This window comes from Bombina bombina, chromosome 1 (genome assembly GCF_027579735.1).
Source record: "Bombina bombina isolate aBomBom1 chromosome 1, aBomBom1.pri, whole genome shotgun sequence".
Taxonomy (NCBI): domain Eukaryota; kingdom Metazoa; phylum Chordata; class Amphibia; order Anura; family Bombinatoridae; genus Bombina; species Bombina bombina.
This window is the reverse complement of record NC_069499.1, coordinates 288552679-288624767: the sequence shown is the minus strand read 5'-3', so window position 1 is coordinate 288624767 and position 72089 is coordinate 288552679. Positions and strand designations below refer to the sequence as shown.

The window sequence follows — 72089 nt, the reverse complement described above, 5'->3', positions numbered from 1 at the left end:
GTGACAGTAACGGTTTTATTTTAAAACGTTTTTTGTACTTGTTATCAAGTTTATGCCTGTTTAACATGTCTGAACTACCAGATAGACTGTGTTCTGAATGTGGGGAAGCCAGAATTCCTATTCATTTAAATAAATGTGATTTATGTGACAATGACAATGATGCCCAAGATGATTCCTCAAGTGAGGGGAGTAAGCATGGTACTGCATCATTCCCTCCTTCGTCTACACGAGTCTTGCCCACTCAGGAGGCCCCTAGTACATCTAGCGCGCCAATACTCCTTACTATGCAACAATTAACGGCTGTAATGGATAATTCTGTCAAAAACATTTTAGCCAAAATGAACACTTATCAGCGTAAGCGCGACTGCTCTGTTTTAGATACTGAAGAGCATGACGACGCTGATATTAATATTTCTGAAGGGCCCCTAACTCAGTCTGATGGGGCCAGGGAGGTTTTGTCTGAGGGAGAAATTACTGATTCAGGGAACATTTCTCAACAAGCTGAACCTGATGTGATTGCATTTAAATTTAAGTTGGAACATCTCCGCATTCTGCTTAAGGAGGTATTATCCACTCTGGATGATTGTGACAAGTTGGTCATCCCAGAGAAACTATGTAAAATGGACAAGTTCCTAGAGGTGCCGGGGCTCCCAGAAGCTTTTCCTATACCCAAGCGGGTGGCGGACATTGTTAATAAAGAATGGGAAAGGCCCGGTATTCCTTTCGTCCCTCCCCCCATATTTAAAAAATTGTTTCCTATGGTCGACCCCAGAAAGGACTTATGGCAGACAGTCCCCAAGGTCGAGGGAGCGGTTTCCACTTTAAACAAACGCACCACTATACCCATAGAGGATAGTTGTGCTTTCAAAGATCCTATGGATAAAAAATTAGAAGGTTTGCTTAAAAAGATGTTTGTTCAGCAGGGTTACCTTCTACAACCAATTTCATGCATTGTCCCTGTCGCTACAGCCGCATGTTTCTGGTTCGATGAGCTGATAAAGGCGGTCGACAGTGATTCTCCTCCTTATGAGGAGATTATGGACAGAATCAATGCTCTCAAATTGGCTAATTCTTTCACCCTAGACGCCACTTTGCAATTGGCTAGGTTAGCGGCTAAGAATTCTGGGTTTGCTATTGTGGCGCGCAGAGCGCTTTGGTTGAAATCTTGGTCGGCTGATGCGTCTTCCAAGAACAAGCTACTTAACATTCCTTTCAAGGGGAAAACGCTGTTTGGCCCTGACTTGAAAGAGATTATCTCGGATATCACTGGGGGTAAGGGCCACGCCCTTCCTCAGGATCGGCCTTTCAAGGCAAAAAATAAACCTAATTTTCGTCCCTTTCGTAGAAACGGACCAGCCCAAAGTGCTACGTCCTCTAAGCAAGAGGGTAATACTTCTCAAGCCAAGCCAGCTTTGAGACCAATGCAAGGCTGGAACAAGGGAAAGCAGGCCAAAAAACCTGCCACTGCTACCAAGACAGCATGAAATGTTGGCCCCCGATCCGGGACCGGATCTGGTGGGGGGCAGACTCTCTCTCTTCGCTCAGGCTTGGGCAAGAGATGTTCTGGATCCTTGGGCGCTAGAAATAGTCTCCCAAGGTTATCTTCTGGAATTCAAGGGACTTCCCCCAAGGGGGAGGTTCCACAGGTCTCAGTTGTCTTCAGACCACATAAAAAGACAGGCATTCTTACATTGTGTAGAAGACCTGTTAAAAATGGGAGTGATTCATCCCGTTCCATTAAGAGAACAAGGGATGGGGTTCTACTCCAATCTGTTTATAGTTCCCAAAAAAGAGGGAACGTTCAGACCAATCTTAGATCTCAAGATCTTAAACAAGTTTCTCAAGGTTCCATCGTTCAAGATGGAAACCATTCGAACTATTCTTCCTTCCATCCAGGAAGGTCAATTCATGACCACGGTGGATTTAAAGGATGCGTATCTACATATTCCTATCCACAAGGAACATCATCGGTTCCTGAGGTTCGCATTCCTGGACAAACATTACCAGTTCGTGGCGCTTCCTTTCGGATTAGCCACTGCTCCAAGGATTTTCACAAAGGTACTAGGGTCCCTTCTAGCTGTGCTAAGACCAAGGGGCATTGCTGTAGTACCTTACTTGGACGACATTCTGATTCAAGCGTCGTCCCTTCCTCAAGCAAAGGCTCACACGGACATTGTCCTGGCCTTTCTCAGATCTCACGGATGGAAAGTGAACGTGGAAAAGAGTTCTCTATCTCCGTCAACAAGGGTTCCCTTCTTGGGAACAATAATAGACTCCTTAGAAATGAGGATTTTTCTGACAGAGGCCAGAAAAACAAAACTTCTAGACTCTTGTCGGATACTTCATTCCGTTCCTCTTCCTTCCATAGCTCAGTGGAAGTGATCGGGTTGATGGTAGCGGCAATGGACATAGTTCCTTTTGCACGCATTCATCTAAGACCATTACAACTGTGCATGCTCAGTCAGTGGAATGGGGACTATACAGACTTGTCTCCGAAGATACAAGTAAATCAGAGGACCAGAGACTCACTCCGTTGGTGGCTGTCCCTGGACAACCTGTCACGAGGGATGACATTCCGCAGACCAGAGTGGGTCATTGTCACGACCGACGCCAGTCTGATGGGCTGGGGCGCGGTCTGGGGATCCCTGAAAGCTCAGGGTCTTTGGTCTCGGGAAGAATCTCTTCTACCGATAAATATTCTGGAACTGAGAGCGATATTCAATGCTCTCAAGGCTTGGCCTCAGCTAGCGAGGGCCAAGTTCATACGGTTTCAATCAGACAACATGACAACTGTTGCGTACGTCAACCATCAGGGGGGAACAAGGAGTTCCCTGGCGATGGAAGAAGTGACCAAAATCATTCTATGGGCGGAGTCTCACTCCTGCCACCTGTCTGCTATCCACATCCCAGGAGTGGAAAATTGGGAAGCGGATTTTCTGAGTCGTCAGACATTGCATCCGGGGGAGTGGGAACTCCATCCGGAAATCTTTGCCCAAGTCACTCAGCTGTGGGGCATTCCAGACATGGATCTGATGGCCTCTCGTCAGAACTTCAAAGTTCCTTGCTACGGGTCCAGATCCAGGGATCCCAAGGCGGCTCTAGTGGATGCACTAGTAGCACCTTGGACCTTCAAACTAGCTTATGTGTTCCCGCCGTTTCCTCTCATCCCCAGGCTGGTAGCCAGGATCAATCAGGAGAGGGCGTCGGTGATCTTGATAGCTCCTGCGTGGCCACGCAGGACTTGGTACGCAGATCTGGTGAATATGTCATCGGCTCCTCCTTGGAAGCTACCTTTGAGACGAGACCTTCTTGTTCAGGGTCCGTTCGAACATCCGAATCTGGTTTCACTCCAGCTGACTGCTTGGAGATTGAACGCTTGATCTTATCGAAGCGAGGATTCTCAGATTCTGTTATCGATACTCTTGTTCAGGCCAGAAAGCCTGTAACTAGAAAGATTTACCACAAAATTTGGAAAAAATATATCTGTTGGTGTGAATCTAAAGGATTCCCTTGGGACAAGGTTAAGATTCCTAGGATTCTATCCTTCCTTCAAGAAGGATTGGAAAAAGGATTATCTGCAAGTTCCCTGAAGGGACAGATTTCTGCCTTGTCTGTGTTACTTCACAAAAAGCTGGCCGCTGTGCCAGATGTTCAAGCCTTTGTTCAGGCTCTGGTTAGAATTAAGCCTGTTTACAAACCTTTGACTCCTCCTTGGAGTCTCAATTTAGTTCTTTCAGTTCTTCAGGGGGTTCCGTTTGAACCCTTGCATTCCGTTGATATTAAGTTATTATCTTGGAAAGTTTTGTTTTTAGTTGCAATTTCTTCTGCTAGAAGAGTTTCAGAATTGTCTGCTCTGCAGTGTTCTCCTCCTTATCTGGTGTTCCATGCAGATAAGGTGGTTTTACGTACTAAACCTGGTTTTCTTCCAAAAGTTGTTTCTAACAAAAACATTAACCAGGAGATTATCGTACCTTCTCTGTGTCCGAAACCAGTTTCAAAGAAGGAACGTTTGTTGCACAATTTGGATGTTGTTCGCGCTCTAAAATTCTATTTAGATGCTACAAAGGATTTTAGACAAACATCTTCCTTGTTTGTTGTTTATTCCGGTAAAAGGAGAGGTCAAAAAGCAACTTCTACCTCTCTCTCTTTTTGGATTAAAAGCATCATCAGATTGGCTTACGAGACTGCCGGACGGCAGCCTCCCGAAAGAATCACAGCTCATTCCACTAGGGCTGTGGCTTCCACATGGGCCTTCAAGAACGAGGCTTCTGTTGATCAGATATGTAGGGCAGCGACTTGGTCTTCACTGCACACTTTTACCAAATTTTACAAGTTTGATACTTTTGCTTCTTCTGAGGCTATTTTTGGGAGAAAGGTTTTGCAAGCCGTGGTGCCTTCCATTTAGGTGACCTGATTTGCTCCCTCCCTTCATCCGTGTCCTAAAGCTTTGGTATTGGTTCCCACAAGTAAGGATGACGCCGTGGACCGGACACACCTATGTTGGAGAAAACAGAATTTATGTTTACCTGATAAATTACTTTCTCCAACGGTGTGTCCGGTCCACGGCCCGCCCTGGTTTTTTTAATCAGGTCCGATAATTTATTTTCTTTAACTACAGTCACCACGGTACCATATGGTTTCTCCTATGCAAATATTCCTCCTTAACGTCGGTCGAATGACTGGGGTAGGCGGAGCCTAGGAGGGATCATGTGACCAGCTTTGCTGGGCTCTTTGCCATTTCCTGTTGGGGAAGAGAATATCCCACAAGTAAGGATGACGCCGTGGACCGGACACACCGTTGGAGAAAGTAATTTATCAGGTAAACATAAATTCTGTTTTCCTGGCATTTTTTCAGAATTACTAGGATTCTGCAGTTTTTGTAGGATGGTCTAGATAAGGGCCTCTGAAGGGGCAGATTTCTGCTCTTTGTTTTGTTCCACAGAAAGATTGCTAATCTCCCTGAGGTTTATAGTTTTGTTCAGGCTCTGGTTTGTATCATATCTACTATCAATCCTATTTATCCTCCATGGAATCTTAACCTGGTTTTATAGGTTTTGCAGGCTTCTTCCTTTGAACCTGTGCATAAATTTGACTTTAAACTACTTTCTTGGAGAGTGTTATTTATTTTGGCTAGTTCTTCTGCTAGAAGAGTTTCTGAGTTATCTACTCTTTGATCTGATTTTTCATCAGGATAAGGCTGTTTTACAGATGTCATTACATTTTTTGTGTAAGGTTGTTACTTCTGATAACTTTAGTGAGCGATTGTTGTTCCTTCTTTGTGTCCTAATCCTAAGAATGCTTCTGAGAGCTCTTTGCATTATTTGGATGTAGTTAGGGCATTGAAATATTATATTGATGCTTCTAAGGATTTTAGCCATCCCTCCAGTTTGTTTGTTCTTTTTTCTGGACCTAGAAAGGATCAGAAGGTCTCTGCTGTTCCTTTAGCCTCTTGATTCACAAAGCTTATTTGGAGGCAGGTCAGCCTCCACCTCAGTGGATTACTGCTCATTCTACTAGGTCAGTTGCCACTTCTTGGGCTTTCAAGAATGAAAGAAGCTTCAGTTGATCAAATTTGCAAGACAGCTACTTGGTCTTCTTTGCATACTTTTACTACATTCTACCATTTTGATGCTTTTGCTTTTTCTGAAGCAGCCTTTGGTAGAAAGGTTCTTCAGGAAGTTGTCCCAGTTAGATTTTTTTTTGCTTGTTTGATTTATTTTAAGGGCATTAAAAATGTTGAGGTTGTGGATTTAATTACTTAGTGAAAAAATATGTTTTTAAATCCCTCCCTTTATGTTATTACTCGGGTACTCCACATCATGGGTATTAGTTGCCAGGAGTAATGGATCGTGGACTCTCACCACCTGTATGAAAGAAAACATAATTTATGCTTACCTGATAAATTATTGTATTTCATTGTGATAAGTCCAAGAGACCCCACCCTTTGTGTTTTTTTCTTCAGCACATCTTTTTTCCCTGCTCTTTTTATGGCTTTCTTTTTCTTACCTTACTGGCTTGGCTATACATTAGACTGAGTTATGTGTGAGGTGAGAGGGGCTTTATAAAATTCTTGGGGTTTGGGAATCTATGCCTCCTCTTAGTGGTAGAAAAGAGTAATGGATCATAACTCTCAATAACATGAAATAAATGAATTTATTAGGTAAGCATAAATGATGTTTTTAATTTATTTCATATCCACGAGCCTTTAATCCTGTGAATTCAACTCCTGGTCACTAGAAGGTGGCAAAGATACACAGCATTCCAAGAGCTTTCAATCGCTCTCACCTCTCTGGTATCCCAGTCCTTACCTTTGTCTTCACAGGAGGAAGGTGAAGAAATGAGGTCCGATTTGAGGCCCATTTTCCCCCTCAGAGAGTTATAAATTGGGACAAAGGGGAGAGTGGAGTATTGGGCAGTGACACAATTACACCCAGTTGGAGTTAGTCACAAGCCTGCCACAGGTGTTGTGGGGACCTCTCCCTTCGCCTCTTCCTATACTGTCGTTGATATACTCCTCTACTGTTACATTTTAGAGCACTGGATGACTCAACATTTTACATTGAGGTAAAATTATGAAAACTTTATTATGTGTTAAAAGTTGCTATTTACTATTCAGCTAATTCACCTGGGAGTTACATCTTAATGCAACCTTATACCGTCTGTTATATACACAGTAAAAAGGATCGGGCAATGTGTTTATTTTATGTTTTTGTGCACTGACCAGGTAGTTAGTAACTAGGTTAATTCCCTGTCTTTTTTTCTTCATAAGTGCAAAGAGTCCACAGCTGCATTTATTACTTTTGGGAATTAAGAACCTGGCCAACAGGAGGAGGCAAAGACACCCCAGCCAAAGGCTTAAATACTCCTCGCACTTCCCTAATCCCCCAGTCATTCTTTGCCTTTTGTCTCAGGAGGTTGGCAGAGAAGTGTCAGAAGTTTCTGATTGTCTCTTATGAAGGGTAATACTCTAAGTAATCCTATCAGCCCCTCAGTGAGGGCCTGGATGAAAGTTAGATGCAGGGAGAGTCTTTCTGTGAAACCATCCCAACTTATATTAACAGCTCCACAAGCAATCAGTGTTGAAGAGTTTCGCTGCCTGCTTTCTTCTCTCAAGTCCAAGGAGGAGGCACTGCTACTATCCATCACACTTGAAGGGCCGTGTTCCTGTTCCACGGCGTAGATTCCGGTAAGATCATTTTATTTTACTTTCTTCATGAAATGTATTGTATTACAGATGTCTCCCGAGGGGCTACCACCCCATGGGTCTCACTATATATCACAGGGTCTCAGTGAGACTCCTTTCGTATCTTGGAATCAAGGGTAATATCTCCTGAGGGGGGGGGGTTATTGAACAACGTTTTTTTAATCATGTTTGTTATGTGATTCAACCTGCTCATGTGTAGTGTATTTTAGGCACATGGCTTGTGGAACATAACGGCTTTGGAAGTGACGCAGCCTTTTGGTTGCGCACGCTTTTTATTTTGGACTATACGGTTCATCTTGTGACCGGGTGTGGTCACTTTTTTTGAGCTTCATTTACGTGTTGCTGACTGTGTGGCGACGGAGAAATTCTGGTCCGCTGGTGTCTGGTACATAGGAGGTGGTGAGTGCCCCAGCCACAGGGGGTGTTAGGTGCCGTTTAGATTTTTTATCTGGTCCATTCTCATATCAACGTCCTAGTTATGGAGGAATCGGATATTGCGTGGATGGACGTTCCTGTTTTATATTCTACTCCTTGCGCAGAATTCGTTTTGCCCCTTATGATACTAGCCTACCAGTTATGTTCTGAATGCTGTATTAGAGTGCTCAATTCCTCAGGATCGGGGAATCAAGGGGCCACTAAGCCATCCGCCTCTGGGGGTTCTGTCCTCCGAGTGGCGAGCTCCCTTCAACCTTCTCTTACTACGCATGCAGGTGACCCAAACTTTGCTTATCTTTCTTTGGAAGGTAGCTTGTTTCCCCAGGGGGTTTCAGCACGATGTCGCATGGCCATAATTTTGGCGCTGGCGAATCTGCAGCTTCCAGACGGGGGCTTAAGATATTGTTCATGTTCCGTTTTCCAGGGCTCTTCAGGCTTGGGGCCTGTTCAGCTCTCCGGGGGAACGACTTTCCCTAAGTCTACAGGGGGTCAACCTTCGGGCCGGAGTCATCTTTTGCTCTGTCGGGGGTATGCTGTGCTTTTAGTTATAGACTAGAGCGCCTTTGTGTCTTATTGAGGCACACTTTGGCGTCGGTGGAAGATCCCGTCCTGGAGGGGTCTGAGAATTCTCAGTCTTCTTGAATAGCATTCAACATTAGATATAAAAGGATGTCATAATCTTATAGTCTTTTTGGTTGAGTATCTTTCCAGTTTTGAGCTTGGAAGAACAGGGTCCCTGTTGGGCTGTTTTTTCTTAGGCGATAACCTAAGCGTTGCCTTATCTTTATTTTACCCGGTTAGGATGATATTTTTATTTGGTTAAAGCTCATGTTCATTATATTTTCTTTTGGGGACAAAAATTCTGAAATTGATACTCGTGATAATTTGATCGCTGTTACTTCTGAGGAAGTTTGTTCTAGGACGTGTTTAGTCCTTTGTTGACTGTTTACTCTTCCCCTCTAAGGGAGGTTTATGGGGCCTTGACAGTGTGGGCCCTGGTTTCAGGCTGGTCCTGGGTTCTGCTCCTTCTGTCTTAAGGCCTAGTTCAGTCACGTGGCGCCTGTTCTGCTGGGCTGGTCTGGTTTTGGTGCAGAGTGTTCCGCATTGTTCACTTGTTATTCTTTACAAGTTTCAGCGCCTGGGACTTGGTGAAGTTCTGCTGTGATTCACTCAGTTGACTCAGACATCCTGTTGGGATTGAAGCATTCCTCTCCCGTATGAGTTAGAGGGACTTGGATCCTTCTTGCCACCAGTTTCCGCGCGGTTTTGCCCTTGGGGTTCTTGGAATTGTCCTTCCTGGACTCGTTTCCTATTGATCTCTTCCTTTGGGTTGAGACTTCCGGACTTTGTCTGTTCTCCTTAGCGGTTTTGGTCGCTTGATAGGAGGGCCTTGCGGCTTGTCCTACTTCGGGTGTTAGTCGTCCCCTGTCAGTCATGATGGACTGCGTTGTCTCCTACTCCAAGCTTCGCTTAGGGGTTTTTACTGGCACATAAGATACACATCCTATTCCTTCAGGAGACTCACTGGACTGGGGGCCCCCAGACTGTTAAGATCTCCCAGCACTACCCGGTATGTGAGATGGCATCTAACACTGAAGGGAAAACAAAGGGAGTTGCTATCTTAGTTAGCAAAGACTTAACTTTTAAATTAGAGTATGCTGAAAGAGATGACGAAGGTCGATACCTAATACTTATTTGCACACTCAATGAGACTCTATATACTTTAGTCTCTGTCTACACACCGAATACTAAACAAATACCCTTCCTGTGCAAACTATTGCTTCGCGTTGACCAACTTAAAAGGGGGCATTTAATATTCGGAGGGGACTTTAATATGGTGTGGGACCCATTAAGGGAAAGCAATCCATTCTAACGACACATGCAGATAGAAATGTTTCATCGACCTCCAATGCCTTCCGCAAACTTTAGTATCAACATGACTTATATGATGCATGGAGGTGCATACACCCACAGACAAAGATATCACACATTATTCTAAGGCCCACAATTTTTACTCAAGAATTGATTACTTATTATGCGACTTGTGGTCCCTAGATAACTTTATTAACCCTAGCATCAAGCCATGTATGTGGTCAGACCACAATATGGTTTGCCTAGACTTTACTAAGCTACAGTCTCTGACTGGTAGGCCTCCTTGGAGACTCCCGGAGCAGTGGCTCTCAGACATAGAACTCCCTGAACTAACCAAGATTGTGAGGGAATTTCTGACACACAATGACGTCAGTACCACAGATATTGACATGGTATGGGCGGCCCTTAAAGCATATCTTCGTGGGTACTTCATTAAAAAAATGTCACAGTGCCGTAAGACGGGACGCCAGTCACTGGCTAAGCTATATGGAGATCTCCGCACACTCGAGAATTCCAACAAACTACACCCTAGCCCCCAGATAGCCCACCAGATAGGACTTTATTAGAGAAGAAATCTCCAAACGAGATACCCAGAAAGTTCAAGAGAGCCTACACAGACTCAAATATATTATTATAAAGGAAATAGGGCAGATAGACTTTTGGCTAATAAGCTTCATAAACGTACACAGCAGAGGAGGATAGCTCCAATTAAAACCCACAATAGGACGGTTCATTCACCTAGAGAAATAGGTGTCGCATATGAAAATTACTACTCCTCCCTATATAACATTGAAGCCTTAGAGACAATAGATAGAGCCAGACTGAAATACATCAATAAGTTCCTAGAGAAACTAGCTCTGCCCACCCTATCTGAGGAAGCTAAGAGAGAGTTAGAGGGACAATTCACCTTGGCATAAGTTAAAGTAGCTATAGCCAGCCTCATGCCCCATAAAGCCCCAGGCCCGGATGGGTTCACGGTTACTTTTTATCAAAATCTTGGCTCCATTTTATCTCCGATTTTGCTTCGACTATTTACGAGGGTAGCTGCCATGGGTAGTTTCATTCCAGAATTTTTGGAAGCAAACATCACCACAATACACAAGGAAGGTAAGGACCCAGCACTCTGCTCCAGTTACAGGCCCATATCACTCATCAATGTGGATGCCAAAATATATGCCAAAGTTCTGGCGAACAGACTAGGCAGTCACCTACAGACACTTATACATTTAGACCAGGTAGGATTCGTTCTTGACAGGCAGGGTTCGGATAACACTCGACGTCTTCTAGACATATTTACCAAGGCCGCCAACCTGGGGCTCCCCATGCTCACCCTGTCACTTGATGCTGAGAAGGCGTTTGACAGGGTGAGATGGGAATACTTGTTCCGGACTCTCTCAGCGTTAGGTATACCAAACTCCTTTGGTATGGCGGTTAGAGCACTTTATTTAGCTCCCACAGTAGTTGTGAGGGGTCCAGGGTTTTGTTCGCTTAAAATAGAGATAAAAAATGGAACTAAACAGGGCTGCCCCCTTTCCCCACTTTTGTTTGTCCTAGTGATTGAGCCTTTGGGGACAGCCATCAGAAAATGTACAAATATACAAGGACTCCAGATACACAACACTGCACAGAAATTGGCTCCGTTTGCAGACGACCTTACGGTCTTCCTTACAGAGCCCCTAGACTCCCTCCCCCCATTGATGCTCCTGCTGAAGCAATTCGGCGAAGTCTCTTATTATAAGATTAATGTGGGCAAAACAGAGGCATACTCCATTAACATTCCACCGAATGAACGGGAGGCTATTCAACTTCTCTACTCCTTCAAGTGGTCCACAAGGGGAGTTTGCCATTTAGGAGTCTTCCTCTCTCATATAAAATCTATAACTATCAAAGGAAATTATGAGACCCTACTGACAGAGATTACCTCCGAACTTAAAGGGACATTAAACCCAATTTTTTTATTTCATGGTTTAGAAAGGGCATGCAATTTTAAACAACTTTCTAATTGACCTCTATTATCTAATTTGCTTCATTCTCTTGATATTCTTTGCTGAAAAGCATATCTAGATAGACTTAGAAGCTGCTGATTGGTGGCTGCACATAGATGCCTTGTGTGATTGGTTCACCCATATGCATTGCTATTTCTTAAACAAAGGATATCTAAAGAATAAAGGTAATTAGATAATAGAAGTAAATTGGAATGTTGTTTAAAATATTATTCTCTATCTGAATAATGAAAGAAAAAATGTGGGTTTAATGTCCCTTTAATTCCAAGAGGAATGGAGAGATAACTTGGATGAACAGGGTGGCGGCCCTCAAAATTATGGTCCTCCCCAAGCTCACTTATTTATTTCGCTGTATCCCTATCCCGATCTCAGCAACCTTGATTCAGAAATTCCAAGCCCTATTTAACTCCTATACCTGGCACAACAAAAGGCCCCGTGTGGCGGCCCATATAATCCAAGCTCCAACCGAGAGAGGAGGTATAGGCCTACCTAATATAAAGATGTATCACGAGGCAGCGATGATAACTCACATTACTGCATGGGGAGGTGATCTTCCCCCAACTAGATGGAGAAACCTGGAACAGGCCACGCTGCCAGCAAATGTCATTTTAGAAGATCTGCTCTGGCTTCCCCCGCATTGGCAATCCAAAATCCACACTGCTAAAAGTATAATTAAGGGATGTCAAGAGACTTGGGTTAAATTGCGACACAATAAGCTCATTGCCCCACACCCCTCACCTATACATTCCATACGGGGACTATTACTAGGCCTACCTGACACTCACCTCAATACATGGGCCAGTACAGACGTAACCTCCTTGAAAGACTTTTACTGCAACAAACAGTTACGGCCACACACAGATATGCTGACACTACCCACATTGACCCCCAGGTTTCAATTTGATCTACTGAGATTACGGACCTTGATGAAGTCCTGGGGCTTCTTAGAGAACACACTACAAGACCCTACTCTCTGGGAATCACGATGGGAGATGAACCTCCAACTATACAAACCCCTTTCAGTACATTATAAGTGCTTAATTGAGGAACTGTTCCCCCCAAAAATGATACACATGGAGGCCTAGGAGAGAGACCTACAACTGACATACACGCCAGAAACATGGAATAGGGCAATTAGCCTAACAAAAAAAAGCTACCCATTGTGTTACTCAATACGAGTTTTATTTCAAAATAATTACAAGGTGGCACTTGGTGCCAACACAATTACAGAAAATCATCCCTGATTACTCACCAATGTGCTGGAGAGAGTGCGGAGAGCTGGGGACTCCCCTACATGTCTGGTGGACGTGTCCAAAACTGGAAAGCTATTAGCGCAAAGTAGAAAAGGCCTGTAACGACCTAGACTTATGGGAAGCCCTAAATCCGGCCCTTGCAATATTACACTTAGGTATAGACAGATTCCCCAAACCCAAACAAAGCCTACTCTTGTGTATTCTCATCTCCACTAAATTGCTTTTCGCTAGAAATTGGAAAAAGAGCCAACCCCCCAGATGGCTGGGAGCAGTGGACTGTGTAAACCATATTAAAAATATGGAAAACTATGTCTTTAGAGAATGCAGACAATTAAATGACTACTGCCTTATATGGGAACCGTGGGAATCACTGTGGACCCGTAAAATTCCATAGTCAGGTTGACCGGTCGGATTAGAATAGTAGCCAACAGATGAGACCCTCTAAACCCCTACCCCTCATGCTGTTTCAGACCCTAGCTGATTCCCTATATGCGACCCTTAAGCCTTCCACCCCCCAGACAAGCCAGGTGCGGAGGAAACCGTACTACATCACGTTATTAATATATTTAAGCAGAGGGGAGACTTGACATCTCACCCCACAAAAGTCCGTACTACTGTATTGGCGAGGTGCCTTAGTAGACTAAACTGTTATCTTAAAGGTCACGCCTTTATTGTTTATCATGGAACAGTCAGAAGACCCATAGAATGAAAATATGTAAACAAAGGGTGACCTCTGTAAAAACAAGGTTTTAAGAGAGGAGGTACTTTTCAGCCTCCCCTCGCAAAGTTTTTGTATTTTTGAGTGCAACGCTAAGTCTTTATAATGTGTATTCATTTTACATTGTATAAGCTGTACCACACATATATAACCTCAATAAAAAACTATTTTATAAAAAAAATTGAGCAAATGAAATTGTATCTGAGACTGTAATTATGAGACCTGGTACTTTTATTCACAGAGCCACTGATGGGAGTGAAAGAGACTGAAGGTTCAAATAGGTTAATACCAGTGTTATCTGTCTCTACTCTGTTAGAGAAAAATTCATGGACACTGAATTTGTTTGAAGAAACAATAGTCCTTTTCTTTAACACAATTTCACACAAAACCACTGAGTAAGTACCAAGATATCATTCAAGTAATGAATTTGTGTGGCGAAAGCACTGCCATACCCTGAGCTCTGTTATAGACAAAAGGTTACCCAGAACCTTAATATTATTCTTTTTCAGGTACTGACAAGGCATGGCCCTGCTTAACTTCCGATATTATAAAAAGTCAGAGGCAGCAGAACCACTTAAAAATTCAAAATTTATTGAAAGTGCAACAAAAATTAAAACCAGCAACGTTTCGGACCAATCAGTCCTTAATCATTCATAAATTGTTGCAGATGTAGCAGACCTAAATACCTCCCTCAAACCCCACCTCCTCTGACATCACGAAGTTACCCTAAACAGAATACACAGGGGGCGGTTTATCACGGGCCGAACGAGGCCGTATACCCGATCCCACGCGAGCCTTCAGGCTGCTCCTTCTCAACACGTCAGGCTGCTCTGAGGCGGCGGACAGCAATCCGCCCAATCGTATATCATCGGGTTGATTGACACCCCCTGTAGCGGCCGATTGTGTAATGCCGCCCCCTGCAGATTCGTGACCAAGCAGTTCACCAGAACTGCTTGTGCAATGATAAATGCCGACAGTGTATGCTGCTGGCATTTATTGATGTATGGCGGAAAAGATCGCTACAGCGGATCATGTCCGCCAGACACATAATAAAATCGGCCCCATAGTCTTAAAATTAAAAGTGACAGTACACTCTTTATAATATAAACACATAGTTATATCCCATATGATTTTTATGTTGTTTACATTACGTGCTAGTGTAATGAATATAGCGATAAATATGGGATTTAACTATGTGTTTACAGATATAATTAATATAGATACATAGTTCAGTCTAGATTTTTAAAACCAACTTTGTGAAGGCACAATTAAGGTGCAAGTAGCTGCAGCTGGATTCAATTTCCAAACCTTTTGCTTGCTAGGTAGCTGAGCTAATCATTAAGCTACTACAGCTGGCTTGGCAGAAAGAGTCTGCCTCCCTAAGACTCCCTTATATATTTGTACAAAGCAAGGGTATTAGTGATATTCTGTCCCAGGGCTAAATATACATAATATATAGATACATTTTTAACAATTAAAAGTGCCCACAATATGGCTATATCAGAGTCTATATATAAAAAAAACTGCGCACAAAAGCAAGGGGAATAGTGAGTATCTGTCCCAAGGCCATAGACACATACACATATATAAAGAAACTTTTTAAAATTGCCCATAATCAAAGCTATACGAGTGTCTATATATAAAAATATAAAACATACCCATAGACACTCGTCCACTATTAAGCAAGTAGCAGGCAGCCAAACCAGTACTGAAACATATCAGCAGAGGTAATGGAAATAGGAGTATAACGTCGATCTGTAAATGGAGGCAAAAGACGAGTCCCTGTGACCGAATTTACAGAGGGCCTATGAAGGATTTACTATGAGGCAAAACCATTGTATCACAAACCATACTCCAATACATCCCTCGAACAAGCACTGTACTCGGAGGGGAACCGGGCCTCAACATAGCTCATAATCATGACTCTGTAAAACAGAAAACTATTATTAGAACTATGAATATGCTGTGCATACAGAGAGAAAAGCACAGCACTTATGTAAAAGCATATAATATAAGTGCCTGTTAAAGGGACAGTCTACACCAAAAAATGTATTGTTTAAAAAGATAATCCCTTTATTACTTATTCCCCAGTTTTGCATAACTAACACAGTTATAATACACCTTTTACCTCTGTGATTACCTTGTATCTAAGCCTCTGCAGACTGCCCCCTTATTTCAGTTCTTTTGACAGACTTGCATTTTAGCCAATCAGTACCAACTCATCTAACTCAATGGGAGTGAGTACAATATCTATATGACACATGTGAGCTAGCACTGTCTAGCTGTGAAAATCTGTCAAAATGCACCGAGATAAGAGGCGACCTTCAAAGGCTTAGAAATTAGCATATAAACCTACCTAGGTTTAACTTTCAACAAAGAATAACAAGAGAAAAAAAGCAAATTTGATGATAAAGGTAAATTGGAAAATTGTTTAAAATTGCATGCCCTATCTGAATCATGAAATTTTGACTTGACTGTCCCTTTAAAGGGTAGGGGAATGTAGACAGTAGGACACCAATATTAAAAAAAAAAATACAAACAGGTGAAAACAAGCCCAAATAAATTACTCACAGCCCACAGAGTATCAGAGGAAGCAGCTATGAAAAAACACTCCATTTAAAAATAATACAGGCAACTACTCCTGCAGGACTATGCTATATAAAAATGAGTAACAAACAAATGGGGACAGCCCGTGAGTGACCAAGTTAATAAATTCATTCGGAACAAACCCACAGGAAACTTGTGTAGGGAGAAGCCTGCATGAAAAAAATGGCAGCACTGACCAAGTTTTTTAGCTCTTGCCTCATTGAGTATGCTGTACCAAAGTAGGTTACATCTTCTATTGTAATCTATTAAAAGAGAAGAACAATAGAAATGCCTGACCCAGCCTACCTAAACCAAACAGGAAGAAATGGAACTAATGCCGCCAATAAATAAAGGAGAATATATCTCTGCTGAAGACTTTATTGGTTTCAACCTGAGATTAATGTTTTCGCAAACAACTGATACCAGCTGACAAGTGTTACAGCTGTGTCTGTAAACAGAGACAAGCCTCTATAACCTGAAAAACAAAAGTACGTTTATTCCGTAAGAAACATCAATAAAAAAAACAAAATACATTTTGTCGTCTTTTATTATTTTGTCTTTCATGCCCCTTTAATTTAGCAAACTGTTGAGTTTCGTCCTAGTCTTGTTGCTGAATCTGTACATTAGAACCCCATCAATTACAAAGTAATATTATAAGACTGACCTGAATTTCCAGAAGCTGTTAATATCACAACAGCATATTCATTAGCAGGGGCAAAAATGCATTTACAATTTAAACACATAAAAACATAATAAAAACCTCTTAATTCTTAAAATAAAGTTCTGTAAAAAATGTAGAAAAAACATGATCACAGGCTATTTATTTAACATTTCGTTGCCTGTAGTACAGGAAATGTGGTGGCAAATTTTCTTCTATCTTTCCAATTCCTCTTAAATATGGTCTTTGCAGTGTCTCTTCAACATATTGTAGTGTCTTGATAATAAATAGGCCAAAGAATGTATTTTACTGTGCCAAAGATCACCACCTCTTCATCCTTCTCCTAGATCATTCTATGTGTCTGCCTGAAATATTTTACCGGCATGTAGAGATTAATTCACAAGCTGCTAACAGACCCACGTATCCATTGTTCAGTAATATATCTATAGAATTCTTATTTCTGAGCATTTACCTTATAGAATGCTATTGGACTGCTTCATATATTTAAAACCTATTAATATATCACAACAGCAATGACAGCCTAACCTTATCACATAGGAGCCATCAATGCAAAGCTATGTAGTGCTTGTGCATTGCAAGCTCTATCTGTGATGGGGAAGTCAGGCTTAATTAAGACCCAGAGCAGTAGTAAGAGTTCTATCCCTGATTGTCATTTGTTGAAGGACACTAAAGGTTTCTTCTGCTATTCCACAGTCTCTGGGATCTCTCGCTCATCCACTATAAGGGTATGAATGATTCCTTCTCGCCTTTTCCCGCTGCTAACGGCTTTGATGCAGCAATCATGGTCCCCAATACTGAAATGTGTCTCTGTGCCATCCTCTACAAACTCACCCTGCAGGAATCAGAATTAAAGTATTAGCAACAGAAAGATGCAGTATTTTTTAATAGACACTTAAGACCTAGATTCTTATTTTAAATGAAGGTATAATAAGGGAACTAATTAATCATAGCCCTGCAGTACCTGAAAAGTATCCAATTATTTCATTTTGTTATTACTACCAAAGGGACATCAATTGCTTTGAAATCCATTAACCTTTTCACTGGCAGGGGTTTTAATAGGCCCTTATTTACCTCTCAAGATGAGATAAAATAACCACATAAACTCATTTTCAAAAGTGACAAAATAGAAATGCAAGAAAAACGTGACAAACTTCTACAGCGGTACAAGTTTTTTTACAAATTTTAGAAAAGGTTTGACTTCAGCAGCAACATAGCCAACTATGCAATAAACATAATTACTCAGATCTTTATGTATACAATCCATAGTCTGATTACTTTCTTCAGGCACTAGACCAGAATTATAATGTTGCAAACAAACATCTATTTGATAATTCTAACCTAATACAGTGGTGCTAAGGTAGTTGATCCAAATATGACCAATTCTGATTGGCTTACAATTTACTACACCATTAAACAGTACTAACATTTATTCATGTATCTTTCAAGATTTATTGGTACAGCTAGAAATGTAAAACAGGCACCACTGCGTATTTGAAAACTTCAATTTGCCAAATAAACTCTGGAAACTTTCTGCCATTTCATTAATAAGAATGGAGAACAATTTTTTATATCTTCAGATGCTTCCAAATACTGAAAATGGGGCATAATACTTAAAAAATGCATTAAACAGCTTTATTTTTTTTAAAAAATGGATTTACCAAGGCCAATAATGGCAAACCTTGGCACTCTGGATGTTTCAGAACTACATTTCCCATGATGCTTGGCTAGACTTGAGTGACTAAGCATGATGGGAAATGTAGTTCTGAAACTTCTGGAGTGCCAAAGTTTGCCATTACTGCCCTAGGCTAAATAAAATCAATTTACACAGCATTTAACTAACCATTTTTAACGCACCTAAAAAAATAATGTTAACATGTTTAACTGCTGCTCTTCCATATGTTTGAAAGAAAAAAAAAATGATGTCCCTTTTAAAAGGGACAGTAAACATTAAAAATCTTTACACTTTTAAACATGCCCTCTGTAGTATTTTTCAGCAATGACAATAAATTGTGTAAAAACATAACATTTTTACATATAGAAAATGGGCTCAAACATTACTCCAAACTTATAAAAAGTTTTAATTTATTACGTTTTCTGTTACTTCTTGTTATTAAACTAAGGCAATACAATATATTACCTGTGCCTAACACTAAATTGTTTATTTGATGAAAATTTAAGATCAAAGTGTGTTGTCACTACTTTCAGCAGTACATATACTTTATCACATGACTATGTTACTATATTGCATTGACATAAATTCAATATATATATTTTGTTTTCTTTCCTATGGCATGGAGAGTCCATGATTACATTCCAATTACTAGTGGGAACCAATACCTAAGCTAGAGGACACAGAATGAAAGGGAGGGAGAACAAGACAGCTGGACCTAAGGCATCACCGCTTGAAGAACCTTTCTCCCAAAAGAAGCCTCAGCCAAGGAATCAAATTTGAATTTGCAAAAAGAATGCAATGAGGACCAAGTAGCCGCCTTGCAGATTTGCTCCACAGATGCTTCACTTTTGAAAGCCTAGGAAGAAAAATCAGCCCTAGTGGAATGAGCTGTAATTCTCTCAGGAGGTTGTTGTCCAGCTGTCTCATAAGCTAATCGGATAACACTTCTCAACCAGAGAGAAAGAGTAGTAGAAGAGACATTCTGACCCTTACGCTTACCAGCGAAAACAATGCACAGGGCAGAAGACTGCCGAAAAAATCTTTGCATGTAGATAAAATTTTAGAGCATGCACAACATCCAGGTTGTGTAACAGACATTCCTTCTGTGAAGATGGATTTGGACAAAAAGAAGGATCAACAATTTCTTGTCAGATGTTGCGATCTGATACTACTTTGGGAAGAAATCCCAATATAGTACGAAGGACTGCCTTATCCACATGAAAAATAAGGAAAGGTAAATCGCACTGACGAAATAGCAAGTAGAAACAAAACCTTCCACGATAATAACTTAATATCAATCGAATGCATAGGCTCAAACTGAGCATTCTGCAAAACTTTAAGAACAAGATTAAGGCTCCAAGGAGGAGCAACATGTTTAAACACAGGCCTGATAATGACCAAGACCAGAACAAAGGATTGAACATCTGCCAGATCTGCCAAACGTTTGTGCAAAAGGATAGACGGTGCAGAAATCTGACCCTTCAGAGTACTGACTGACAAAACCTTCTCCAGGCCCTCCTGAAGAAAGGACAAGATGTGAGGAACCCTCACCCGACTCCAGGAGAAACCTTTCGATTCGCACCAAGTATGAGTAACAGGCTTACGAGTCTGAAGCATACTATCAATGACTTTCTCAGAATAACCACGCCTAGCCAAAACTAGGCGTTCAATCTACAAGCAGGCAGCTTCAGAAAATCTAGATTTGGATGAAGGAAGGGACCTTGAAGTAGAAGGTCCTTCCTCAGAAGCAACCTCCAAGGGGGGAGAGATGACATCTTTACCAGATCCGCGAACCAAATCCTGTGAGGCCAGGCAGGAGCTATTAGACTCACAGATGCTCTCTCTTGCTTGATACGAGCATTGACTCAAAGAAGGAGAGCAAACGGGGCGGGAGGTTGTAAATTGGTATGCCAGACTGAAGTTTCAAGGCACCGCCAGAGCATCTATCACATCGGCTTTGGATCTCTTGAAGCGCAATTTGGAAGCTTGGCGTTTAGCTGTGACACCATCAGAACCAACTCCGGAACCCCCCATCTGAGGGTTATCTTTAAGAATACTTCCGGATGGAGAGCCCACTCCCCAGAATGAAAGGTCTGCATGTTTAGAAAATCTGCCTCCCAGTTGTCCACCCCTGGGATGTAGATGGCAGAGATGAGGCAATCATGAGACTCCGCCCACTCGAGAATGCAAGTCACCTCCTTCATTGCTAAGGCACTCCGAGTTCCTCCCTGGTGGTTAATATATGCCACCGAGGTGATATTGTCCGGTTGAAATCTGATAAACCGGACTAAAGCTAGTTGAGGCCAGGCTTTTAAGGCATTGTAAATTGCTCTCAATTCGAGAATGTTTATGGGAACAGAAGACTCCTCTAGAGTCTAAAGACCCCCAAACTGCTCCCCTGCCTGACATGCTGGCATCTGTGGTCACAGTCACCCAGGAAGGTCTCAGGAAGCATGTACCCAGAGACAGATGGTCCTGCAAAATCCACCAGGAAAGAGAATCTCTTTTTAGAGGATCCAGAGCTATCCTCTGCTAGAGATCAGAGTGGTCTCCGCTCCATTGACTGAGCATGCATAGTTGAAAGGGTCTCAGATAGAACCGAGCAAAAGGAATGATATCCATAGAAGCAACAATCAGACCAATTACTTCCAAGCACTGAGCCACGGATGGATGGACAGAGGCCTGAAGTGAAAGGCAAGAAGTCAGAAGTTTGGATTTTCTGACATCCATCAGAAAAATCTACATGGACAGAGAGTCTACAATTGTTCTTAAGAAACACACCCTGGTGTCTGGAACAAGAAACTCTATTTCAGATTCACTTTCCACCCGTGGGAACATAGAATAGACAATATCATCTCGGTATGAGATCTTGCTAACTAAAAAGATGGGCTTGAACCAAGATGTCCTCCCGGTATGGGACCACTGCTATTCCCCGAGATCTGACCACCACCAAAAGAGCCCCTAGAATCTTAAGATTTGAGGAGCCCTAGCAATGTCAAAGGGAAGAGCAACAGATTGGAAATGTTTGTCCAGAAAGGCAAATTGCAGAAATTGGTGATGTTCCCTGTGAATGGGAACATGAAGATACGCGTCCTTCAGGTCTATGGTAGTCATGAACTGACCCTTTTGAACCAAAGGAAGAATAGAACGAATAGTCTCCATATTGAAGGATGGGACCCTGAGAAATTTGTTGAGACACTGGAGGTCCATATATGGGTCAAAAAATTCCCTTTTTTGGGAACCACAAAAAGATTTGAGTCAATCCTTGACCCTGTTACACCTCGGGAACTGGAACAATCACTCCCAAAGAAGATAGGTCCCTTACGCAGTTTAAGAAGGCCTCTCTTTTCACCTGGTTTGCAGATAACCTAGACAGGATGAATCTGCCCCTAGAGGGTCAAGACTTGAACCATATCCTGTATCCATGGGATACTACTTCCACAGCCCAAGTATCTGGGACATCACGGATCCAAGCTAGTTCAAAGAAGAAAAGTCTGACACGTACCTGAGGGCGAAACCTTCATGCTGACTTAGTTTCAGAGGAAGATAACTTGGATTGTTTCCCTTTATTCCAAGATTGACCGGATCTCCATGAAGTCCTGGATTGCTCCAGCTTGGAAGAGAAAGAGTTTTTTCCCTTGAAAATTAGAATTCTGTCGACCCTTAGGTCTACCCTTCTTGTCTTGAGGAAGGAAATTCCAGTAATTTCTGAAATCATTTCAGCTAACCATGTCCAAAAAAAAAAAAAAAAAAAAAGAAATTCCCCATAAATGGTAAAGACAAAAGTTTGGATTTGGATATGACATCTGCCAACCAGGATATTAGCCACAGAGCTCTGCAATCTAAAATCGCAAGACTAGAAATTTTGGCTCCGAGCCTAACCACTTGCATGCTAGCATCACAGATAAAAGAACTAGCCAGCTTTAGAGCCTTGATCCTATCCTGGACCTCCTCTATAGTAGTCTCCTCTGAATTAGATCAGACAAGGAGTCACACCAATAAAATTTCGCACCTGCAACCGAAGCAATACTTGCCACTGGTTGCCATAGTAAACCCTGATAAATGTATATCTTTCTTAAAAAGGCTTCCATTTTTTTTTTATCCATAGGGTCCTTGAAAAAAGCACTATTCTCGAGAGGGATAGTAGTACTTTTGGCTAGAGTGGGTATAGCACCCTCAGGTACAGTGCCTACGATTCACAAACAGAATCAGTAACAGGAAACATTTTCTTGAAAACAGGGGGACTTCCGGTGGGTGGCTCTCCAAGATGGCCGCAAGCCTCATCAGCTCTGTAGAAATCCACTTTTAATTTCTACTAAATAGCCATCTATCAACGCCATCTGCCTCTCCCTTGACAGGCAAGCTGTCCGGGAACACTTAGCAGATAGAAGTAATTCCAACACTTCTACCCCGGAAGGCATTATAACTAAATATAGAGAATAGAGAGAGAAGTACTGGTGACAGTGCTGCATGTTGTACGCAGCATAATCGGTACAAGGAACAAAAATGGATACCTTCCATACTGAAAAGGAACTCCGGATCGGAGACATGATCACCTCCCTAAAAGACTTATTCCTACCGGCATTAGACAAGCTGGAACTTACTTTACAACAATTGTTGTCCGAAGCTCGGGTCGGGAACCCCCCACGTCCCTCTTCAAAATGGCACCAATTCCCAGCAGACCTATTCCGTTACAAAGTTTGTACCACTCCAGAGATGCCCCAGTCAGAGCACAATGAGAGTTTGCAGGAGCGGCAGATATGGCCACAGCTGCACAATCCAACTCTGCCGGACCACTGCTCTTTATCAAAAAACAGGGAGGATGGGATCATCACAGACATAAGAGTCACGGTGCCAGTGCGGAACATCACAGTATCCTGGCACTCACTTGCCCTCTCAACAGTCATTGAAGAGCGCACTTTACCATACTGTACACCAGCTACAGGATGACGGTTCACTCAGAGGATCAAGATCTTTGGCTACTCAGCTAACACTCCTTTCTGAAACCATGACATTTACAGATGCCTACAACCTTGGCCCTCATGTGGAGAATAACATACGGTTTATCTGTAGAACAATGGGCATTGGCTGACTGACAATAGGGATAAAGCCACCACGGGTCAGTTTAATCACCTTCCCTAACCTCATGAGAGGTGACCCGTCATAGAGCTTAACACCTGGTAAATATGGATGTTGGCTAAGACATCAAACCACATGCCATCATTAAAAGGGGAAAAAAAAGAAAAGAAAAAACAGATCCGACTCTGCAGACATTACTGTTTCCAGATACCTGCTCTAACGCTATGTTCATATAGGCATTCTGACTATACATGGAGCAGAATTGACTCTCTTAACACCCTGTGATAAAAGACTAATGTCAACTTTAATATTCTTGTATAACTACCGGGAGCCCTTTTAACTCACAGGGTGCCAATTGTGTGTATGTGCTGTTGTTATCCATATATTTGATTTCAGTTGTTTTACTGTTTTTGTTGTTTTCTGTTTTACTTTTTAGCTCCCTATCAATCAATCACTCTGTTCTCCTGGGAACTGGAGATCTATTTAATATTCATGTCGGTGGAAACGGCTGGTTGTTCTCAGTGAGTCCCAGTGCCCTGTTGAATTCAAAATTTAGGATGGTCAATTCAGTCATTCATAGCTGCCCTGGCTATCTCCAATCTTTGAGATGGACAGTCTTGTAAAATGTGCTATGTATTATTTTATAATTTCTATACTCCAACTCATCGCAAAATGAATGGATTGTTAATCTCTGGGGGCCTCTAGTGGTTGCTTTAGTATTGCATCACTCTTTCTTTAGTTCAGTGATGCGATCTAACAGCAACTTATTTTAAGATGGTGCTCAGCCTGACATTTATATGGAAGCAGGTGGGTTTCAACACTCTCTATGTATCTGTCTGATTTTTCTATTCCCTACTTTGTTTTAATTGTATATTGGTTTCCTTTTATGTGATCTTATAATCCTACTATGTAACACTAGACCCGAGAGGAACTCACATGTTTCAGCTATACTACTAGTAATCAGACTGTGCTAATGTTTTCTTATATAACACTTATGCTAAATCACAAATGATCTGAGGATAGCCCACATAAACTCCCTATGGTCAGTTTAGTTTAATTTGATTTAGATGTAAATCTAGTTTAGTTATATATAGATAATAAAACCCCAAATATGAGTACATAATTCATATATATTAACTGTTACCTTTCATCTGTGTAGAGCCGCTGTATAAACACTGTACTCCACTTGTCTTACAGTGGTATACCACTATTTTATCAGTTTTCACCTAACTTACTCATACTCAGTATTAATGTTCCCCAGCTACTGCATGCCTGCTTGATTAATTGTGTGTGCAGTTCTTGCCTGGCTTGCTTGTACATTGGGACATGGGTTACCTAATATTTGTATCTGTTTTGATAATGGAGACCTGTTGACAATGACTAATCCTGAATTTCCACAAAAGTTATATGGTATCAAACTTTATCAAATACTGCATACCGCTTCCATTTTTAGCCCTCTTAAGAGGAAGTTTAAGTCCAAGTTAGTACCTAGTGGAGCGAGATGGTTACTTGAGCTACTGGGGCACTTCAGAAGTCAAGTTCAGTGGACCTCCCTGGATTTAGGCACTGTTCAGACAGACTGTTACTCATGCACAGTCTCTCAGTATTATTCTTGATAGGACTGGATATGTCTTGTTTGTTTGTTTGTTTGTTTGTTTGTTTTAAATGTTATTTTATGTTGAGTTTAATAATATTAAAAAAAACCAATATTGTGGTGCAAACCCATATCTATTAGGACACCTGTTGACCCATTGAAAATTCTCAAAGCTACATGTATGTTAGTGTATGAAATAGCAGCCGACTCACAGTCAGAGATTTCACCCTTAGAAACCACTGAGGTAACATCTTCGTCAGAAAAATGAGAGAGACTGACCAACGCAGCCTTAACGGAGTCAGAACCCTTACTGACAGAATTTTTTTTAGATTTCCTCTTTCGCTTACCAGCAACAGGGAAAGCTGACAAAGCTGCAGAAACCGCAGAAGTTATATGAACAGCAAAATCTCCTTGTAAATAAACACCCCCAGGAGGATGATGTGAGGAACTGCAGGGCACCGCATGTGAAAACTGCTAAAGCTTGGGACATTTGAGGGGAAAGCTGAGGCATGGCAGGGATAACCTAATCCTGAGAGATATATGGCTCAGAGGGGGTACCCTTATCTTTAGATGACAACGTCCTAATTAGCACATGTGGTACCAAGTTGCACAGGAGTAACAACTTGTGTCTCCAAACAATACAAAACATTTATTGTTTCCTGGATCTCCAATTAACTCCAAGATTTGTTACAGAGTCCATGTCTGAATATATATTCCCAATAGAAATAAAATTTGAACAGATATCAAAGAAACCCTTTGAAAAAACAAACAAACTGTACCTTTAAATAAAATAAACGCCTCTTGCATGTCTCAGATGAATCCTTAAACTTAGCTACCAATATATTCATAAATATAATTTGTACAACCACGAGGATATGTATAGCCAAACACTGGAGAACAGGTTCACTAACATGGTCAGAAGTGATTAACAGGTTAGACAATATATATGCTATGTCAGAATCTGCTCTTGGTTGCAGGATAACACAACACATTTCCAAAAGATTTGGGTCCACTGGATAATGAACAGTGAGATAAGGGAGATTTAAGTCTTTCAAGAGTTATAACACGATAGGGGATCTCTCCTAAACCTATTGCCACTAAGTTTTTTATGGGGAACTTATATACATCTTAGATACAATTTGATGGTTCTCTCTCTGCTCGACGTGAAAGGTTATACAGTTATGAGTTTATTGTTTTACAGTTACAAAAGTTTATGTTTAATGTTTATAATTATTAAAATAAAAGGAAAACACAGAAAAGGGAGGGGAAGGAAGACTATGGATAATTTCCTTCCTACTTCAGGAAAATAAATAGGACCTCATATATTTCCTACGCCTGAAGGCAACTTCAGTGGGTGGGAGCTTTTCCTAGGATACTATAGACTATCAGAGATTTCAGTAATGATGGAGATACATTGGGAAAGCCAGATGGATATACAAATTGCTGAGAGAAGTTGTTTCATCCTCCAACTCTTTCTCACATTGTTTGAGACAGATATATGGAATTATAAAACTTTATCGAACATGATAAGAGGTCCTGAGACTGTAATAATGAATATAATTATATGTTTATCTGAACTAGGAGCATGATGTATTAGATATAATGTCTCTTGTCTTCCTTTCTGACAATAAAGATTATTTCAACTAAATAAAATAAACGTATTTTAAGTCTCAGAGACAGAGTAGTACTTTAAAAAATATTGTTACCTCTAAACCTCAGCCTTTGCTGAGGACCTACTCCAGTGACCAGTCGTGATGTCCCACAAGCTGAAATGCGATATCACAGATTCAGAAGGAGTAGAAATCCGGTGCAGCTTGTTAATCAGCTAAACACTCTGCAATGCGCTCCGCTTTATGTCCAGCTGACAAGAAAGCCGTAGCAGTGGAAGAGCAAGTACGGTCACGTGATCGCAACTTAGAAAAATTAGGAACTGAGCTACAGTATTAGAAAAAAGGCTCGAGTATGCAGCATTGCACCGTTAAAAATAAAACAGAGCAACTGATTGTCACATGAATATAGGTGAAAATAATAAAGCTTTTATCAGATTAACCCCTAATGTGCCCCATTGACAAAAAAATACAAACTGTCTCACAGCCAGCCTTGTTACTAAATTGAATACATCAACGTAACCCTTTCACTAGCAGTGCAGTACCCTAGCGGAGTTGCCTAAAATAATACTCCAGCTTAGGGAGATAGTTATGTCCCAATAATGGCCACAGAGGATTAACTGACCTTCAATACCTAGAAGGCAAGAGCACTTACCTGTTGATCTAGCATTTTAGGTGTGATAGATTCACCAACATCTGTCAGGGACCTGTAGAGAAAGAAAAGACAGGATAACTAACCCTGGCTTTCTATAAAGGGGTAGCATAGATGTTAGAATAAGGACCACCTCGCCGCCTTCTAACTGTTAAAAGCCACCATTGCTCTTACTAAAGAAATTTACATGGACACAGCATAACCCCAATCCTTGTTTGCAGGGAAAAGGCCCCATTAAAGGATTAAATATCTTCAGACACATCTTCGCACAGCTAGCTGAACACATTAGGTGAGTCAATGGCAAGAGGCAAAGAGAATGACTGAGGATAGTGGGTAAGGGAAGTGACACTTAACAGCTCTGCTGGGGTGCTCTTTGCCTACTCCTGCTGGCCAGGAGTTGAATTCCCACTAGTAATTGAAATTAAATCGTGGACTCTCCATGCCATAGGAAAGAAATCTAGTTTTCTATTTCTAATGTATTATAATCCAAAGGTTTTTAATCCTGAAATAATAGTTTTTAATGATGTAGCATTTACATTCTCTCCACAAGGTTCATTGCTGTCATGTTTAATATTCTGGTTATTTAATTCTGTTAATGTCTAGAAGATATCACATATTCTTGGTTTTGTAGTTCACAAAACCGTGAATTTGTGTCTGCAGAAAAAATATGCCTCTTCTTCACAGCAAAGAGCATACAATTTTAAATAACTTTCAGATTTACTTATCAAAAATGCTTAGTTCAAGGAGCAGCAATGCACTACTGGGAGCTAGCTGAACACATTGGGTGAGTCAATGGCAAGAGGCATATATGTGCAGCAACTAATCCACATCTAGCTCACAGGAGTGCATTGCTGCTCCTAAGCCTACATAGGTATGCTTTTCAACAAAGGATACCAAGTGTACAAAGCAAATTAGATAATAGAAGTACATAGGAAAGTTGTTTAAAATTGCATGTTCTATCTGAATCATGAATATTAAAAGTAGGGTTGCCCCGATAACGATACTAGTATCGGTGCCGATACAAAGTATTTGCATGAGTACTTGTAAAATGCTCAGATACTTAAATCGATACCTCCACTTCCTACCCATACGCCATCTTGTGGCGTTTTTTTCAAACTGCATATTGCCATTTCATTTTAAGCTGGATTGGAGACTTAACTAAAAATTGTTCACTTCTGTTCTGCCAATACAAATTGCTGTTATTTGTATTATTGTAGGAGAGATCACTGTACCTTGTCCAAACAAACCACTGAAGTACTGAGCAGTTAATAAACTGAGATTTCCAGCTCTGGCTAAAATGGCCCAAAAAATATCTTTCTGCTCCATGCAGTAGTGTGGAAAGTGAAAGATTTATCATCTTAGAGTCACACGCCATTACCGATAGCAGAAACAGACATAGCTGAACATGCAGAGATGATTCTTTTCCATAAAAAGAACTTGCCACTAATTTTTGAAAAATTATTCTAATTGCTAGATTGCCTGTAATACTGCTAGTTCTCATCTTTGCACAATGATGTTCAAAACATACTGTACTGGGCTGGACTGGAAATAAAAAGCAGCCCTGGAAAAATATGAAGACCTATTTTCCGTTGAGTCGTTTGAGTTTCTCAAAGGGGATTACTGGGAACACTCCTTCCCCAATATTTTTTCAGAATTAAATTACATTACTTTGTATTATATTACTTTGTATTAAATACAAATGTCATATTAATGTTATATAGCAGTCCTACAACCCAATTTCATCCATTAATCACCCCTTTAAATTGTAGCTTTCCAGCCACAGCTGCTGCAGCCCACCAGGAAATCTCCTAATAGGCCAATACTGTCCTGTCCTTAGCTTATATAATTGCAGGAAGAGTGTTCATAGGAAAAATTAAGTTAATTCCTATGAACACTCAACCTACAATTATAGGACTAGATTTAGACTACATTTGATTGGTAAACTTTACCAATGCTCTGTTCACATTTCCAACTCCATAGGCTTTAATGGAGTTAGACATGTAATGAGAGCATTGGTAAAGCGTACCAGTCAAATGTAATCTAGCCCATAGTGTTGTTCCCAATGATTAAACAGTGCACTGTTATATTTTTTAATGTATTGCACTTTTGGTTGGTTGTGATTTTACGTTTGTTATTTATTGTTGTTATTAATATATTTTATTGTAATATTTTTTATTTATAAACATGTTCTGTGAACTTTGTGACAACAATCAAATAAAACTTATTATTTCATAATGTCTTGAGTTACAGTTCTATATAATTATATAGAAGGTATCTTAAATCATTAGTCTGTATTATGCTTGGTAAACTGTCACATGATATAAAAAAGTATCGGTAATTGGTATCGGCGAGTTTTTGAAAAAAGTATTTGTACTTGTACTCGGTCTTAAAAAAAATGGTATAGTGCAACCCTAGTTTAAAGGGACAGTATACACCAAGTTTCATATAATACATGTAAAAGAAACTACTATAAAGAATAATATGCACAGATACTGATCTAAAAATTCAGTATAAAACCTTTTAAAAACTTACTTTGAAGCTCCCAGTTTAGCACTGTTGATGAGGTTAAGTTGGGACACCCAGTGAAAGGGGATGGGAAACCAGTAAGAACAGACATCCCCCCTCCCCTCCCCTGCATATGAAAAGACTCATTACACAACCAGGAATCTGTAGACATCGGTATATATCTAAAACATTGGGGATTGGTTACGAGTTTGAAAATCAGCAAATATATATATTGTCACAAAAACACCTCAGATAGGCTATCTAAATGGATCATCTACAAAACATTTATGCAAAGAAAATTTTAGTGTACAATGTCCTTTTACTTTTGACTTTACTGTCCCTTTAATCCCATTGTTCCCCTGTGATTCTTTGTACACAACCCCTTACTCAATTTCAAGAAGCTCAATAAATAGAAAATAGTTTGGAGTTGAATAAATCTGCATAAGGACTTAAGTGTGAGGAAAGAGGGGCAAGCAGTAAAAATGAAAAAGAATGTTATTGTTTAAGTTAAATAAAACTATTTGAATTGCTATTTTTAAGGTAATTATTATTTTTATTTTTCCAATAAAGTACAGCCGAAAAGTTGATCAAATATAAATGACTAGTCCTAAAGCCCGTTCACATGGGCCATTTTTTGCAGTACAGCAGTTCCACCCTTTGCTCTCTCTCTCCCCCTCTCTTTTGTGCTCTCCCCCCTTTCTTTTGCAATCTCTCCCCCTCTCTTTTGCACTCTCTCTCTCTCCCCCCCTTTTGCGCTCTCTCTCCCCCCTCTTTTGCGCTCTCTCTCCCCCCTCTTTTGCGCTCTCTCTCCCCCCCTCTTTTGCGCTCTCTCTCCCCCCCTCTTTTGCGCTCTCTCTCCCCCTCTTTTGCGCTCTCTCTTCCACCCTCTCTTTTGTGCTCTCTCTCTCCCCCTCTCTTTTGCTCTGTCTCTCTCTCCTTTTTTTTGCTCTCTATCTCCATCCCTCTCTTTTGCTCTGTCCATCCCTCTCTTTTGCTCTCTCTCTCTCCCCCCCTCTCTTTTGCTCTGTCTCCCCCCTCTCTTTTGCTCTGTCTCCCCCCTCTCTTTTGCTCTGTCTCTCCCCCTCCCTTTTGCTCTCTCTCTCCCCCTCCCTTTTGCTCTCTCTCTCCCCCCCTCCCTTTTGCTCACTCTCTCTCCGCCTCTCTTTTCCTCTCTCTCTCCCCCCTCTCTTTTGCTCTCTCTGTCCCCCCTCTCTTCTGCACTTTCCCCTCTCTTCTCCCTCTATTTAGCACTTTCCTATCTCTCTCCCCCTCTCTTTCTATTTCTCTCCCCTCTCTGTCGCGCCGACCGTGCCCGGCCACGCCTCCCGTCATGCCTGACCATGCGCAGTCCTACCCGACCACGCCCATGGCCACGCCCACTTTCGCCGCAAAGTCACAGCCTGGATTGTCAGGTAAAGCCAGGTGTGTTTGTCCTCGTGCTGTCTCTGCTGCGCATGACAACTTCGGACAAACACACTTGGCCTTTTATATAATAGGATTAACCTATTAAAATGGAGATAGATAATTATGAAATTATTGGATGTGAACTATGTATTTCTAAAGATATATAAATAAACCAGTAATTATCTGATATAACTGGAAAATAATCTGAAGTTATTCTAAAAATGAAACCTTTATGTAGAAAACTATGATTTAAATCAAGTTTTACTGACTATTGATTTAAATTGGGATTTAAATCATGATTTGAATTAATTTGATTTAAATTAAATCCACCCTGCAACCAAGGTAAGTATTACTGAAAAATAAAAAGAACGGGATGGTAACCAGATTTGCACTAAGTTTTAGTAATTTGTATCTACAGTAATACTTGTATAGCAATAAAATATCTGTATGATTCAAAGTACAGTGAAAATATTATGTTGTAGCCGTTTCATTGATGATATAATTTGCATTTGGCATAGTATGAAAAAATGAGCACATTATTTTGTTGAATACTTTGGCTTGAAGATTAATAGATATGGAATCAAAGTATATAAATATTATATATATATATATATATATATATATATATATATATATATATATATATATACACATACATACACACACACATACATACACACACATACACAATGTGGACTGTAGATTTCATTAATGTTTTCTTATTCTGCCATATTAGACATAATTGATCTATTTTACAAGATTTTAAAACAGTCAACTATTTTAAAACACAGATTATACAATAAAGCTCTTCCCAATTTGACTTTGTCCTTTATGTATTGCAAAGTATAATAATATTGCAAAGACAATAAAGATAATTTTAAGAGACATTGGCCAATTTTAACAAGTGATCCATTATTAAGCTAACAGGACAATGCCCCGTGGTTCTATACAAACAGATTAAACTGTGTCCTTACTATATTTTCTTGTGACTATTTGCATATTTGGCAACTGTAGAATAATCTGTCTGGTAAAAGATAATGTTATTCTTTGATCTAAGTATACAAGTTTTAAAGCAATGGGCACCCTATGCACAAGTTTGCTGGCTGCACTGTAAAGGTGGTCTATCACATTCTGGTTATGTGTGACAGTAAATGTGTTAGGCACTCACTTTCTAGTACAAGTATGTTTAAATGGTTCTGAGTGGTTGTCATGAAAAACACAAATAATAAAGGGCCAGATTACAATTAGAGCGCTAATTAAAGCTCCTGCTCGTGTGCATCGGGTAGCGCTCGAATTATAAGTTGAAAGTAAACTGTTTTCACTTACGCACTAACGCGACGGGTGTAAAAAATAGAGCTGAAACAAACCCTACATATATATATTCTCTCTGTCTTTTTCTCTCTCTCTCCCAAATTGTATTATTTCAATTGTATTGTGGCTTCAAATATTGTAACATGCCCGGCCCACTGGATATGCTCAAAAGGGGTGTCAGTAAAAGTGCACAATGAATATGTTAATTATATTTTGGAAAAACTGTAATCTTAATGTGCCAGCTTTTTTATATTCCCAGTAGTAAAAAATGTGGCATCACAAATACAAGAACATGAGATAAAACTAAACTCACTTACCGCAGTTTCCATTGTTTTGCCATTGCACCAAACATCCATGGTGTCCTTCTCTGCAAAAAAATATAAACATTAAAGAGGGACCAAAAAATGACATATTGCAAACCACCATAAATAATTTACAGATAAAAAATTAGAACAAAAGAAGCAGAGATTTCTCCAACATAGGTGTGTCCGGTCCACGGCGTCATCCTTACTTGTGGGGATATTCTCTTCCCCAACAGGAAAAACAGGAAATGGCAAAGAGCCCAGCAAAGCTGGTCACATGATCCCTCCTAGGCTCCGCCTACCCCAGTCATTCTCTTTGCCGTTGTACAGGCAACATCTCCACGGAGATGGCTTAGAGTTTTTTAGTGTTTAACTGTAGTTTTTTTTATTCAATCAAGAGTTTGTTATTTTAAAATAGTGCTGGTATGTACTATTTACTCTGAAACAGAAAAGAGATGAAGATTTCTGTTTGTAAGAGGAAAATGATTTTAGCAACCGTTACTAAAATCCATGGCTGTTCCACACAGGACTGTTGAGAGGAATTAACTTCAGTTGGGGGAACAGTGAGCAGTCTTTTGCTGCTTGAGGTATGACACATTCTAACAAGACGATGTAATGCTGGAAGCTGTCATTTTCCCTATGGGATCCGGTAAGCCATTTTTATTCAGACAGTAAATAAGGGCTTCACAAGGGCTTATTAAGACTGTAGACATTTTCTGGGCTAAATCGATTCATATATACACATATTTAGCCTTGAGGAATCATTTAATCTGGGTATTTTTGTAAAATAATATCGGCAGGCACTGTTTTAGACACCTTATTCTCTAGGGGCCTTCCCTAATCATAGGCAGAGCCTCATTTTCGCGCCGGTATTGCGCACTTGTTTTTGAGAAGCATGACATGCAGTCGCATGTGTGAGGAGCTCTGATACATAGAAAAGACTTTCTGAAGGCGTCATTTGGTATCGTATTCCCCTTTGGGCTTGGTTGGGTCTCAGCAAAGCAGATACCAGGGACTGTAAAGGGGTTAAAGATAAAAACGGCTCCGGTTCCGTTATTTTAAGGGTTAAAGCTTCCAAATTTGGTGTGCAATACTTTTAAGGCTTTAAGACACTGTGGTGAAATGTTGGTGAATTTTGAACAATTCCTTCATACTTTTTCGCAATTGCAGTAATAAAGTGTGTTCAGTTTAAAATTTAAAGTGACAGTAACGGTTTTATTTTAAAACGTTTTTTGTACTTTGTTATCAAGTTTATGCCTGTTTAACATGTCTGAACTACCAGATAGACTGTGTTCTGAATGTGGGGAAGCCAAGGTTCCTTCTCATTTAAATAGATGTGATTTATGTGACACTGAAAATGATGCCCAAGATGATTCCTCAAGTGAGGGGAGTAAGCATGGTACTGCATCATTCCCTCCTTCGTCTACACCAGTCTTGCCCACTCAGGAGGCCCCTAGTACATCTAGCGCGCCAATACTCCTTACTATGCAACAATTAACGGCTGTAATGGATAATTCTATCAAAAACATTTTAGCCAAAATGCCCACTTATCAGCGCAAGCGCGACTGCTCTGTTTTAGATACTGAAGAGCATGAGGACGCTGATGATAATGGTTCTGAAATGCCCCTACACCAGTCTGAGGGGGCCAGGGAGGTTTTGTCTGAGGGAGAAATTTCAGATTCAGGGAAAATTTCTCAACAAGCTGAACCCGATGTGATTACATTTAAATTTAAGTTGGAACATCTCCGCGCTCTGCTTAAGGAGGTATTATCCACTCTGGATGATTGTGAGAATTTGATCATCCCAGAGAAACTATGTAAAATGGACAAGTTCCTAGAGGTCCCGGGGCTCCCAGAAGCTTTTCCTATACCCAAGCGGGTGGCGGACATTGTAAATAAAGAATGGGAAAGGCCCGGTATACCTTTCGTCCCTCCCCCCATATTTAAAAAATTGTTTCCTATGGTCGACCCCAGAAAGGACTTATGGCAGACAGTCCCCAAGGTCGAGGGAGCGGTTTCTACTTTAAACAAACGCACCACTATACCCATAGAAGATAGTTGTGCTTTCAAAGATCCTATGGATAAAAAATTAGAAGGTTTGCTTAAAAAGATGTTTGTTCAGCAAGGTTACCTTCTACAACCAATTTCATGCATTGTCCCTGTCACTACAGCCGCGTGTTTCTGGTTCGATGAGCTAGTAAAGGCGATCGATAGTGATTCTCCTCCTTATGAGGAGATTATGGACAGAATCCGTGCTCTCAAATTGGCCAATTCTTTCACCCTAGACGCCACTTTGCAATTGGCTAGGTTAGCGGCGAAAAATTCTGGGTTTGCTATTGTGGCGCGCAGAGCGCTTTGGTTGAAATCTTGGTCAGCGGATGCGTCTTCCAAGAACAAACTACTTAACATTCCTTTCAAGGGGAAAACGCTGTTTGGCCCTGACTTGAAAGAGATTATCTCTGATATCACTGGGGGTAAGGGCCACGCCCTTCCTCAGGATAGGTCTTTCAAGGCCAAAAATAAACCTAATTTTCGTCCCTTTCGTAGAAACGGACCAGCCCCAAGTGCTACGTCCTCTAAGCAAGAGGGTAATACTTCTCAAGCCAAGCCAGCCTGGAGACCAATGCAAGGCTGGAACAAGGGAAAGCAGGCCAAGAAACCTGCCACTGCTACCAAGACAGCATGAAATGTTGGCCCCCGATCCGGGACCGGATCTGGTGGGGGGCAGACTCTCTCTCTTTGCTCAGGCTTGGGCAAGAGATGTTCTGGATCCTTGGGCACTAGAAATAGTGTCCCAAGGTTATCTTCTGGAATTCAAGGGGCTTCCCCCAAGGGGGAGGTTCCACAGGTCTCAATTGTCTTCAGACCACATAAAGAGACAGGCATTCTTACATTGTGTAGAAGACCTGTTAAAAATGGGAGTGATTCATCCTGTTCCATTAGGAGAACAAGGGATGGGGTTCTACTCCAATCTGTTCATAGTTCCCAAAAAAGAGGGAACGTTCAGACCAATCTTAGATCTCAAGATCTTAAACAAGTTTCTCAAGGTTCCATCGTTCAAAATGGAAACCATTCGAACAATTCTTCCTTCCATCCAGGAAGGTCAATTCATGACCACGGTGGATTTAAAGGATGCGTATCTACATATTCCTATCCACAAGGAACATCATCGGTTCCTAAGGTTCGCATTCCTGGACAAGCATTACCAGTTCGTGGCGCTTCCTTTCGGATTAGCCACTGCTCCAAGGATTTTCACAAAGGTACTAGGGTCCCTTCTAGCGGTACTAAGACCAAGGGGCATTGCAGTAGTTCCTTACTTGGACGACATTCTGATTCAAGCGTCGTCCCTTCCTCAAGCAAAGGCTCACACGGACATAGTCCTGGCCTTTCTCAGATCTCACGGATGGAAAGTGAACGTGGAAAAGAGTTCTCTATCTCCGTCGACAAGGGTTCCCTTCTTGGGAACAATAATAGACTCCTTAGAAATGAGGATTTTTCTGACGGAGGCCAGAAAAACAAAACTTCTAAACTCTTGTCAAACACTTCATTCCGTTCCTCTTCCTTCCATAGCGCAGTGCATGGAAGTAATAGGTTTGATGGTAGCGGCAATGGACATAGTTCCTTTTGCGCGCATTCATCTAAGACCATTACAACTGTGCATGCTCAGTCAGTGGAATGGGGACTATACAGACTTGTCTCCGAAGATACAAGTAAATCAGAGGACCAGAGACTCACTCCGTTGGTGGCTGTCCCTGGACAACCTGTCACAAGGGATGACCTTCCGCAGACCAGAGTGGGTCATTGTCACGACCGACGCCAGTCTGATGGGCTGGGGCGCGGTCTGGGGACCCCTGAAAGCTCAGGGTCTTTGGTCTCGGGAAGAATCTCTTCTACCGATAAATATTCTGGAACTGAGAGCGATATTCAATGCTCTCAAGGCTTGGCCTCAGCTAGCAAAGGCCAAGTTCATACGGTTTCAATCAGACAACATGACGACTGTTGCGTACATCAACCATCAGGGGGGAACAAGGAGTTCCCTGGCGATGGAAGAAGTGACCAAAATCATTCAATGGGCGGAGACTCACTCCTGCCACCTATCTGCAATCCACATCCCAGGAGTGGAAAATTGGGAAGCGGATTTTCTGAGTTGTCAGACATTACATCCGGGGGAGTGGGAACTCCATCCGGAAATCTTTGCCCAAATTACTCAACTGTGGGGCATTCCAGACATGGATCTGATGGCCTCTCGTCAGAACTTCAAGGTTCCTTGCTACGGGTCCAGATCCAGGGATCCCAAGGCGACTCTAGTAGATGCACTAGTAGCACCTTGGACCTTCAAACTAGCTTATGTATTCCCGCCGTTTCCTCTCATCCCCAGGCTGGTAGCCAGGATCAATCAAGAGAGGGCGTCGGTGATCTTGATAGCTCCTGCGTGGCCACGCAGGACTTGGTATGCAGATCTGGTGAATATGTCATAGGCTCCACCATGGAAGCTACCTTTGAGACGAGACCTTCTTGTTCAAGGTCCGTTCGAACATCCGAATCTGGTCTCACTCCAGCTGACTGCTTGGAGATTGAACGCTTGATCTTATCAAAACGAGGGTTCTCAGATTCTGTTATTGATACTCTTGTTCAGGCCAGAAAGCCTGTAACTAGAAAAATTTACCACAAAATATGGAAAAAATATATCTGTTGGTGTGAATCTAAAGGATTCCCTTGGGACAAGGTAAAGATTCCTAAGATTCTATCCTTTCTTCAAGAAGGATTGGAGAAAGGATTATCTGCAAGTTCCTTGAAGGGACAGATTTCTGCCTTGTCTGTGTTACTTCACAAAAAGCTGGCAGCTGTGCCAGATGTTCAAGCCTTTGTTCAGGCTCTGGTTAGAATCAAGCCTGTTTACAAACCTTTGACTCCTACTTGGAGTCTCAACTTAGTTCTTTCAGTTCTTCAGGGGGTTCCGTTTGAACCCTTACATTCCGTTGATATTAAGTTATTATCTTGGAAAGTTTTGTTTTTGGTTGCAATTTCTTCTGCTAGAAGAGTTTCAGAATTATCTGCTCTGCAGTGTTCTCCTCCTTATCTGGTGTTCCATGCAGATAAGGTGGTTTTACGTACTAAACCTGGTTTTCTTCCAAAAGTTGTTTCTAACAAAAACATTAACCAGGAGATAGTCGTACCTTCTTTGTGTCCGAAACCAGTTTCGAAGAAGGAACGTTTGTTGCACAATTTGGATGTTGTTCGCGCTCTAAAATTCTATTTAGATGCTACAAAGGATTTTAGACAAACATCTTCCTTGTTTGTTGTTTATTCTGGTAAAAGGAGAGGTCAAAAAGCAACTTCTACCTCTCTCTCTTTTTGGATTAAAAGCATCATCAGATTGGCTTATGTGACTGCCGGACGGCAGCCTCCTGAAAGAATCACAGCTCATTCCACTAGGGCTGTGGCTTCCACATGGGCCTTCAAGAACGAGGCTTCTGTTGATCAGATATGTAGGGCAGCGACTTGGTCTTCACTGCACACTTTTACCAAATTTTACAAGTTTGATACTTTTGCTTCTTCTGAGGCTATTTTTGGGAGAAAGGTTTTGCAAGCCGTGGTGCCTTCCATTTAGGTGACCTGATTTGCTCCCTCCCTTCATCCGTGTCCTAAAGCTTTGGTATTGGTTCCCACAAGTAAGGATGACGCCGTGGACCGGACACACCTATGTTGGAGAAAACAGAATTTATGTTTACCTGATAAATTACTTTCTCCAACGGTGTGTCCGGTCCACGGCACGCCCTGGTTTTTTAATCAGGTCTGATAATTTATTTTCTTTAACTACAGTCACCACGGTATCATATGGTTTCTCCTATGCAAATATTCCTCCTTAACGTTGGTCGAATGACTGGGGTAGGCGGAGCCTAGGAGGGATCATGTGACCAGCTTTGCTGGGCTCTTTGCCATTTCCTGTTTTTCCTGTTGGGGAAGAGAATATCCCCACAAGTAAGGATGACGCCGTGGACCGGACACACCGTTGGAGAAAGTAATTTATCAGGTAAACATAAATTCTGTTATTTTGAATGACATATTTAAGGCATCAGAGGAGTACACCCAATTGTAAGCAGATCCTGTATCATAATACATGTACGTTTAGCAACTGTGAGTGTCCCTTTAACTTGGCTGTTATTCTTAACCACAAAGATTGAATTATTAAAACAAAAATGTAATGTAATTTAGTATACAAAATGTTTTGCAACAAACTACTTTTACAAACTGAAAAATAATATGGGTTGTAACAACTCAAAAATAATCAACTGAACACATTTATGGTAAAAACAACTTACGTGAATGTGCTAACCAGTTGGTTGTATAAACAAAATTTGAATCTTATATCTACATTTAAAAGTAAGTTACAGCGCATCTTCATTACAACTGATGATTTAAACTCTAAAATATCACTAACATTCCGGATCTGATTTTATAAAGGTGAGAGTTTACTATCACTTTAGGCCAGTGCTTTCCAAACTGTGTGTCGTGACACATTAGTGTGTCGGCTGCAGTGTGTAGGTGTGTCCCTGCTTCAGCACAATTTTTTTTTAATTTAATTTTTTTTTTTAAATGTTTTTTTTGGGGTTTCTGACTTTCCGCCTGCTTGCTAGGCATATCACATGGTTGACACGTGATTGATACCTAGTGGGTCACAGATCATTGGCGCAGCTCAGTGGGAACTGAAACTATTCCCATTATCGGCACATTGGCTCCTGACTGCACGTGTAGTCTCCTTAATTGGCTCTTGACTGCATGTGTAGTCAGTGAGTGGGACAGCAGTGTGTTTGCAGCATGGGCAGTAGTCAATCAGACTCAACGGACTCAACTAGCTCCCAGTAGTGCATTGCTGCTCCTGCTCTTGATATATGGATAGGAAGTGGAAGCTTAAAAATGCTTGATGATGAAATGCGAGTGTCTTTAATATTCCACCAAATATTCAGAAACTGTGTTCATCCCATCAACCTCATACATTCCATTAACATAGTAAGTAGCTATTGGTGATTTTTTTTTCATTCTTGCACATACATACTCTTACTTGTAAATACATTTTGTTATTATATAATTTATGTATGTGTCCGTATCTCTTAAAACAAGTTAGTTTAACCTCCTGTTTGCTAGTACAACTGAATTACACTGTGTTGCGAAATGATGTAGGTCTAAAAAGTGTGTCACCAACATGAAAAGTTTGGAAAGCTCTGCTTTAGGCTGTCTATGCTTAAGAGGAAACATGGACTGAAAAAAATTATTTTTAATAGAAAATATACTGGATGTCCCTACAAGACACGAAGGGCTAGATTACTAGTGGGCGCGCGATAATTAACCAGCCATTAAAGGGATATGAAGGGATATGTTTCATGATTAAGATAGAGCATGATATTTAAAAAAAAAAACATTCTAAAATTTACTTCTTTTATCAAATTTCTTCATTATATCGGTGTCTGTAGTTTAAAAGCAGGGACATAAGCTCAGAGGTGTGCATTGGTTTATAAGAGAGCAGGTCAGCAAAGAGGGGGGCAATACAGATGGCATGGCCTCTATATGAGTAGGCTGCCTTACCTAATACAACTCTGCAGTCCTCCCCATCTATATGAAGTACCCATGTATTGGTGGTCTTAGAGCGGTTCTCCATATACTTTTTGAGGCTTTTACCATTTATCTCCAATGTGTATTCATAGGCAAAGCCACTGACGGCATCTATGTTTATAGTCGCCTTGGTTTGAGAGGCTCCCACTGGGAAGGTTTCTTTTCCAACTAGTTTGAACATCCAGTCTTTCCGGATTATCTCCTAAAAACACAAAGAAAGGCAGTAGTAGTGTTTTATTATGTTTATTTTTCTTATAAGCAACACAATATGATGTGTCCAACAATAAATACATCTCAGTCTTGAGTCTTCTAGTGAAAATCAGTTGCTTTCCCATAATATATAAAGCTCACTAGACCCCTAATTAGTATACTATGCCACTAAATGCAAATGCTCAAAACAGGAACCACCCCTACAAAGACTATAACTCATGAGGGTAGAACTACTGACTTAAAGTGAATGTAAATTTTGATGTTAAAGTGCCCAGTTTAATTTTAATCTTGACAGCCGCTCTAGCTTCCAACGATCGTCGCAAGAAATGACGGATCGGTCATCCTCCAATCACGGCTTCCCCCCCCCCCCCCGGGGAATCAGTGTCTGATTCAAAGCCGTGATTGGAGGAAGCCAGATTCCTCATTTTATATCCAGGAAGAGGCTTTGCGACAGGTGGATTGCCATTAGTTTAAAAAAAAACAAAAAAAAAAAAACATTACAGCCCAGCTATTCAAAGAACAATCTATAATGAACTGCCAACTAATTCCATATATTAAGGAAGAACATTTTCAGTTTTGCTTTACATGTCGTGTATGTTTATTTCGAGAAATATTAGAAAAACCAATATAGTTCTTTTGAGAGAGTATTATGAATCTAATTCAAAAAGACTGAAACTATTATTATGATGCAGACCCATTATAAATAGATATATCCCTTAAACCAACAGATAGTAAACACTGAAGGGTAATATACTCCTGCATACAAAAGAAAGGCAGTTCAGCACGCTTTATTTGTTTAAATATATTTTTATTGAGGTTCAATTCAAGGCATACACACTATAAATATCAATAGAGTCTATACAGAGAAATTGTTTCCAGACGTATAACCAATATAAGATAAAAAAAGGTAAACATAACATTTATATGACAATGGTCAGGAATATTAATAAGCATAATGTTTGCCAGTCAGACTATATTGCCTTCTAAATGATATATGAGGCCACTTTTGGACCTCACAGTACTATAGAAGATGTAAAGCCACAAAATGCAGCCATGAACAAAAAGGAGACCACTCTTGGGTTCCAAGTAGTGAACCTCAAATTTCTTGTTTTATTAGCATATATAATACAGTTAACCCGTGTTTTCAATCATCATGGCTTATAAATAAGGAGTCCCCGGAAGGAAAACAATGGCCTCTCTTGGACCTGAACTTTAAATTCTACTAAAAGGGGGACTTGATAGGGGGCATATAGTATAAATGAAACATATAGGGCCACTCTTGGACCCTTGTAACTGTAGTTTAAAACAAAAAGAAAATGTTCTTATATAGGAGCACTATGGAGCTAAACTAAGAAGGAGCAGTAATATAAACATAGAATACTGTGGAGCTCTCACTCACATTAAATACATTTTTGTTGAGACATATGTGATCATATAGAAATCTGTATATAGGTTCAGACTGTATAAAGCTACTAACATCAATACCAGAAGTGTAACAGGGTTATATGGAGAGAATCTGAGGGCCAATACTCTAGGGCAAAGTGATAAGTAAGAGATATATAGTGGGGGAAAAAAGTTTTTAGTCAGCCATCAATTGTGCAAGTTCTCCCACTTAAGAAGATGAGAGAGGCCTGTAATTTTCATCATAGGTAATAAGTATTTGGTCACCTTCAAACAAGCAATATTTCTGGCTCTCACAGACCTTTATCTTCTTCTTTAAGAGGCTCCTCTGTCCTCCACTCATTACCTGTATTAATGGCACCTGTTTGAACTTGTTATCAGTATAAAAGACACATGTCCACAACCTCAAACAGTCACACTCCAAACTCCACTATGGTGAAGACCAAAGAGCTGTCGAAGGACACCAGAAACAAAATTGTAGACCTGCACCAGGCTGGGAAGACTGAATCTGCAATAGGCAAGCAGCTTGGTGTGAAGAAATCAACTGTGGGAGCAATAATTAGAAAATGGAAGACATACAAGACCACTGATAATCTCCCTCGATCTGGGGCTGACTAAATACTTTTTTTCCCCACTGTATATAAAAGGCCATGATAATTGTCAATTCTGGGACATAAATAATATAAACCAATAAGAACTATGGAGCTGTTCGTTCCCTATAATATTCTTATCCTATCCCGGCTCTTTTGTGTAGGTTTCCGTATACAGGGCTATTAAACAGACACCATCTTGTAGGTAAGACAGACAGTGTAGGTAAAGTCCCAACAAGTACCCACATTCAATTCTCCTCAGATCTGGGCCATAGCAACCAGATCCGTTCCTCCGCATCTTTCAGCGATCGTAAGTACGAAGCCCCTGCCGCAATAGAGGTGGGGATCCGCTGGTCCGGCGTATCCTGACAGTACTACGCTACCGTCTCCTTCGGGTTCAGCTGCTTGTAGGCTCCACAAAGTGAGAGATACCATATTCACTGTCAGCTGGACAGCAGTTTCCGAGGTTGGTAGCAAAGCATCTCATGTCTAGTCGTATCATTGCTCCTAGGATCGCCATCTCTGTAGATCTGTATCTCGATTGAAAGACTTGAGCATTTTCTGGGGTCAATTCTGGGACATAAATAATATAAACCAATAAGAACTATGGAGCTGTCCGTTCCCTATAATATTCTTATCGTATCCCGGCTCTTTTGTGTAGGTTTCCGTTTACAGGGCTATTAAACAGGCCCAGACACCATCATGGCCGAGACTGACAGCAGTGTAGATAAAGTCCCAACAAGTCCCCACATTCGATTCTCCTTAGGTCTGGTCCGTAACAACCAGATTTGCGCCATCACAGTCCTGTCACTTCCAGCTGTAAATCGTGACTCCTCTGTCAGCGGCATCTCAACACTTTTTGTAAGTGTCTCTCCACATCTCAGAGTTATCAGCTCCCTCCCATGCCATCAAGACGCTTTCTTCAAGTCCTTAAAATTGATTACAAAATAGAAAGTCCAGTGTCTCTAGCAGAGTTGGATCCACAGGCTCCATCTTGCAGTTTAAACAACAGATGCAGTTTGCAAAACTATATTGTAAAGTAGCAGTCTGTTATGTAGCGATAATCTGGCATTTCCTCCTGGATGGCCTCTCACTACCTAAAAATAAATACGTCCAAGACCAAACTACTTCTAATTCCCCCCTCTAACTCCACTCTGCAATTTTTCTATCACTGTTAGCGGCACCACTATCTCCCCATCACCCCAAGTCAGCTGCCTCGGAGTCACGCTTGACTCAAATCTGTCTTTCATTCCCCACATCCAACTGCTCTCTTCCTGTTGCAACCACCTACGCAATATCTCCAAAATTCATCCATTTCTGAGTGCTGAAAATACTAAACAGCTAATCCACTCCCTGGTAATTTCCCGACTTGACTACTGCAACAACTTACTAACTGGCCTCCCTCTCTCCCGCCTCTCTCCCCTCCAATCCATCCTAAATGCATCTGCCAGGCTAATCCACCTCTCTCGATGCTCTGTTTCTGTTGCACCTCTCTGCGAGTCTCTTCACTGGCTCCCCATTCACAACAGAGTAAAATTCAAAATTCTCACCCTGACCTACAAAGCCCTCACCAATGCTGCCCCACCCTACCTGTCCTCACTCATCAACAAATATACTCCTGCCCGTCCCCTAAGATCCAACAATGACCTGCTTCTTGCGTCCTCTACCATCACCTCCTCTCATGATAGACTACAGGACTTCTCTTGTGTGGCACCAACCCTCTGGAACGCACTTCCTCGAGCTGTCAGACTTGCTTCTAACCTCTCTTCCTTTAAACGTTCCCTAAAGACCTTTCTGTTCAGGGAAGCTTGTCACCCGACTTATTAACAAACTAACTTTGCCCTCTATCTCCTTACTAATATCATTCTCACCTTTGCAGTCCCCACCTCCTGTTTTCCATCCTCCTACCCATCTAGATTGTAAGTTCCCACGGGAATAGGGCCCTTAATTCCCCCTGTATTTGTCTGTAAAAATGTGGTCTTTTATCGTACTATTTCTCCATTGTACTGTTATCCTTGTACCCATGGGCAGCGCTGCGGAATCTGTCGGCGCTTTATAAATAAATAATAATAATTATAATATTATAACATCAGTCCAGCCAAGACTATCTTACCTGGAGGGCTGAACTAGACGGTCTAGTTCAGCCCTCCAGGGTCATAGTGCCAGCAAATCTGGTATAATTCAATTCAGTACAGTATATTGCACTCATAGTTAGTCTTTTTCCCCCAAAGATAATGCATAAAACTGTTGATAATTGGCGGATTGTCCAGTTCTCACCCAGAGCTTCTGAAGATGCCCCCGGGCGCTTTTATTTTTATTTAAAAAAACATGCCCAATTTTAAGACTTGCAGCAAACCAACATCACAGCTGTACCCTGGGTAATGCTTTTACAAATGCCGCACTTACATATCCAGCCGCAATTCTTAACCCCTTAACGACCAAGGACGTACAGGGCACGTCCTACAAAAAACGGTTGTTAACGACCAAGGACGTACCCTGTACGTTGTTGGTGTTTTCAAGCGGTGGAACCTATCCTGATCACTTCCAGCCGCTTTCATGTTATTGCAGTGAAGCCTCGATGTTGAGGCATCCAGCAGTAACATTTTAGCCATCCGATGCAGAGAGCCACTCTGTGGCCCTCTCTGCATCGGACATCGATGGTCAGATCGTTGGTGGGTGGGAGCCGTTACAGGAAGGCGGGTGGGCAGCCATCCATGGGGAAAGTGCGTAGGAGGGGGGCGTGAACACGTGCGGGGCACAAGCGCATGCACAGGGGGCGGGCACGAGAACAGGGGCGGGAGCGGGTGGGAATGCTACACTATGGCACATTTTTAGTATAAGGTGGGAGAGAGGAGGGGGGTTATCTAAGCGATCTGGGAGCGGGTGGGGGGTTGGTAATTGAGGGGGGGCAGGTACACTACAGAAAACTATATACAAATAATAAAAAAAAACATTTTATGGCAAACTGGGTACTGGCAGACAGCTACCAGTACCCAAAATGGCGCACAATAAGGTAGAGGGGGAGGGTTAGAGAGCTGTTTGGTGGGGGGGGGAAATCCTACACAGCAGAATATGTTGGGTTTAAAAAAAAACAAAAAACTTTTATTTTAGTACTGGCAGACTTTCTGCTAGTACTTAAAGGGACACTGAACCCAAATTTTTTCTTTTGTGATTCAGATAGAGCATGACATTTTAAGCAACATTCTAATTTACTCCTATTATCAAATGTTCTTTATTCTCTTGGTATCTTTGCTATTTACCCGCTCAGACATTACCCACCGGTACCTTAGGTGTATGTTGTCTGCAGGAGTTGATAGTCACTTTATTATTCATATCTAGTATTGTATAGCATTTTACATTAGCCTGATTGTCAAGCTTTTATTTGCTACCACATATGGTTTGGTTATGTTACCATATTTTAAGGGACATGAAACACACATTTTTTTTTTCATGATTCAGATTTCAAAACAACTTTCCAATTTACTTCTATTTTCAAATTTGTTTAATTCTCTTGGTATCCTTTGTTGAAGGAGCAGCATTGCACTTCTGGGAGCTAACTGAACACATCTGGTGAACCAATGAGAAGGGGCAGCCACCAATCAGCAGCTAGCTCCCAGTGGCGTTTTGCTGCTCCTAAGCCTACCTAGGTATTTTTTTAACATTTGTATCTATAGGTATTTTGGTTTTGGAGTGGGTTTTTCCTACGAATCATTAAGCCCTATAATTGTGTTTTCTTAGTATTATCTCTAGATAATAAAGAATTTACTTTTTGTATTTTATGCATGAGTGTATTATCCCTCAGTGCTTGCTATACCAAGAGATATATCTTGGTATAGTGTTGGGCAATTGTGTGGAGTTTGCTTAGTATCCAACTTAAATTGTGCTTGAGATACATTAGATTCATTTTTTAATGAATGATCATTCCATTTGTGACATAGGTTTCCTTGTTCTGAAAATGGGGGACATACAAAGTATCGTTATGCCATAAGTTTTTTAAGAAATTTGAGAGATCAATTTCAAACATTTAAAACATTTTACTGGCTGAAGAAATACATAAAAAATTGGCACTATATAGGAGTATCACACCATAATATAAAGTCAAAAAGGTCAGCTGGTCATGAACCTATGCTAAGAATAAATGGCCACCAAAAGAGGTGAATTTACTCCAGTTCCTCAGAGTTGCTCAGTAAACTCACAACCGTATCAGAGGAAACTCCTCATATAAAATCCGATATTTTATTAAAAGTAAGACACACAGTATAAATCCAATATAACTGTTATAAAAATCATATATAGCAATTATATGATTTCCTTCCACTGAGGATAATAGCAATGTATGTTTTCTTTTGTACTTCAGGCGCTTTTCAAATTTATGCCTGTACAACTTATATTTCTTTCCATAAGGCAGGTAGAGTCCACAACTGCATTCCTTACTGTTTGGAAATTCAACACCTGACCACCAGGAGGAGAAATATCCCTCCCACTTCCCCTATCCCCTAGTCATTCTTTGCCTTTCATCACTATAGGAGGTCGCAGAGAATTTGGATAGCCCTGTATGGGTATGTTCCCTTCGAGAGGGGGACTGGAGTTGTAAGTTATGTCAACCGCTCAGTGAGAGTACTGATGAAAGTCTGGAGGAAATGCAGAGAAAGTTTTTCTGCGAACCCATCCAGACTGTCGCCAACAGCTCCTGAGCAATCAGTGTTGACGAGTTTCACTGCTTGCTGCTACACACTCAAGTCCATGTCAGAAGCGCTGCTGCAAGACTGTCACACTTGAGAGGCTGTGCCTGTTCCACAGCCTGCATCCTGGAGGGTAAGACCTTTTTTTTATCTATACATTTTAAAAATGCTATACAGGGTCACAGTGTGGGTCCTTTATGCCTCGATAGGATCAAGGGTTAATATGTCCTTCAGGGAGATTATATGAACAGTTTGGGCATTTATATCTGCTTAATGTGAGAGGTTTTAGGCTCATAGGCTGTGTGTTTTTGGCTTGGAACAAACAGGTTTCACTTTCGTTTTTAAAGTGTTGCGCAGCTCATAATAGCTTGGCACCCTTTTTCATAGCAGGGGAAGTCCTGTCTTACATACCACGTGACCAGGTGCAGTCTCTTTAATTTCCTAAAATCTTGCTGCAGATATCACTCCTGAGGAGAGCGTTTTCACTGTTAGCTCTCTGGGTCTAGGAGGTGGTGAGTGCCCCAGCCATTGGAAATATTAAGGTGCCATTTTTTTAAAATAAAAGCGTTTCTTTTTGATTGTCCTTCTGTGGGTATACAAAGCTATGGAGGACTCTGATACTACATTAGAAGGTTCAGCTCCTTCTGTACTGATTAATAATTCCCGTTAATATTGTAAGGAGGCTTTGGTTTGCCGCCTGCTCAATTTTGTTCCATTTGCTTAAACACTGTTCTAAAGTCTAAGAAGAGAAATTACTACCCTTTCTACATTACCCGCTCTACATTACCCGCTCCACATACAGTTCCCCGCGGCTCAACTAATCCTCCATCTGGAGGGGGCTACTATAGGAATTTGCATTAGACACTTTTTTCGAGTGGACTTTACCACAAAGTTACAATCGGCGGCGTCTGCATCCCTGAGTGCCTTACCTCACTCTAACAAACACAAGAGAAAGGTTAAACATACTTCTCCTGACCTAGAGTCATCTAAATATTTGTCGGATTTAGCTAATATATCCCAGCTATCCGAGGATGAGTTAACCTTTGTAGCTTCAGAGGGTGAACTTTCTGAGTCGGAGACTTCAGTTACTAAACTTCCTTCAGCGGAGGAACCCTCCTTTAGATTTAAAATTGAGCATCTGCATTTTTTTTTTATTAAAATAGGTTCTGTCTACTCTAGAGTTTCCAGAGGCTAAACTCCCTGAGGAGCCTAAGATCCCTAAATTAGACAGGGTTTACAAAGATAGGAAGGTCCCTCTGACTTTTCCTGTGCCAGTTAAAGGGATATTTCAGCCAAAAATGGAAACCACATGGGTGCATTTCGGTATTGAACAGAAGCAATTTTGTAATATACATGCATTAGCAAAAATGTTTCTAATAAAAGCTATAGCTGTTACAAAAGTGTATTTAAGTATGCACCGTGCACCAGCATTTTAAACAAAGCACTTAATCAGAGAGCCTAAGGTGCTTGTACCATCTGTTAATGACTCGATTTGTTACTTGCTGAGATGATACAAGCCCCAGTGATGATCTGAGCAGCTGCAATATTTAAAACGTGGGTGCAGTAAAAATATCTAGCTATGCTTCACATGCACGTGCAGAGAAAAATGTTAACACTAAAACAGTGATAACTTTTACTAGAAGCATTTTTGCCAATACATGTATATTGCAAAATGTTTCTCTTCAAAGATGTAATTAATCTATGTACATTTATATTTTGACTGGAATGTCCCCTTAAGATGGCGACCATTATTAGTAACGAATGGGAAAGAGTAGGAACTTCTTTTTCCCCCTCGTCTACTTTTTAAAAATTATTCTCGGTCCCTGACTCTCAATTAGATTTGTGGGGCTCCACCCCAAAGGTGGATGTCGCTATCTCCACGCTGGCTAAGCCTACTACTATCCCTTTGGAGAATAGTTCTTCTTTTATAGGGCCTATGGATAAAAAAAAATGGAAACTTTTCTGAGGAAGATGTTTCAACATAGAGGGTTTTTATTTCAACCAGCAGCAGCTGTAGCCGTAGTTGCTGGAGCAGCTACCTACTGGTGCGACACTCTGTCAGGGCTCATTAAGGTGGAGACTCAACTTCGAGGATATTCAAGAAAGAATTAAGGCACTGAGAATTGCTAGCTACTTCATCTGTGACGCGAATATGCAGATTATTTGCATAAATGCAAAGGTTGCTGGCTTTGTAGTTCTAGCCCGCCGGGCTCTCTGGTTGAAGTCTTGGTCTGCGGATAGGACTTCTAAATCCAGACTCCTTTCTCTTCCATTTAAGGGGAAGCTTTTATTCGCTCCAGGGCTGGACTCCATTATCTCTATGGTTACAGGAAGGAAGGGTGCCTTCCTAACGTAAGATAAGAAGAATAGGCCTAAGAGAAGGCAAATGTCAAATTTTCGTTCCTTTCATGCTGACAAGTCGCAATGAAAGCAGTCCTCTTCCAAGTCTCAGCAGTCCAAGAGTACTTGGAAGCCCGCTCACTCCTGGAATAAGTCCAAACAGACTAAAAAGCGCGCAGAGATCAAATCAGCATGAAGGGGCGGCCCCCGATCCGGAATTGGATCGAGTACGGAGCAGACTGTCTCTTTTTTCAGACGCCTGGTTCCAGGATGTACAAGATCCTTGGGTCCTGGAGGTTGTATCTCAAGGATACAGGATAGGATTCAAGTCTCATCCGCCCAGGCGCATATTCCTATTCTCCAGTCTTTTGACAAGACCAGAAAAGTGGTCTGCCTTATTTGGTTGCGTATGGGATCTCTTCTCTCTAGGAGTAATTGTCCCGGTACCTAAAGCAGAAAGAGGTTTGGTGTTTATTCAAACCTTTTCGTGGTTAAAAAGGAGGGAACTTTTTATCCAATTCTGGACTTAAAGTGCCTAAACAAGTTTCTGAGTGTTCCCTCTTTCAAGATAGAGACAATACGGTCAATCCTTCCTCTGGTTCAGGAAGGACAGTTTATGACCACAATAGACCTGAAGGAAGCATACCTTCACGTTCCAATTTACAGGGAACATTTTCAGTTCCTGAGGTTTGCTTTTCTGAACCAGCAGTTCCAGTTCATAGCTCTATCATTTTGCCTAGGTACTGCTAGAAGGATATTTACAAAGGTTCTGGGGGCTCTTCTAGCCATTGCCAGAACACAAGGTATTGCAGTAGCACCTTACCTGGACGATATCTTGGTACAGACACCATCATTTCGTCTAGCAGAAGAACATTCGTAGTCCCTTCTCAGTCTTCTTCGATCAAATGGATGGAAGATAAACTTGTACTTGGAGTAAGAGAACTCTTTTCCAAGGGTGAGTTTCCTGAAAACTATAATAGACTCCATATCCATGAGAATATTCCTCACAGATAAGAGACGTTGCAAGCTAACTTCTGCATGTTTTGCCCTCCAGGCCTCCTTGAGACCCTCAGTTGCTCAGAGCATGGAGGTAATCAGACTCATGGTGTCCTGCATGGAGGTCATTCCTTTTGCCAGATTCCATCTCAGACCCTTACAACTATGCATGCTGAGACAAGGGAACGGCGACCATTCAGATCTGTCTCAACAGATTGTGCTGGACAGCCTGTCGAGAGACACGCTCTCCTGGTGGCTCTGTCCAAATCATCAGTACCAAGACACATGCTTTTTGAGACCGTCCTGGGAGATTGTGACTACGGACGCAAGCCTTTCCGGCTGGGGAGCTGTTTGAGGTGCCAAGAAGGCACAAGGTTTGTAGACTCAGTTGGAGTCCTCCCTTCCGATCAATATTTTCGAACTCTGGGCAATCTTCAATGCATTGAAGGCATGGCCCCTTCTGGGTTCGTCCCAGTTTATCAGATTACAATCAGACAATATAACCTTTGTTGCCTACATCAACCATCAGAAGTCCCTTGGCAATGAGAGAAGTATCTCAGATACTAGATTGGGCGGAGAGTCACAGATGTATGCTGTCAGCAATCCACATTGTGTGGTGTGTGGACAACTGGGCAGCGGACTTTCTCAGCAGGCAATCCTTTCACCCAGGGAAATGGTCTCTCCATCCGAGGTGTTTGCAGATATATGCAGCGAGTGGGGGACACCGGAGAAAGATCTCATGGCATCCTGCCTCAATACCAAGCTACCCAGGTACGGGTCGAGGGATCCTCAGGTGGAACTGATAGATGCCCTATCAGTACCATGTACTTGTAGTGGTGTGAAGAGCATGGCTTTTCCTGGCATAAGGTTGCCAGAATTTTAGCTTTTTCTCCAGGATGGACTGGAGAAGGGTTTATCTCCTAGTTCCCTAAAGGGACAGATATCAGCCCTGTCGGTGTTACTGCACAAATGATTGGCCGAGCTACCGGATGTGCAGTCCTTTGTTAAGACTCTGGCTAGGATCAGATCTGTGTTTTGATCTGGGGCTCTGCCTTGGAGTCTCAATCTTTTTCTTATTGTTTTGCAGCAGGCTCCGTTTGAGCCTATGCATACTGTTGACATTAAATGATTATCTTGGAAGGTTCTTTTTTGTTTGCTATTGCCTCTGCGCGCAGAAATTATGAGATTTCTGCTTTGCAATGTGATTTCCCTTATCTGGTTTTTCATGGGGATAATGCGGTTTTATGCACTAAACTAGGGTTCCTCCCTAAGGTGGTATCGAATTGTTACATTAATCAATAAATTGTTGTTTCTTCCTTGTGTCCTAATCCTTCTTCAGCGAAGGAACGTTTGCTTCACTATCTAGATCTGGTTTGTGCCTTGAAGTTCTATCTTCAGGCTACTAAGGTTTTTCATCTATATGGGGAAGCGTAAGGGGCAGAAGGCTACTACGACTTCTCTATCTTTCTGGTTGAAGAGTGTCATCAGCTTAGCTAATGAGACAGCAAGACAAAAGCCTCCTGAGAGGATAACGGCTTATTCCACTAGAGCAGTGGCTTCTTCTTGGGCTTTTAAAAACAAAGTCTCAATGGATCAGATTTGTAAGACGGCTACCTGGTCCTCCTTACACACTGTTTCTAAATTTTACAAGTTTGATGTGTTTGCCTTGGATGAAGCAGCTTTTGGGAGAAAAGTTTTGCAGACTGTGGTGCCCTCAGAATAGGGTCCGCCTCTTTTTTCTGTTCCCTCCTGTTATTCATTCAGTGTCCTCTGGAGCTTGGGTATAGTTTTCCCAACAGTAAGGAATGAAGTTGTGGACTCTCCCTGCCTTATGGAAGGAAAACAATTTATGCTTACCAGATAAATTCCTTTCCTTCCTGGCAGGGAGAGTCCACGACCCCACCTGTAATTTATGTTTTTGATGGGCGGCTCCCTTTTTTATATTATTTCTTCTGGCACCTTTATACCCTACCTGATGTTTCTCTTACTTTTCCTTGTAAACTCGGCAGAATGACTGGGGAATAGGGGAAGTAGGAGGGATATTTCTCCTCCTGGTGGCCAGGTGTTGTATTTCCCAACAGTAAAGAATGAAGTCGTTGACTCTCCCTTGCAGGAAGGAAAGGAAATTATCTGGTAAGCATAAATTATGTTTTTAATGGTTAATGTGTATTCTAAAATTAATTTAATGATTGAGAGAAGTACAAAATAAATGTAACAAGAACAGGGGATGCTCTTATTCATATTGTTTCTGACACAGTCACCCTACATGCACAAGGTGTGAACTCCTGGGTATGTCAAACATGCTTAAAGTAAACAACAAAAACTCCCAGGGTGCTTGTATACTCTGGCAGATTGTGTGTGTTCCGTGGGGAACAGACACATTGCCATATAACATAGATTTGGATGCTATCATTAAATACAAAGGTGCAGGAGTTCTAGCTATTTTGTCACTCTATAACAGTGCTTTCCAAACTGTGTCGTGAAACAGTGTGTCGGCGGCAGTATGTAGGTGTGGCCCTGCTTCAGCACCAATTTTTTTTAATTTAAAATTATTTTTAAAGGTTTTTTTTGGTTTCAAACTTTCCGCCTGCCACGCATATCACATGGTTGACATGTGATTGATACCTAGTGGGTCACAGATCATCTTAACCTATTGGCGCAGCTTAGCGGGAACTGAAACTATTCCCATTAGCGGCACATTGGCTTCTGACTGCACATGTAGTCTCCTCAATCAGCTCGTGACTGCATGTGTAGTCAGTGAGTGGGACAGCATTGCGTTTGCAGCGCAGGCAGTAGTCAGTCGGACTCGCAGAGCTCTGAGGGCAGAAGTCAAAGTGGTTTTTTTGCAGCTAGCTTAAAAATGCTTGATGATGAAATGCGAGTGTCTTTATCTAATATTCCACTAAATATTCAGAAACTGTGTTCATCCCATCAACCTCATACATCCCATTAAAATAGTAAGTAGCTATTGGTGTTAAACTTTTTTTAATTCTTGCACATACATACTTTTACTTGTAAATACATTTCTTTATAATATAATTTATGTATGTGTCCGTATCTCTTAAAACTAGTTAGTTTAACCTCCTGTTTGATAGTACAACTGAATTACTGTGTCGCGAAATGATGTAGGTCTAAAAAGTGTGTCACCAACATGAAAAGTTTGGAAAGCTCTGCTCTATAAGAAGACATCATTTAGCCTGGAGCATGATTGGAGTGATTCTTTGCAGGGGAAATGTCAGAGGTCCTAAGCTTGCAGACCTGAAATACCCAGCTGTTACAGATATCTCACATTTGTTCAATATAAACTGAATATACCTTGCTAAAGATTTCTTACAGCGTTTCCTGTTAAAATAGACATAGTGCACAATTTATTATTCCCTAAATTATTATTACAAAAATGCATACCTCAATCTATGTGTTTAATATGAAAAGGGGTTAAAAACACAGTTAAAGTCGGCACAAAAGCCACAATACATTACTATTCCTGAGCTGGGCATGTCCATTGATTGGCAGATACGTACATATGCTGACTCACAGGTTGGTCCAGCTCAAGACTAGCTATGAATTGGAGCTCCTGAGGGGACTTCAATTACAATAAAATGCTCAGACTTTTTACGTCACTATAAAGTCAGTATTTCTGCAAAATGCAGCCAACGATAATATTTCCTACTCAGTAAAATTTAATAAGGATGTTTATTTGTTGTTTAAAATGTTCATATTGTTTCAGTCTGTTTTTCTCTAACTAACATTTTTAAGCAGTGAAAGTACAACAATCTTCTGCAAATTGTTTTTATAAGAAAACCAGATAAACCCTAATAAAACAAATGATGTATTTTATTGGTTTAAAGACAATGTGGTCTCATTGGTTGTTCTCACGCATTAAAGGGACATTAAACAGTACAACTACAGTAGGATGGTTTCTACTTACCAAGCTATTGATTTCCCTCCTGTACCTGATGCTCTCTTTAAAGTTGTTCTCTTATTTTAACTCATTATAGAATCCAGCTGGTAAAGCTCTGCATTTTATATTGGATGCCGCCATCTTGTAGCTCACGTACTTTTGCTTTTTAACAGCTGTAGCTATCACTTCAGTTTAGGTCACATAATAGAGAGCAGGAGTGTTACATGTTTGCAGATTTTTTGCAAAGTTTAAAAGTTAAATAACAAATAGAAGCTCCAAGATGACAGTGCCCAGGGGGAAGATGCAGAGCTTCACTAACTGATGCTCGTAATGGGTTAAAAGAGAGACTGAAGAAAAATGCAGGCCCAGGAGAAAAAAAAAACAATATCATGGTGAGTAGTAACCATTCTATTGTAGTTGTACTCAGCAGTATAATGTCCCTTTAAGGATTAACACCTTTGAAAATGCCTGATCAATATATATTTTTGCTGCAGAATTACTAAATATTTTATAAACATTTTCTCTTCAATTACCTTCCCATCCACATATATAACTCTTTTTCCAGACGTAGTTCCATGTTCAAACTCAATCTTGTGGACGCCATCACTGAGTGCAACTTCCCACACAGCAACAAGGTCGGACATTTTCTCAAGACGTCCGTAACGTGATCTTAGAAGGAACAAAGTAGCACCCAAGGAAGAAAGAGCATATATAATAGGGTTGATTCAGTGATTAAATAATGATTTCACACTTAAACTCTTTCCTATACTAGATCCCTGACTGCTCTGTGCAGACAGATTACCTTGTACACTGACACTAAGATCATTAAGAATACTTTAATATTGATAGGATTAAACACCAGGAGGAAAGGAGACAACCAGATTATGTATTTGTAGAAGAAACTACCCAGTGGAGAGGTAAGAAGCAAAAAAAAAAAAAAGAAACATGAATAGAAAACAAAAGATGATCATTTGTTCTCGAGTTTGTGCTGTGCAATATCACTAAAGTAGTCAGCAGCTGAAAGGGTAATTCTGATTTACAAATATCTGAAGTTGAATTAGTCTATTCAAGGTATTCACAGGAATGTTGTTAAATAACTTCTAGAAAGATAAAAGTATATTATAGTAGATTTAGACATATTTTGTCACAGTTTTATCTCTTTATTATCATGTTTAGCTTCACTGCTGATCATCAATGTAATGCTATAATCCTTATGAGTTTGTCCTTTCCTGCCGTAATAGGTCAGACATGCAGTGTAACACACTAGCAGGGGTGATTTAACCCTCTTATTGCCAGAAACACTAGTGAGTATATATATATATATATATATATATATATATATATTTATTTACATACATATACACACATACACACATAAATGATGGTTAGATGCAGTGTGGGGGCTACAGACATCATGCATTTAGTGTAGTTCCCATTCCAACCATGTCATACTCTATTCAAATTTATAACCATAATACTGGGCAAAAATCCTTTAAAAAATACAAAATGCAGAACTGCTGTAGGCAAAGACATAGCTTACAAATCCTGACAGCAGGCCCAGATTTTGTGGTACCGTCACTGGCACTGTGACGTTTTAGATACATTAGTGTGAGAAAAACTATGATGATCCAGATAAAAGCAAACAGGAAACTAGTTGAGGTATTTACCAACTGGCCTCATGGAAAAGCTGATTTTTGTACTAATTCCAAGTACTGACAATTAGTTTACCCTTTTATCTATTTGCTATGTTTTCTACACTAGTTATATTAAAGGAACACTAAACACAATTTTTTTCTTTCATCATTCAGATAGAGCATGCAATTTTAAGCAACTTTCTAATTTTCTTCTGTTATCAATTTTTCTTCGTTCTCTTGTTATCTTTATTTAAAAAGCAGGAATGTGATGCATAGGAGTCTGCCCATTTTTGGTTGGGAACCTGGGTTATGCCTGTTTATTGGTGGGTAAATGACAGCCTCCAATAAGCAAGTGCTTTCCATGGTGCTGAACCTAAAATGGGCTGGCTGCTAAGATTTACATTCATGATTTTCAAATAAAGATAGCAAGAGAATTAAGAAAAATTGATAATAGGAGTAAAATTAGAAAGTTGCTTAAAATTGCATGCTCTATCTGAATCATGAAAGAAAAAATTTGGGTTCAGTGTCTGTTTAAACAACGGGGCTAATTGTTAGAGATCTGTTATTTTACTGGAGATACAAAAGTAGTCTGACATCAAAGAAGAACACTATTTTGTCTGGTATCTTAATACAGGGTTTATTATCTGTCATAACTTACAAATTATATTATGCTTTATATAAAATTGACACTATTTGCTTGCTGTATATTTCTACTCAGATGACACATACATAATTGGGAAAAAAAGACATTAAAACACCTACATGAAAAGCTAAATATCATATAGTCTCCTCTTGAAACCTCAACAAGAATATGTTGGGCAACTTGATGCCGGTGTTCTAAAAGAAGTTGTCTACCACGTAAGGAATGCACGACCTTCCGGTGACGTGAATCAGCTGCTGGAGGTTTGTGGCGCTCACCGGTCTCATATCAGATTAAGTCTCAAACGCCCCCTACCTCCCTTACGTCACATAAGGAGAAGTTGCACGGTGTCGCTTGAGTTTTGACGAAGGATATACGCTGATTAAAAAGTATCATCATACATTAATAAGACAATTAATTATTTAGGTTTATGTTGCATTGTTAATTAAAAGACTGCCTTAATGTGGATGCTGAGTAGATTAACAGATTAAAATATAAACTATATAATAAATGCTCATATTACATCTGAAACAAGTTGTTTACACCAATGTTTCTGCAGAAATAATAATTAAAAAAAAATGCATATTGTCTAGTGGAGATGGAGGGGGTAAAACGCCTCCTGGAATTTTGTCTACCTTTTCAGTTTCTACTACTAGTGCATTTTTTTTTATTTATGGGGTGAAGACCTTCTGTGCTTCTGCTTCTCTGCCTCCCCTCTTATAACAGCAGTAGTACTACCGGATACTGGAGTCATGACAGTACCGCTGGTGCTTTAATTTTCTTAGGCAGACTGGCTGGTTGGCATGTAATACTCCACCCTCAGATTGTTACACAGTGAAGGGACTGGCTGAACTTGGTGACTGAGTATAAGGGGTTGTGCAAGTCGTTGCAGCCGTTGTGTGGTGGTGTACAGATTCTGTGACCCGTCTGGCGCACTTTCTGGTTGCAAAATCCGATGACAGACAGCTTGTTCCGTCTGATTTTGCAACCAGTAACGTGCACTCAGGAATGTGGTGCCATATTCCTTGACCAGTGTAAATCAACCGTTTTAAGGAGGTTAGCGCATGCGCAGTGAGCGCCACAAACCTCCAACAGCTGATTACACGTCACCGGAAGTGACGTGGTGGACACATTCCTATGGTAGACATCTTATTTTAGAACACTGACAAGCCTTTCCTTTACTAATTGAATGCTACTCTCAAGAGCGCTAGATTGGTTTGAAACCAGATACACAAATGTAAACAGCACAATGCCTGTCTGTTTCGCCTCCTGTCAGGTTTACTGATCTATTTGCATATCATGGGGAGACTGATCACACCAATCAATTGCTGCAGTTGTAAAAAAGCAAATATCCCTGACAGTAAGAAGGCTGATTTCATTTAGACTCAATTAGTTTCACTTTTAAAATAAAATCACATGATGAAAATATCTCTTCGTATCCAAATGGATTTCAATACATGGATTAAGTGCATGGCGTTATTATTATCATTATTATTACTACCGCTGAATATTCTGCAGAGCTTTCAAACATTTGTTATGTCCCAATATCACTATACTGTTACCACAAGCAATGGTGCTCTCCTATAGAATTAAAAAGTGAAATTGGTTGGTGTAGGTAGTAGCTGGCATGTGGATCTTTTCTCTTATTCTGGATATAGAACACAGTGGCCCCTTCAGAGCTAACACTATAAATACTGGCTTCTTTGTGTATCTCCATGTTCAGATGCTGAGTGTAATGCCATAGTTTAATAATTTCCGAGCTTGAACAAATTATCCAAAATCTTTGGACAACTAAAGAAACACATTAGTGTCGAGAGGGTGTCTTGACTCACTTGGTAATAATAAGAACTCAAAACAAAAGAACAGAAATTCAAGCATACACACCGAATGAGCGGTTTTACCTTCAGCACTAACACGCTTGCTTGCTTGCTATTAACTGCTTATGCTTACATCCTGGCTTGAAATTTACTGTCAAACTATATACATATGACCATCAACTGTATTGTATGTGACGAATTGCTCATGCTATATGTTAAACTTATTACTATGTTCAAACATTATTGTGCATATCCTGAGGGCTCGTATGCATTGACCACTTAGATCTCACATTTCTAACCTGCCCGACAACATATACCTCAGCTTATGAGGTGTCGGTAGCAGCTGGGTGTAGTTGGTCTCTACAGCGCTTTTCCCTCTGTATATTACATTCCTTTTGTATCTATAAATTTGCATGCCTGTTATTTACTTACCGTATTGATAAGACTGCCGTTTCTCTCTTAGATCCCATTTTTTCAATTACCTGCCCAGCCGTGACCTCTAATATGGGGTGCTGTGTGCAGCAGGGTGTAGAGAAAATGACATGCCTTGCAATATCTGAGTCTCTACCTCATTATTTGTTGATATAAGCTATTTTTAAAGTATCTTCAATCGCACATCCCCTGACCGGTCAGGTTCAGTGTATTATGTATGACACAGCTATCATTATTACTATGGTGTGTATATGGTGCAACTGACCAGAATAACCGCTTTATATATATTCCATCTTTCACATTGTAAGGGGGGAGGTGTCTACTCTGCCCATACCCTTGTTATCTCTACTATTATGCTAGTAAAAAAAATTATTTTTCAAAAAGAGTGCTGAAATCCCTGTCTTTTTTCATTCTGGTCGACTTACTCTGGATGATTTCTCTTGTTAATAAAAACATTCCATATATATATATATATATATATATATATATATATATATATATATATATATATATATATAAATAAATAAATACACATAATTTACATTAAACAAAAATTGTAAGCCAAATAATTATGTACCTCTATATCTGACAACAATTTTGCAATGGATAATGCAGCTTTATTTTGTCAAATGATTGTATTGTTACGTTTTTCTTTTTACTGATGTCCTAGTCGCCCAAAACAAAAGGGACTATTGCTAATCAATTAGAAACTAAGTCACATAAATAGGATTTGGGCATGACTGTTCTTTGCAATATTACCTTTCTTCTCAATCTAATAGCTAAATATATATTTATATGTACACACAATAATATTACACCTTGTATGCCAACTGCTACTGAGAATGCCTTGAATGATTAAAAGAGCAAATGACTAGATAGAGAAGGTGAGGGAAAGTGTGAAGAAAAACATACGTTTATAGAAAGTAAATAACATTAACTCAATTCCCTGGAGAAAGTGGAACAAGCACAATTTTTAGATCTATTTGACTGCAAAAGGTAGCAAAATAACTAATTTATTGTAAATGTTATTTCAATATTGAATAATTTATGCATTGCTAAACTTTAAGTTTAATGGCCCTTTAAACTTAAAAACAAAAATTAATATATATTTTTTTAGATTGTAACAAGAGTCCTAAAGTCTTTGGGGTTAATTCTTATGTAATCTACAGTATACACAATATATCAAATCTGGTACAATTATTTGAACCTACAAAAATCCTGTACTCCACCTGTACACTAAATACATTCTGGAAGCAGATACATTTAATAGACATTAAATATAGTCTGCTCTACTTTAGCTAATGTATAACTGTTCCGGAAGTCTCAGCAGGGGGGATAAATTAAAAAGCTATTAAACATAAGTAACAACAGGGTAATGCCAATTACTTTATGGAGACTGGTACAAGGATGTTTTTGTGTTTGTTCCGATTGCCAATTTATGCTTTTATAAAACTCTGCAGGTTTCTAATGCAGGCTTAGCAGCATCGTCTAATATGAACTGTTACCATTTAGAGTTAAGTGAAATTACCTGACTTCCTCTTCATATACTGTGACCTCCTCGCGGGATGCCATAGCAAAATAAACCAGTCGCTAATCCAAAAGCAGCAAGAAAGAAAGGGAACCAAAGCAGAAAACTAAAGTACCTCAATAAATTAGCTGTATTACACAAATGCAAGAAAGCAGAGGGAGATGCATTTTACAATTCATTCTGGATTGGAACATCAGAAAAGTACAGTTGTAAAAATCATAAGGGAAGAACATAAACATTAAAGGGACAGTCAAGTCCAAAAAAAACTTTCATGTTTCAAATAGGGCATGTAATTTTAAACAACTTTCCAATTTACTTTTATCACCAATTTTGCTTTGTTCTCTTGGTATTCTTAGTTGAAAGCTAAACCTAGGAGGTTCATATGCTAATTTCTTAGACCTTGAAGGCCGCCTCTAATCTAAATGCATTTTGATAGTTTTTCACCACTAGAGGGCATTAGTTCACATGTTTCATATAGATAACATTGAGCTCATGCACATGAATTTACCATGGAGACAGCTCTGATTGGCTAAAATGCAAGTCTGTCAAAAGAACTGAAATAAGGGGACAGTCTGCTGAGGCTTAGATACAAGGTAATTACAGAGGTAAAACGTGTATAATTATAACTGTGTTGGTTATGCAAAACTGGGGACTGGGTAATTAAGGGATTATCTATCTTTTAAAACAACAATTCTGGTGTTGACTGTCCCTTTAATGAAAAAGGTCATGCTTCAAAGTCAGAGTGATTGAATAAAGCCTACTAAGGTATGCTCTTCAATAAAGGATACAAGTGAATGAATCAAATGTGATATTAAAAGTAAATTGGAAAGCTGTTTAAAATGTGATGTTTTATTTGAATCATGAAAGAAAATGTTTGGGTTTCATGTCCCTTTAAAGGGAAGCTAATTATATAAATGTATGGTATATGTCAGAAATTAAAGGGACATTAAACTACTGGACACAGCTACAATAGCATAGGTACTACTCACCATACTATTAATTCTTCTCCTGTGCCTGCAGCTTTCTTCAAAGCTGTCATCTTATTCTAACCCCTTGCTGGTATGGTTTGGTCTAGCGGCACATCTTGCAGTTTAGGTATTCTTGCACTATGTGACAGAAGCAGTGCACATTCATAGATCAGCGACATTGCCAAGTTTTTTTATAGCTGTATTGTGCACTTCAGGTTAGTGTGCAGGAACTTTACATATTATGCTGAGTCTGCATCACTTTATATTATTCATGTGGTCCTTTGATATAGGTTATGTATCTGTGCACTGTGAAAAAGGCTAGAAACATCACTGACCTGTGAATGTTCACCACTTCTATCACAGGAAGAAGTGAGCTCCAAGATGGAAGTGCCCAGTATGAAAATGCTGTTCCAGACCGTGGTGCCGGTCTGTTAGCTTGCACACCTGCAAACAATTTGCAACCCCATTGGTGGGGGTTACCTTGGTGCTTGTACACATTGGACTTACCAGTATGAAAATGCTGAGCTCCACCAACAGACACTTGTAAAGTGAATGGCTCTGAAGAGAGCTGCAGACACAGGAAGAAAAACAACAGCCTAACGAGGAGAACCATTCTGCAAAGTTTCGTCCAACAGTTTAATGTCCCTTTAAGCATTACATAGCACAATATCTGAAAATTAAAGTTTTTAAAAGCATTTAAAATTGTCATTGTGTTAGCAGAATGTCCAGGGATTTGTAAATCTCATTCAGTCCAGGAACACAACTATTAAACACTCTTTTGGTCTGCTTTGCTGTTGTTGCATTGAAAACCAGATGTAAATGATCTCCTGTACTAATGTAAGCATTCATTGTCCAATGCAGTGATGGCGACCTTGACTCCAGATGATTCAGAACAACATTTCCCATGATGCTTAGGCACTCTGCAGTCCAGGTGAACATCATGGGGAATGTAGTTCTGAAACACAAGGTGTACCAAGGTTCACCATCACTGGTCGGTCTAACGTGTTGCAGGATCAGACAAACTGTAACATACTTAAAAGGGCATAAACTGAAATAAGATGATAATATAATGCATTAGAGCATATTGTTATTGTTCTATTGATTGAATATAATTATGTGTTTAACCTCAAATGTATTCAGCAATGAAGCAAGAATTAATTGTCTCTCTGAATCCAGTATTATTATTTTTTTTTTCTTAAAAATAAACAATACATTAAACAAACCTATGCAATAAAAATCACAAATATAGAAAAACAAACATAAACAACATCAGTTATATAGCTGCGTTTTTTGGTAGGAAAAAATAAATAAAAAATAAAATAATTATTTTTCTTAATCTGCCGACATTAATCTGTCAACATTTTAACTAGGATAGTTAGTGTTAACAATTAATAATTGTTCAATTAATAATTGTTAGGGGTAAGGAAAATTATTATCCTTATATTTGTTTCCACAACTCTTTCTTCCCAAAAAAAATATTTTCCATGTTTTAAATTAAAGGGATACTGAACCCAAATGTTTTCTTTCATGATTGAGATAAAACATGCAATTTTAAGCCACTTTCTAATTTACTTCCATTATCAATTTTTTTTGGTTCTCTTGGTATCTTTATTTGAAAAAGCAGGAATGTAAGCTTGCAAGCCAGCCCATCTTTGGTTCAGCACCTGGGTAATGCATGCTGATTGGTGGCTACATGTAGCCACCAATCAGCAAGCACTATCCAGGATCTGAACCAAAAATGGGCCGGGTCCTATGCTATGTCATAGTAAATTAACTGATTTGCTAACTAATCAATTAAATTAACTTATGCAATGACATGTAAAATTTCATGACCATAAATACATTCTCAAATTAATGCACATAAATATTTTAAAACATACCCTGTCCGTCAATGGAGACCAGTTTCACATAAGTGCAGTGATTGTCCTATGAATTAAGTAACACAGATTGAACCAAGGATTCAAGTATTATCCAGACAGGTCTAAATATAGTTGGATTTGAAATATATACTGTGAACTCTATACTGCATGTTATGAGAAAAGGCTTAAATAGGTATAAAACAGTGCTCCTTAAATAAAAACAATGTTAAATAGAAGTAAACATAAAAAGAAAACAGAATTTGTGAAAATAAAATACAGCAAACAACTTACTTGTTTATTTGCAAAATTCTCAGTATAGCCAATGCCCTCAGGGAGATAACAAAGCGGAAGTGTTGATAACCTAGGGTGCATTCAGGCCCCTTCTGAGCATGGGCAAAACTGACTCCATGTTTATCTAGTATTCACTGAATAGTAAACCAGCTCATGTTACTCTAAGTTTTATTATATCAAGCTACATATGCTTTCCTGTAGAGACCCCTAAACACTTGTAGGGCTGTGACAAGAAGTAATGGACACAGCACAAATTAAGTTAAAAATAAAGAAAAAAACATGTAAAATCCTTGTTATATTAATGAAGAATTCATATTAAAATTATTTCTATTGAAAGGGACAGGACTCATGATTCAGATAGAGCATACAATTTTAAACAACTTCATGGTTTACTTCTTTTATGCAATTAGCTGTGTTCTTTTGGTATCTTTTGTTAAAAAGTAGGGACGTAATCTCATGCATGCACATGTCTAGGACACTATGGCAGCAGTTTTGCAAGAATGTTATCAATAAGCAAGACCACTATGAAGCATCATTTCCTGTCATGTAGTGCTTCAGACACTCTCTTCAATAAAGAATACCATGGGAAGAAAACAAATTTGATATAAGTAAATTGGAAACTTTTTTTAAATTCTATGCTCTGTGTGAATCACAAAATACAAAATTGGGTTTCATATCCTTTTAAGTATATGCCACTGCTTAGTGTTTTTTCTATTACAACAACAGACTGCTTTATATACTGTTAAATCATGCTTGGTTTCAAACGAATACTGAGCTAGACAAATCCTGCAATGCAGGTAGCCATGGTTGCTAAAATGATGTTTCTGTGTATGTAGGTTGTGCTGTATTTGTACTGCTGGGTGTCTATGTAAAGCAGAGTGTTTATTAGTAAAGTTTATCAGGACAAGTCAGATAGTATTGTATTTCTAATGCTGAAACCTCTTGACTACAGCATTTCAGGACAGACTCAGTTTCTTCCTTAGTGTCCTGTGGTCTTTAGAGTACACATTATAAGAAGGCTAGGTTTCTACTTCATATATGGTGACCTCATGGGTGCAGGTATGGGCACCAGATTCAGCACTCGTCTGACATCTAACAGGTGACATCGGTATATTATTAAGACGGACCCATTAATTAATTAGCACAAGGACAGGAAAATACATTTACAAAGATTATCCTATTGTCAGACAGCTGCTCTCTACCACAGTCGATTTGTTTAACCAGCTGATATAAGGGCTTCTCTTTGGCATAATCTCTGCCACTGATTCCCATTTATAACCTCAAATAATTCCATATATTCATCCCCTTTACTACCTCTGGCTGCACCCCACTCACCTCTAATGCAGGGAATTCAGTACGAAGCGGCCTCTGCTACCCAGGCAACAGAGGGATAGCAAACTCCAGGAGGCACAACTGAACCTGCTGAAAGCAACAACCAATGAAAACTGGCGATTTTCGTAAACATCAAACGAGAGGGGCTCTGCGTGTGCGCGGTACAAGTTAGGTTGAGAGCCTGGTTGCTATGGAGATCACTTATGACACCGATTACAGGCAGATGGAATCACCAAATTCTTATGCCGTGATGCAAACTGACGTATCACAGCTACCAAACTATCAGAGTAAAACAGACTCAGATATAAATAGGACAGCAATTTATGAGTATTATATGTTTATCAATTTGTTGTTTTTTGCAGATGACTTTATAAATTAGAAATTCCACCGTTTGTGTCATAGATAATATGTATCCAAATACGCATATAATTTATTGTTCTTCAGTTTTGTCAACATGACTAACATTTTTTATGATCCTTTTCTGAGGAAATAATGGATCGATATATCATCCTGATAAGCAATAACAAAATATATCTAAATATGTCATGAATAAATCTTTGAATTGTTGCAGGACCATTGCAGAGGTTATAAAGCTTTCCATATTAAGATCTAAATTCAGTTTTTCATGTGTGGCCTGCAATAATCCTCACTAGGATCTATAACATAATTTAACTGGCAATACTGATTAAAATGAATGCAATGTGAGCAAACTACTACCTTTTTGTTCCAACAAAGAAAACACCTGCTCCTCCATAGAGAGTATTATTGTGATGAAACAATCTCAGGAAAGACGGACATTTGGCCCACGGATAATAGTCTGATACACAAGTGGCTGTCAGATAACAGTCCGGCCACAAGATAGGTAGATAGATTTGATAGATAGATTAGATAAATAGATGCAATAGATAGATAAATTTGATGATAGATATATTCAATAGATAGATATATAAATAGATTCAATAGATAATTTCACAGACTGAGAATTACAAGACGTGCATACTGGGACCCATGGCTAGGTTCCCAGAGGTGGTTGCGGCGCCCGAGGCTCTGATTAGAACAGAGCACTCAGGAGCGTATCTGCCCTCGGCCAAACTCGGAACATGCTTCGGCATTCTGTCCGTCGGTCAAATGTCCGTCGGACAGAATGCTGTCGGACAAATATCCGTCGGCATTTTGTCAGAGCACCGTCCCACCCGGTTGTTCATTCTGTCCCAGTAGGGTTACCATCTCCGGGTTTCAAATCACGTGTCTGTGTCTGTGGCTCTCCAGCATACTTGGATGCTGATACATTGTTACATACAGCCCTGCTTAGCTCAATGTTCGTGTCCTTCAAAGTTCACATTTAGTAATACAGGCTGAGTGAGCGGCATAGAGTTTTTTAATTTTATAGTACTGCTTGGTTTATTTTTCTAGGAATTTAACACCCCCGACCCCTGGTGACATCACCAGAGATACACGTTTAGGGGAATCATGTGGGTATGACCAGGAGGTGCAGACAGGCAAGATTTTTGGCATGGATCTTGCTTAGGGCGACCATATTGCCGCTTTAAAAAGGGACACATATGAAAAATACATGTCAGGGCTTTTTCAGGGCTGTTTAAAGAAATCTTCTGTATAAGAACCCTGACATATGTATTTTTCATATGTGTCCCTTTTTAAAGCGGTATTATGGTCACCCTAATTCTTGCTTTACTTCATGCAGAATGGCATTTTGGCTGTAATCTTCCTGCATTATGGTATAGCGTAGCCTCTTAAACAGCTTTTAGCATGTGTTTCTTTTTGACTTATTTCATTCAATATCGTATTAATACCTTATCAGTATCTGGTTCTGTTCCTTGATTAGACACATAAAACACATATTACACTGCAGATATTAAATTGTGTGATGTACAGTATATGCTTTTCACTATTTTATGAAATTGATAATTATGCTTGATATTTGGTATTATTTAGATTCTGAGATTTAGATAAATGATTTATTTGCTTATGTTGTGTATGGTTTGCCATGACAACGTAATGGTGCCTTTTTCACTAGGGGGTGGTATTATGGTCTGTGATTCACTTGTTGTTTGACTGAGGAAGGGTAGAGTATCCACAAAACATTACGCACATAAAAGCTACTACTACCACGCCACCTTGACCATGCCCCTGACCACACCACCACTGGCACCACACCAGGTGGTCCCAGTTTCACCTCTAAAAATTATTGTAAGCATATATATATATATATATATATATATATATATATATATATATATATATATATATATATATATGCTAGGATACTATATTATTAGTTTAATTTCTCCCTGTCACAAAGTAATTTCTCCCTGTCACAAAGTTAGAAGATAATTTTAATATAAAATGTTTTTCCATCTAAAACTGTGGTAATAATGTCAGGGAGATGTAGATAGTGCACATAGTAAGATGTTTATAGTTGCAAAAATTCAGGGCAGAGTCTCCTTTTCCTGTCACTCTCCTACTTTGTTATCTTTAACACTGGTTCAAATATGAAATACTATGACCTAGATTTGGAGTTTGGCGTTAGCCGTGAAAACCAGCGTTAGAGGCTCCTAACGCTGGTTTTAGGCTACCGCCGGTATTTGGAGTCACTCAAAATAGGGTCTAACGCTCACTTTTCAGCCGCGACTTTTCCATACCGCAGATCCCCTTACGTCAATTGCGTATCCTATCTTTTCAATGGGATTTTTCTAACTCCGGTATTTAGAGTCGTTTCTGAAGTGAGCGTTAGACATCTAACGACAAAACTCCAGCCGCAGGAAAAAAGTCAGTAGTTAAGAGCTTTCTGGGCTAACGCCGGTTTCTAAAGCTCTTAACTACTGTACTCTAAAGTACACTAACACCCATAAACTACCTATGTACCCCTAAACCGAGGTCCCCCCACATCGCCGACACTCGAATAAATTTTTTTAACCCCTAATCTGCCGACCGCCACCTACGTTATCCTTATGTACCCCTAATCTGCTCCCCCTAACACCGCCGACCCCTGTATTATATTTATTAACCCCTAATCTGCCCCCCTCAACGTCGCCTCCATCTGCCTACACTTATTAACCCCTAATCTGCCGACCGCAAAGCGCCGCCACCTACGTTATCCTTATGTACCCCTAATCTGCTGCCCCTAACACCGCCGACCCCTATATTATATTTATTAACCCCTAATCTGCCCCACTCAACGTCGCCTCCACCTGCCTACACTTATTAACCCCTAATCTGCCGAGCGGACCTGAGCGCTACTATAATAAAGTTATTAACGCCTAATCCGCCTCACTAACCCTATAATAAATAGTATTAACCCCTAATCTGCCCTCCCTAACATCGCCGACACCTAACTTCAAACATTAACCCCTAATCTGCCGACTGGAGCTCACCGCTACTCTAATAAATGTATTAACCCCTAAAGCTAAGTCTAACCCTAACACTAACACCCCCCTAAGTTAAATATAATTTACATCTAATGAAATTAATTAACTCTTATTAAATAAATTATTCCTATTTAAAGATAAATACTTACCTGTAAAATAAATCCTAATATAGCTACAATATAAATTATAATTATATTATAGCTATTTTAGGATTTATATTTATTTTACAGGTAACTTTGTATTTATTTTAACCAGGTACAATAGCTATTAAATAGTTAAGAACTATTTAATAGCTAAAATAGTTAAAATAATTACAAAATTACCTGTAAAATAAATACTAACCTAAGTTACAATTAAACCTAACACTACACTATCAATAAATTAATTAAATAAACTACCTACAATTACCTACAATTAACCTAACACTACACTATCAATAAATTAATTAAATACAATTCCTACAAATAAATACAATTAAATAAACTAGCTAAAGTACAAAAAATAAAAAAGAACTAAGTTACAAAAAATAAAAAAATATTTACAAACATAAGAAAAATATTACAACAATTTTAAACTAATTACACCTACTCTAAGCCCCCTAATAAAATAACAAAGCCCCCCAAAATAAAAAAATGCCCTACCCTATTCTAAATTACTAAAGTTCAAAGCTCTTTAACCTTACCAGCCCTGAACAGGGCCCTTTGCGGGGCATGCCCCAAGAAGTTCAGCTCTTTTGCCTGTAAAAAAAAACATACAATACCCCCCCCCAACATTACAACCCACCACCCACATACCCCTAATCTAACCCAAACCCCCCTTAAATAAACCTAACACTAAGCCCCTGAAGATCTTCCTACCTTATCTTCACCCTGCCAGGTTCACCGATCCGTCCTGAAGAGCTCGTCCGATGTCCTGATCCAAGCCCAAGCGGGGGGCTTTAGAGGTCCATGATCCGGCTGAAGTCTTAATCCAAGCGGGAGCTGAAGAGGTCCATGATCCGGATGAAGTCTTCATCCAAGCGGGAGCTGAAGAGCTCCATGATCCAGATGAAGTCTTCTATCAACTGCATCTTCAATCTTCTTTCTTCCGGATCCATCTTGCAGACCTCCGACGCGGAACATCCTCTTCTCCCGACGCCTACTAGCCGAATGACGGTTCCTTTAAGGGACGTCATCCAAGATGGCTTCCCTCGAATTCCGATTGGCTGATAGGATTCTATCAGCCAATCGGAATTAAGGTAGGAATATTCTGATTGGCTGATGGAATCAGCCAATCAGAATCAAGTTCAATCCGATTGGCTGATCCAATCAGCCAATCAGATTGAGCTCGCATTCTATTGGCTGTTCCGATCAGCCAATAGAATGCGAGCTCAATCTGATTGGCTGATTGGATCAGCCAATCGGATTGAACTTGATTCTGATTGGCTGATTCCATCAGAATATTCCTACCTTAATTCCGATTGGCTGATAGAATCCTATCAGCCAATCGGAATTTGAGGGACGCCATCTTGGATGACGTCCCTTAAAGGAACCGTCATTCGGCTAGTAGGCGTCGGGAGAAGAGGATGTTCCGCGTCGGATGGAAGATGATGGCTCCCGAAGAAAGAAGATTGAAGATGCCGTTGATAGAAGACTTCATCCGGATCATGGACCTCTTCAGCTCCCGCTTGGATGAAGACTTCATCCGGATCATGGACCTCTTCAGCTCCCGCTTGGATGAAGACTTCAGCCGGATCATGGACCTCTTCAGCCCCCCGCTTGGGCTTGGATCAGGACATCGGAGGAGCTCTTCAGGACGGATCGGTGAACCTGGCAGGGTGAAGATAAGGTAGGAAGATCTTCAGGGGCTTAGTGTTAGGTTTATTTAAGGGGGGTTTGGGTTAGATTAGGGGTATGTGGGTGGTGGGTTGTAATGTTGGGGGGGGGGTATTGTATGTTTTTTTTTACAGGCAAAAGAGCTGAACTTCTTGGGGCATGCCCCGCAAAGGGCACTGTTCAGGGCTGGTAAGGTTAAAGAGCTTTGAACTTTAGTAATTTAGAATAGGGTAGGGCATTTTTTTATTTTGGGGGGCTTTTTTATTTTATTAGGGGGCTTAGAGTAGGTGTAATTAGTTTAAAATTGTTGTAATATTTTTCTTATGTTTGTAAATATTTTTTTATTTTTTGTAACTTAGTTCTTTTTTATTTTTTGTACTTTAGCTAGTTTATTTAATTGTATTTATTTGTAGGAATTGTATTTAATTAATTTATTGATAGTGTAGTGTTAGGTTAATTGTAGGTAATTGTAGTTAGTTTATTTAATTAATTTATTGATAGTGTAGTGTTAGGTTTAATTGTAACTTAGGTTAGTATTTATTTTACAGGTAATTTTGTAATTATTTTAACTATTTTAGCTATTAAATAGTTCTTAACTATTTAATAGCTATTGTACCTGGTTAAAATAAATACAAAGTTACCTGTAAAATAAATATAAATCCTAAAATAGCTATAATATAATTATAATTTATATTGTAGCTATATTAGGATTTATTTTACAGGTAAGTATCTTTAAATAGGAATAATTTATTTAATAAGAGTTAATTAATTTCGTTAGATGTAAATTATATTTAATTTAGGGGGGTGTTAGTGTTAGGGTTAGACTTAGCTTTAGGGGTTAATACATTTATTAGAGTAGCGGTGAGCTCCAGTCGGCAGATTAGGGGTTAATAATTGAAGTTAGGTGTCGGCGATGTTAGGGAGGGCAGATTAGGGGTTAATACTATTTATTATAGGGTTAGTGAGGCGGATTAGGGGTTAATAACTTTATTATAGTAGCGCTCAGGTCCGCTCGGCAGATTAGGGGTTAATAAGTGTAGGCAGGTGGAGGCGACGTTGTGGGGGGCAGATTAGGGTTAATAAATATAATATAGGGGTCGGCGATGTTAGGGAAGCAGATTAGGGGTACATAGGGATAATGAATGTAGCGGCGGTTTACGGAGCGGCAGATTAGGGGTTAATAATAATATGCAGGGGTCAGCGATAGCGGGGGCGGCAGATTAGGGGTTAATAAGTGTAAGGTTAGGGGTGTTTAGACTCGGGGTACATGTTAGAGTGTTAAGTGCAGACGTAGGAAGGGTTACCGCATAGCAAACAATGGGGCTGCGTTAGGAGCTGAACGCGGCTTTTTTGCAGGTGTTTGGGTTTTTTTCAGCTCAAACAGCTCCATTGTTTCCTATGGGGGAATCGTGCACGAGCATGTTTTTGAGGCTGGCCGCTTGCGTAAGCAACTCTGGTATCGAGAGTTGAAGCTGCGTTAAAAATGCTCTACGCTCCTTTTTTGGAGCCTAACGCAGCCATTCTGTGGACTCTCAATACCAGAGTTATTTTTATGGTGCGGCCAGAAAAAAGCCGGCGTTAGTTTTTCGGGTCGTTACCGACAAAACTCCAAATCTAGCCGATTGTTCCTAAAAAGTCATATTCATGATGAGGTGAAAGTGTTTTAACCTTGTTTCCCCTCAAAGACATCCACAAATATTAGATAGGCAGATTGTATCTGCATTTCTCAGTACGTTTTAGAGTCATACAGCATCTGGTGTAAATTTACATTGAGAAAGACAG

General features: G+C 40.2%; 1 protein-coding gene across 3 annotated transcripts; it reads right to left on the bottom strand.

Moving 5' to 3' along the window:
- Positions 1-16542: 16542 nt before the first annotated feature.
- Positions 16543-65194, bottom strand: FAIM (Fas apoptotic inhibitory molecule). Of its 3 annotated transcripts, none has more exons than XM_053698033.1 (6): positions 65111-65163; positions 63506-63551; positions 55140-55275; positions 40460-40688; positions 32892-32941; positions 16543-17582 (listed from the first exon to the last, which is right to left on the bottom strand). In XM_053698033.1, the coding sequence occupies exons 3-6, from the start codon at positions 55248-55250 to the stop codon at positions 17433-17435; spliced, it is 540 nt and encodes a 179-aa protein (XP_053554008.1). In that variant the 5' UTR covers positions 55251-55275; positions 63506-63551; positions 65111-65163; the 3' UTR covers positions 16543-17432. The 3 variants fall into 3 exon arrangements, with proteins under 3 accessions (XP_053554008.1, XP_053554010.1, XP_053554009.1); XM_053698035.1 differs by having other exon boundaries at positions 40553-40688; XM_053698034.1 differs by lacking the exon at positions 63506-63551 and having other exon boundaries at positions 65111-65194.
- Between the last annotated feature and the right edge of the window lie 6895 nt (positions 65195-72089).

Bases quoted from the DNA above. Each gene is read 5' to 3' on its own strand.
- FAIM (XM_053698034.1), bottom strand. From the start codon at position 55,250: ATGTCCGACCTTGTTGCTGTGTGGGAAGTTGCACTCAGTGATGGCGTC. The intron at 40,689-55,139 runs GTAATTGAAGAG...TTGTGTTTTTAG, and splicing joins TTATATATGTGGATGGGAAG to GAGATAATCCGGAAAGACTG. The intron at 32,942-40,459 runs GTAAGGCAGCCT...ATTTTTTTGCAG, and splicing joins GGACTGCAGAGTTGTATTAG to AGAAGGACACCATGGATGTT.